Source organism: Palaemon carinicauda, chromosome 31 (genome assembly GCF_036898095.1).
Source record: "Palaemon carinicauda isolate YSFRI2023 chromosome 31, ASM3689809v2, whole genome shotgun sequence".
Taxonomy (NCBI): domain Eukaryota; kingdom Metazoa; phylum Arthropoda; class Malacostraca; order Decapoda; family Palaemonidae; genus Palaemon; species Palaemon carinicauda.
This window is the reverse complement of record NC_090755.1, coordinates 11570830-11642918: the sequence shown is the minus strand read 5'-3', so window position 1 is coordinate 11642918 and position 72089 is coordinate 11570830. Positions and strand designations below refer to the sequence as shown.

Sequence of the window (72089 nt, the reverse complement as noted above, 5' to 3'; positions counted from 1 at the left end):
AAGCCTCCTTCGACCCCGAGGACCCTGACCAGCAAGGCCTACTGAGAGACCTCATTACCTCCGGGGGTAAAACCCTTAAGTTTTTGACTTATCAGTCGCTCGCACTGACGGCTAACTGGGTGCTCTGTAAGCGAGACACTGTACTGGCGAAGGTGTCTCTGAAGGTACCAGACAGGGAGGCCCGGGCCATTCGCAGCTTACCCTTGTGGGGAGAGTCTTTGTTTCCCCTGAAGGAACTAGAGGCCATCATGGAGAAGGTCTCGAAGAAGAAGGAGGCTAACATCCCCAGACCTACGACTTCTAGGAGACCGCCCTACAAGAGGTCCGTCTCGGATAGTGCCGCGACGCCCCAAGACTCTACCAGCACTACGAGGAGAGAGGCCACCTCTTCCTCCTGGTCCACAACGCCTCAGCCCCCCCCGCAGGGGAGCTCCAGCGCCCTCAAGCTCCTTCAGGTCGGGTTACTCCTCCTCTAGGAGAGGCAGATCAGGCCGCCCCTCTAGAAGATAGAGTGGGAGGCCCCCTATCCCCGCCCAAGCCTCGGGTTGGGGGATGCCTCAGACGTCATTGGCAAGCATGGAAGGCTCAAGGAGCAGAGCCTTGGACAGTGTCCGTACTAAAGGAGGGCTACAGACTTCCGTTCTTAACGGAACCACCCCCTCTTATTCCGGCCAGCCGGGCGGAATGGCTAGCTCCCAAAGACCCGTTAAAGAGGACCGCCCTTCAAGAGGAGGTATCCTCCATGTTAGAGAAGGGCGCCATGGAAGAAGTTCTTCTCCCAGGGCCAGGTTTCTACAGTCGCCTGTTCCTGGTAGAGAAAGCGACCGGGGTGTGGAGACCGGTTATAGATCTGTCAGCTCTCAACAAGTTCGTCAAGAAGACGGACTTCAAAATGGACACTCCGAAGTCAGTCCTGCTGTCCTTGAGGGAGAAAGATTATATGATGACCATAGACCTCAAGGACGCATACTTCCAAATTCCGGTCCACCTCTCGAGTCGAAAGTTCCTCCGGGTGAAATGGGGTTCCCAGATCCTGCAATTCAGGACCCTTTGCTTCGGTCTGTCAACAGCGCCCCAGGTGTTCACGAGAGTCTTTACGACTGTCTCAGTGTGGGCTCACGAACGAGGCATTCGCCTTATCAGATACCTGGACGACTGGTTGCTTCCTTCCGCCTCAAAGGTCCTCTTGGAGGAACAAGGGAGAAGTCTCCTCTAGTTTTGCAAGGATCTGGGAATCGTAATCAACTCGAAGTCAAATCTATCCCCATCCACCAGAATGAACTACTTGGGAATGACATTAGACACTATTCGGGGAAAAGCTTTCCCTTCGGAGGACAGGATAAGAAACCTCAGGCACATCATTCAGCCGTTCCTGTCAGAGCACCCCAGGAGAGCGAAAGACTGGCAGAGGCTGATAGGTCACCTGGTCTCATTGGAGAAACTAGTTCCCCAAGGGAGGGTAAGGCTCAGATCCATACAATGGAATCTGAAGAACCTCTGGTGCCAGCTGGACTCACAACAGGTGCTAATCCCAGTCCTACCAAACACGAGACCCTCCCTGGAATGGTGGCATTGCCAGTCGAACTCACTCAAGGGGATGCCTTTCGGGACCGGCCCTCCCAAGTTACTACTGTTCACAGACGCCTCCAACCAGGGATGGGGAGCCCATCTCCTCGACGAAACGGCATGAGGGACCTGGTTAGACGGGGAGAGGGAACTCCACATCAATGTCCTGGAGTTGAAAGCAGTCCAGAACGCTTGCCTACACTTCGCAAGTCTACTAAAGGGAAACACCGTGGCGTTGATGTGCGACAACGCCACGGTAGTGGCATACATAAAGAAACAGGGAGGCTTGAAATCGAAGGAGTTGTGCGATCTCACCATAGAAATTCTAGATTGGGCGGAAGAAAATCAAGTGGTGATGTTAGCAAGGTTCATTCCCGGAAAGAAAAACGTTCTGGCCGACGGGCTCAGCAGAATGGGCCAGATAGTAGGGACAGAATGGTCCCTTCTCCCAGAAGTAGCCAAGCTCATCATCCAGCGCTGGGGTTCCCCGGTGATGGACCTCTTTGCAACAAAACTCAACGCCCAACTCCCAGTCTATTGCTCTCCTGTACCAGACCCAAAAGCAGCCTTAGAAGACGCCTTTCAGCACAAGTGGGACAATCTGGATGTGTACGCTTTTCCCCCTTTCACGTTGATAAGACAAGTGCTAAACAGAGTAAGGACAGCCCGAAACCTAAAGATGACTTTGGTAGCGCCCTGGTGGCCGGAGAGAGAGAGTGGTTCGCGGACCTAAAAGACCTGTCGAGTCAACCGCCGTGGCCTCTGCCCGTCAGGTCAGACCTTCTGCATCAGCCTCATTTTCTCAGGTTCCACGACAACCCACTCTCCCTACGTCTTCACGCCTGGAGACTATCGAGCGGCTCCTGAAGAAAGAAGGATATTCTTCCTCCACGGCTAAGAGAATGTCTCTATACCTGAGAAAGTCGTCAGCCGCGGTCTACCTGGCAAAATGGGCCTCCTTCACGAAGTGGTGCTCTGAGAGGCACATTAGACCTCTTAAGGCCTCTGTCCCAGACATAGCAGATTTTCTGGTATTTCTTAGGGACAAGGTGGGAATGTCAATTCCAGCCATAAAAGTTTCGAGCAGTCCTGCCCCCCACAGGCGAGTAGGGTGCCCCAGTGGGACTTAGCCAAGGTCCTGAAGATGCTGTGTCGTCCCCCCTTTGAACCCTTGAAGGATATCGTAGACAGAGATCTCACCCTCAAGGCCGTTTTCTTGCTGGCCTTGGCGTCCGCTAAGAGAGTGGGAGAGATCCATGGTCTATCATACGACGTTTCTCATTCGAAGGGGTGGAAAGAAGTATCCTTCAAGTTCGTGCCTTCTTTTGTGGCCAAGACTCAGAACCCAGCAGTCTGGGATCCGAAGTTTGAGGGTTTCTCAATTCCTGCCATCCCTAAGACAGGTAATGCAAAAGATTTAAAATTATGCCCTGTACGACCAGGCATCAAGAGCCTCTTCGTTTCCACAGGTATTAATAAGAAACAAGTTTCCAAAAACACCATTTCCTTCTGGTTGAGACAAGTTATTGCCAGAGCCTACAAGGAAGATGGCATAGCAGTGCCAGGCACCCCCCGGCCTCATGACATCAGGGGCCTGAGCACCTCCTTAGCCTTTGAGAAAAACATGGCAGTGGGGCAGATCCTGCGAGCAGGTACTTGGTCGAACCAGTCAACCTTTACTGCCCATTACCTCAAGGACTACTCGAGAAAATCCTTAGACGGGTTCCCCATTGGAACAGTCATCTCCGCCCTCCAAGCGGTGTAACGGTAAAAGCCCCAGGCGCGATCAAGACTAGCAACGGGTAGGCACAAGTGCGGTTTCCTACCTCCTACCCAGTTGCTTCCTTGCCTCTTCGGGAATACCGACTGTTACCATAGGATAACACATTCTTCACGACTACGCTACTGGAAGGAACGTCAAAAGAAGTTTTTCAAAGGGTGACTACTTAGACACTAACGTGAACTTTTGTGTAGTTACCCTCGCATCCGCTTTCTAGTAGGTCCCGTTATCCCTGGGCCTCTTGGCCTCCACGTCCCGGGTCAGGGGGTCAGAATAGCACTCCCGCCTCCTAAAGTGTAAGTCTCCTAAGAAAGTAGTTCGAGGTAAGTATTCGTGTTGGAACAAATAAAAAATTTTAAGTAATTTTTATTTTTCCTAACATACTTACCGAGAACTACTTTCGGGTAATGGCCCTCCCTTCCTTCCCCGAGTGCCTCTCTTCCCTTGCTAGCATTGTGCTAATCCAATAGAACTTACTGATGAGCTGACCCAGCCGGGCAGCGACCTACGATGAGCCTACCCTCGGGGCACATTCCTTAATGCCGGGGGTAGGCCTCCTTAGAAAGCGGGGTGGGGGGTGACCTACGCAAAACTCTGGTCGGTAGAGAGGAGATTACCAGTAACTCCTAAGAAAGTAGTTCTCAGTAAGTATGTTAGGAAAAATAAAAATTACTTAAAATTTTTGATATTACAGTAAAAGCTTTTAGAAAATATGTTATTACAAATATTATTTACCGTATCTATATAAAATCATACGTACGTAGCAAAGCAGGAAAACAATTTATGAGAGAGAGAGAGAGAGAGAGAGAGAGAGAGAGAGAGAGAGAGAGAGAGAGAGAGAGAGAGAGAGAGAGAGAGAGTTGTTTTACGTACGTAAATGTAAATTTTAAAGAAAAAAAATAGCCCCATTTCATATAAAATAGGTTATTACAAATATTTTACTTTATCATATTACAGTAGTCTGTATAATACTGTAAAGTTCAGTACAGTATGTTGTTGTTATAGTCGTGGCGATGAAATTCTCACGAAACAAAAACACGGCATTCGATTACAACAGCTGATTCTCTCTCTCTCTTCGTGTTATACAATACTTACATATAGATGAAGAAACTAAAATTAGTTTTCTTAGTGTCAATTAAATACGAAACGAAAAAATTATGCCGAGTTTACATCCATTTCAATCGTTGCTAAAAATACGGCATCCGATTTCATCAGCAAACCACTATTTTTTGGGAAACATCATTTTATTCTAGAAAATTGCTACTCTTTAAATAGTTAATTGCACATTAAGAAAGCGTGTACTTTTGTTTTTAAATTTCGGGGGTGTTTAAAAAATCGAGTATTGTTGACTTCTTTTTGTTTTACTTTTGGCTGTGATTAGATCAGCTGACGTCTAGCTGCCGCTCGAGAGTGTACGAATACACTAACAAAGTATCGTTTGTACCATTTCTTAACTTATTCAAACCGTCAATACAGTTGATATTACATAAGCACCAATGTGTTATAACCTATCAAATTTTTTTGTTTATTACATTTAAAACAACACACACACACACTCTCTCTCTCTCTCTCTCTGTGGGCTACTTTTCACTACCTCCCATTCCTTACTTCTCTCTATCTCTCTAACAAATGATATCTTTGTTGCTCCTCAAAGTTTCATTTATATTGAAAATCAATCATGATTCAATTTTCCTTACTTTCTCCAATCTCGCACCATCGGTCACATCGCGGTATTTTCGAAATTTCCGGAAAATCCGCGATATATGTATATACATGCGTTATGAAAAAAATCCGCGATGGTCGAACCGCGAAGTAGCGAGGGATCACTGTAGTATATAGAATGGAAACGTGGGCTATAACAAAATGTGGAAGCAGAGCTTGAGAGAACAGAGATGAGAATACTGTGAGGGATTATGGGAATATCGCTTCTTAAAACATTGGAAAATTATGATATAAGAATGGCAGGCGTAGTGAAGATTACAGAGGTGATAAGAGTATCATGACCAAAATGTTGTGGACATGTGTTGAGGGTAGATGGTGAGGAGGGCTTGGGAAGAACCTGTTAGGAGGAGAAGATCGAGAGGGAGGCAGAAAATTAGCTGGTGAGATAAGGTGAAGGATTATATGGTGAGACGAGGTTTGGTAGAAAGGATGCCTTTGATGGATGGCATTGGAGAGGACGCATGAGGCAACCGACCCCTTAATGTAGGTATAACAGTGGGGAAGAAGAAGAAAGTCCTTCTGAGTGATAATTTCAAGAGCTCGTGATTTGTTACGAAATTGGTCACGTAACGTTAGAACCTGTTGATCTTCCTTCGTAGAGGATTACAAAATTAACATAATTCTTCTGTTTTCTTTCAGTTCTGGCGATAATAATGGTCATGAGCATTGTTCTCTTCTGTCGGATTTGCATTGTGGACTTCACCAAGAAGAAACAAAGAGACCACACTATGGTAAGAGCATCAAAAGGGACTTGTAATTTACTTTTATAACAAAAAGAAAATAAAACTCGTAATCTTATTTACTTGCTGTTTTTAACATAAGTAGATTATATTATCTACTTTATATTAGTATGTGATGCTGCGAATGAAAGGGTGTTCGTAACGTTATAGAATCTTTATTGCACGTACCAGATTTAAGTATTTTTGTCTCAAATAGTTATAGTATAGTTAAAATGTTATTTTCATTAGTAAAATAAATTTTTGAATATACTTACCCGGTGATCATGTAGCTGCAGCTCTGCTGCCCGACAGAAAAAACCTACGGGCGGAATACGCCAGCGATCGCTATACAGGTGGGGGTGTACATCAACAGCGCCATCTGTCGAGTAGGTACTCAAGTACTTCTTGTCAACACAGAACCAATTTTCTCCTCGGTCCACTGGGTCTCTATTGGGGAGGAAGGGTGGGTCCTTTAATTCATGATCACCGGGTAAGTATATTCAAAAATTTATTTTACTAATGAAAATAACATTTTTCAATATTAATCTTACCCGTTGATCATGTAGCTGATTCACACCCAGGGGGGTGGGTGGAGACCAGCATACATGTTAACATTAGAAGCTAAGTATTCCGTATTTCATTTTAGCAATTATTCAAAATAACAAACATAAAATTAATAAGTACCTGGTAAGGAAGTCGACTTGAACAATTACTCTGCCTTTTTAAGTACGTCTTCCTTACTGAGCCTCGTGATCCTCTTAGGATGCTGAGCGACTCCTAGGTGCTGAAGTATGAAGGGCTGCAACCCACACTAAAGGACCTCATCACAACCTCTAATCTAGGCGCTTCTCAAGAAAAGAATTTGACCACCCGCCAAATCAACCAGGATGCGAAAGGCTTCTTAGCCTTCCGTACAACCCCAAAACAACAATAAAAACATTTCAAGAGAAAGATTAAAAAAAGGTTATGGGATTATGGGAATGTAGTGGTTGAGCCCTCACCTACTACTGCACTCGCTGCTACGAATGGTCCCAGGGTGTAGCAGTTCTCGTAAAGAGACTGGACATCTTTAAGGTAAAATGATGCGAACACTGACTTGCTTCTCCAATAGGTTGCATCCATTACACTCTGCAGAGATCTGTTTTGTTTGAAGGCCACTGAAGTTGCGACAGCTCTAACTTCATGTGTCCTTACCTTCAGCAAAGCATGGTCTTCCTCATTCAGAAGAGAATGAGCTTCTCTAATCAAAAGTCTGATGTAATAAGACACTGCGTTCTTCGACATCGGTAAAGAAGGTTTCTTAATAGAGCACCATAAAGCTTCTGATTGTCCTCGTAAATGCTTCGTACGTCTTAAATAGTACTTAAGAGCTCTTACTGGGCATAGGACTCTCTCTTGTTCGTTTCTAACCAAACTGGACAGACTTGGAATCTCGAACGATTTGGGCCAAGGACGAGAAGGGAGTTCGTTTTTGGCTAAAAAACCAAGCTGTAAGGAACATGTAGCCGTTTCAGATGTAAATCCTTTGTTCCTGCTGAAGGCGTGTATCTCACTGACTCTTTTAGCTGTTGCTAAGCAGACGAGGAAAAGAGTCTTCAAAGTGAGATCTTTAAAAGAGGCTGATTGAAGCGGTTCGAACCTTGCTGACATCAGGAACCTTAAAACCACGTCTAAGTTCCAACCTGGTGTGGCCAACCGACGCTCCTTCGAGGTCTCAAAAGACTTAAGGAGGTCCTGTAGATCTTTGTTGTTGGAAAGATCTAAGCCTCTGTGGCGGAAGACTGCTGCCAACATGCTTCTGTAACCTTTGATCGTAGGAGCTGAAAGGGATCTTACCTTCCTTAGGTGTAAAAGGAAGTCAGCTATCTGAGTTACAGAGGTACCGGTTGAGGATACTGAATTCGCCTTGCACCAGCTTCGGAAGACTTCCCATTTTGACTGGTAGACCTTGAGAGTGGATGTACTCCTTGCTCTGGCAATCGCTCTGGCTGCCTCCTTCGAAAAGCCTCTAGCTCTTGAGAGTCTTTCGATAGTCTGAAGGCAGTCAGACGAAGAGCGTGGAGGCTTGGGTGTACCTTCTTTACATGCGGCTGACGCAGAAGGTCCACTCTTAGAGGAAGAGTCCTGGGAACGTCTACTAGCCATTGCAGTACCTCGGTGAACCACTCTCTCGCGGGCCAGAGGGGAGCAACCAACGTCAACCTTGTCCCTTCGTGAGAGGCGAACTTCTGCAGTACCTTGTTGACAATCTTGAACGGGGGGAACGCATAAAGGTCTAGATGGGACCAATCCAGAAGAAAGGCATCTATGTGAACTGCTGCTGGGTCCGGAATCGGTGAGCAATAATTTGGGAGCCTCTTGGTCATCGAGGTAGCGAACAGATCTATGGTGGGCTGACCCCACAAGGCCCATAGTCTGTTGCAAACATTCTTGTGAAGGGTCCATTCTGTTGGGATGATCTGACCCTTCCGGCTGAGGCAGTCTGCCATGACATTCATGTCGCCTTGAATGAACCTCGTTACTAGAGATATGTTTCGATCTCTTGACCAGGTGAGGAGGTCCCTTGCGATCTCGAACAACGTCATCGAATGAGTCCCTCCTTGCTTGGAGATGTACGCCAAGGCTGTGGTGTTGTCGGAGTTCACCTCCACCACCTTGCCTAGAAGGAGGGACTTGAAGCTTCTCAAGGCCAGATGAACTGCCAGTAGCTCCTCGCAGTTGATGTGCAGTGCTCTTTGATCCGAATTCCACGTGCCCGAGCATTCCCGACCGTCCAGTGTCGCACCCCAGCCCGTGTCCGATGCGTCCGAGAAGAGAAGGTGGTCGGGGATCTGAACAGCCAGTGGCAGACCTTCCCTGAGAAGAATGTTGTTCTTCCACCAAGTCAGTGCAGACTTCATCTTCTCGGAGATAGGAACTGAGACCGCTTCTAGCGTCATGTCCTTTCTCCAGTGAGCAGCTAGGTGATACTGAAGGGGTCGGAGGTGGAGTCTCCCTAACGCGATGAACTGGTCCAGAGATGAAAGCGTCCCTATCAGACTCATCCACTGTCTGACTGAACATCGGTTCTTCTTCAGCATGCTCTGGATGCATTCTTGGGCTTGACTGATTCTGGGGGCCGACGGAAAAGCCCGAAAAGCTTGACTCTGAATCTCCATACCTAGATATACTATAGTTTGGGATGGGACGAGTTGGGACTTTTCCATATTGACCAGGAGACCCAATTCCTTGGTCAGATCCAGAGTCCATTTTAGATTCTCCAGACAGCGACGACTTGACGCAGCTCTTAAAAGCCAGTCGTCCAAATAGAGGGAGGCTCTGATGTCTGCTAAATGCAGGAATTTGGCAATATTCCTCATCAGTTTGGTAAACACTAGAGGTGCCGTTCTTAGGCCAAAGCACAGGGCTTGGAACTGGTATACCACCTTCCCAAAAACGAACCTTAGAAAAGGTTGGGAATCTGGGTGGATGGGGACGTGAAAGTACGCGTCCTTTAGGTCTAACGAGACCATCCAGTCTTCCTTCCTGACCGATGCTAGAACCGACTTCGTCGTCTCCATGGTGAACGTCTGCTTGGTGACAAAGACATTTAGAGCACTGACGTCTAGCACCGGTCTCCACCCTCCTGTCTTCTTCGCCACTAAGAAGAGACGGTTGTAGAAGCCCGGGGATTGATGGTCCCGGACTATGACTACCGCTCCCTTTTGTAGCAAGAGAGACACCTCTTGCTGTAAAGCTAGCCTCTTGTTCTCCTCTCTGTACCTGGGAGAGAGGTCGATGGGAGTTGTTGCTAGAGGGGGCTTGCGCAAGAATGGAATCCTGTACCCCTCTCTGAGTAACTTCACAGACTGTGCGTTTGCACCCCTGTTCTCCGAGGCCTGCCAGTAGTTCTTGAGCCTGGCTCCCACTGCTGTCTGAAGAAGGTGGCAGTCAGACTCTGCCTCTTGAGGACTTGGAACCCTTCTTCTTGTTGCCACGTTGACTATCGGCACGAGTACCTCCTCTGCTGGAGGTTCTGCCACGAAAGGGCGGAATGAACCTAGACGCTGGTGTGTCCATCCTAGGTCTAGGCACGGAAGGTAAAGCTGTGACTTTACGTGCGGATGACGCCACCAGGTCATGAGTGTCTTTCTGGATCAACGAGGCGGCAATCCCCTTGATCAACTCTTCAGGAAAGAGACACTTCGATAGCGGAGCAAACATCAGTTCTGACTTCTGACATGGGGTGACTCCCGCCGACAAGAAGGAGCAAAGGTGATCCCGCTTCTTGAGAACTCCAGACACGAAAGAAGCCGCAAGCTCGCCAGACCCATCCCGTATGGCTTTGTCCATACAGGACATGATGAGCATGGCAGAATCCTTATCCGAAGGGGAGGTCTTCCTGCTCAACGCTCCCAAACACCAGTCCAGGAAGTTAAAGATCTCGAATGCACGGAAAACTCCCTTCAAAAGATGGTCCATGTCCGAAGAAGTCCAGCAAATCTTGGAGCGTCTCATAGCCAGTCTGCGGGGAGAGTCTACCAGACTTGAGAAGTCGCCCTGGGCAGAGGCAGGAACTCCCAAGCCGAGAACCTCTCCCGTGGCATACCAGACGCTAGATCTGGAAGCAAGCTTGGCCGGGGGAAACATGAAGGATGTCTTCCCAAGTTGCTTCTTGGCCTGCAACCACTCTCCCAGTACCCTTAAAGCTCTCTTGGACGAGCGAGCGAGTACGAGCTTCGTAAAGGCAGGAGCTGCTGACTGCATGCCTAAAGCGAACTCAGAGGGAGGTGAGCGTGGAGCTGCAGACACAAACTGGTCCGGATACAACTCCTTAAACAGGGCAAGGACTTTCCTAAAGTCTAAGGAGGGAGGCGTAGTCTTGGGTTCATCTATGTCGGAGTGTTGGTCGTCCAAATGCGCAGCTTCGTCGTCATCAGAGATTCCTTCATCCGAATGCTGAGGAGGAAGCGGCAAAGGAGGAGATAAAAGCTGAACGGCTGAATCCGGCAGCACGGGTGCATGCGTAGCTGCACTGGATCCAACGTCATGCCGCTGTTGGTCAGTCTGAGAGCTGGCAACAACCAAAGCGGAGTGGTGGTGCGTGGTGGGGACCACCGTGGGTTGCGGAGACTGACGCACCGCGTCAAAACACGGCAGCTTGACTCCACCTTCCTGCTGATGCGGTAGCTCACGCACGTCAACGGAGGGTGCCGCACGTCGGCTAACGTCAACATGCGTCTGGCAGGGTCGACTGCGCATAGGTGGTGGAGCTCTCACAGCCGGAGTGTGGGAGCAGGCAGCCGCAGTGTCAGCTGGGCGCACAACCGTGGCAGGTTGTAGGCTAACGGGTGCAGCGTCAACCTTCTCAGCACGATACTCCTGCATGAAGGAAGCTAGCTGAGTCTGCATAGACTGCAGCAAAGACCACTTAGGGTCTACAGCGGCTGGTGCGGCAACAGACGGAGTGATTGCCTGCTGCGGAACCACTCTACCTCTCTTGGGAGGTGTGCAGTCTTCGGAGGACTGCGGCGAGTCCGAACTGACCCAGTGGCTACACCTGGGCCGTTGGACTCGCTCGGAAGGGACCTTGCGCTTGAGAGGTCGTGAGACCTTGGTCCAGCGTTTCTGTCGAGAAACCTCTTCCGCAGACGAGGAATGAATGGGCTCACTCGTCTGTTTGTGGGTGGGACGATCTCGGCAAGATACGTCCTCAACCACGGAGGGAAGGTCTGTCCGCTGATCAAGGCCTGACGAACCCTTTGGTCGTACGACATTGCTTCTCCCCTGGGCTTGGGAGCTTGCAAGAGGTCCCGGACTGGGAGGACGACAGGCACGAACAGACGCACCCTCATGCGTAACACTGACACTTTTCACTGCACTGACACTCACTTCACTTCCCACTGCACTTTTACCTTTCAACTCCCTGACGTCAGCCATGAGTTGATTGCGGTCATTCGCTAATGACTCAACTCTCTCACCAAGAGCCTGAATGGCACGCATCATATCCGCCATCGAAGGTTGATGAGAGCTAGTAGGAGGGTCGGGTGTAACCACTACAGGGAAAGGATTAGGTTGTGGGGCATGGGGAGAGGAAAAATCAATAGAGCGAGACGAACTCCTCCTGATCCTATCCTTCTCTAGCCTACGTGCATACTTAAGGAATTCTTGAAAATCGAATTCCGAAAGCCCAGCGCATTCCTCACATCGATCTTCCAATTGACAGGCTTTACCCCTACAATTGGAACAAACGGTGTGCGGATCGATAGAGGCCTTCGGAAGACGCCTAGAACAGTCCCTAGCGCTACACTTCCTGTACTTGGGGACTTGAGTAGGGTCAGACATCTTGAATTAGTCAAAGGGGGGAAATCCAAAATCTATCCAAGTCGTCAACAAATAATCCAAAATCTAATCAATGAAAGTGAGAAAGTATTGAGGATAACTTCTGCACAGCGAAAGCTAATAACTAGAGAGAATACTTCACCAAATAATCGTGAAAATCAACTCCAGAAAACAACAGCGTATCAAGTAGGTCTTGCCGGTGGCACGACAGAGAGAAAATTGGTTCTGTGTTGACAAGAAGTACTTGAGTACCTACTCGACAGATGGCGCTGTTGATGTACACCCCCACCTGTATAGCGATCGCTGGCGTATTCCGCCCGTAGGTTTTTTCTGTCGGGCAGCAGAGTTGCAGCTACATGATCAACGGGTAAGATTAATATTGAAAAATCTTAAATTAGGAGGTGGGTTGGAATTGGTTATTTATACAGTATATTTATAAGGTTAGAAATATTTTGTGGATTACTTTTCATTATCTTGCATGCATTTTCCAGCGTACAATTCCAGTGATAGTAATTGTATTTGTTCTAGGTTATACCAGAGGCTGGAAAAGCCAGTTGACTGGTCCCTATTTGTTACCGTAGCCTGAAAAAGTTCTAAAAATATACCAGAATATATTTTTATTAATTACTGTCACCTAAACTATTATTTAATATCATAGTTAAATTCCACAACTATGTATATACAGTAATGTAATTAATGTTACTGCTTCTTCCTGGCCAGAATTAATTTTAATTTAATTTTTACAGGTCGTAGAGAACAGCCACAAAAAGAAGAGTAAGGAAGGAGAAGAGGCTCCCAGTGGGATGTCAGGGAAAACTACATTACAAGCAGCCAAGCTTTATTCCAACGCTACAAATGTTCATTTAGATTAGTGAATCCCTCGTGTAAGTTCATTCACTTGACAGTGAATTACAGTTATAGTCATACGAGTTTTAAAGTAACACGTTACTCTTCGCACAGCGAGAGCTGCGTTTTGTTGTGGGAATCGTACTCCATTGGTTCCCTGTTGCTCATGTTTCAATGTACTGTAGTTTCAGCTCGTGGTTCCTGAGAAATATTCAGGGATTACCTTCTACATCCGGATACTTTTAGGTTCGTTGTACATTTCTTTTCTTATCTTAAATGATATGTCTTTCTGGCAATTTATCCAGATACAGTAATTTTTTTTGGGGGGGAAAGTCAGCCATTAGTTAAATGTATGTGTTCCAGTAGAAAACACAATGTTTATAACCATTCCAGAAGGCTAAAATCACTGGCTACAACACAACATATAATAACCACACATTCTGTACAACATTTACAACTCTTCCAGAAGGCTCATATCACTAACAGTTCTTTTCTCAGACAGCCTCTACAAAGATTATAACCCAGAAGGCTAAAATCGCTGTTTGTACCACAACTTGCTCCTAGTGCATAGCCTCTAAAACATTTAGAAGGATAACATAACTAGCTACACCACCATTTGCCCTTACTGGAAATTTATCCAGATACAATAAAGTCTTTTGCGGCACAAGAAGAGACCAATAAACATGCTAATGGCACTTACGGACGTAGACAAGATACGTCTGCCCCCGTGCATGGTACCTCTTTTAGACAAATATTAGTTATTTCACGTGTAGCTGTAGAATACATTACTGTGTCTTAGGACTTTTGGTGAATACTCAGGAGAATTTTAAATGTACTGTATACTCTATTGCCTTTGCCAGCCTACAAAAGCCCCCTTGCAGTGCCACTTGTTTCTGTATTTAACAAATTTATTGAAATTTAGGCAACTCAGATCGATAGAGTTTGATTGTCGCTTTTAATTTTTAAGAATCAGAATGAAATATTAGTAAGGCTGTATCTTCACAAAGAAAAATTCCCAGGTCATTTATTGCTTGCTACGCAAATACAAATACAGTCTTTGTAAGTGTAAATAAACATGAAATTATGTAGATTTGTGTATATATGCTGTGCAAATATTGAGAGGGGAAATTTATTGAGAAAAAAGAAAAGGAGACTGAATTAGATTAATGACTGTATGCATGTATTAGGAAAGTATGCAGACATCAACTAAATACGCACTGTATCGCAGTGTCATAGAGCAAGTCCAAGAACATATTGTTGAATGCGTTACTAGCACTGGGCACTCAACTCGAGGGTTATGGGTACAATTCCCTTCAGAAACTTGATGCTGCAGAATTTTGTGGCAGGTTACAACTTGGATTGTAATTCTAATTAAGTTATAGTGAGAATATATTGTAGTCATTTATGTATATTTGCTGTATTGTTGAATTACAATTCCTTCTAGGAGCTGAAAACCTCTTGGTATAAATTTGTCTTTATTTTCTAAATAATTTAATCAGCAGTAATGATTAAAGGGAATACTGTTATGAGAAATATTAGCGTAAATCAACTTTACGTATTTCCTCTGATCGCATAATCTCCGTGCACTGTCACTGTGCACCTGTACGTATACAGTATGATTATACAATTCAATGTAATATTTTGATTAGTTTTATATTTTATCTTTACCCAGAAATAATATAACAACATTCAAAGAGATTTTATCCAATCGCATATTCTTTATGCACATTAATTTCACTTTCATATCTGTAATTAAACTCAAGGGGACTCTTTAGAATAATTTGAAAACACTATTTGCTCTGATCTAAAGCATAAAACTATCCTGATCAAATAGTTTTCAGTTCTTTATATGGAAATAATCCAAGGTCACAATAGTTTAATGTATGAGCAAACGTGGTACTGTAGATGATAGTTTAAGACATTATTATATAAAAGTTCTGTTATTCAAGTCGGTGTCAACGACGTGAACATCAAAAGCAACTAAGTGAGCTAAAGATGTGTAGCTTAAGTAATCTTAATGTTTATAATACTATTTTGACAGCTGCATTGCCTGGTAATTGTTGTGGGGCAAGATTATCAGGACATGAAGGTATAAAAGTAATTAAACTTTTTCATCTTCTGATAGTTTAGGAAAATCTGTATAGTTTGTGGAAATGCTGTAAAGCGTGGTTCAAAGAATGTAAGAAAAATGTAGGTGCCCCTGATAGAATTCATATTTAAAGATTTGCTTATTGTAAGCGATGCTATATCGAAATATTTTTGCTACTTAGGTAAACAATTGTGATAAATGCACCACTGTGGCCTGAGTATTTATATTTTACTACAAAAAGATGAAGGTTGTGAATCTAGATTTGTACCTCACACGCCTCGGAAAATGACGAAAAAATAGAGTGAAAACTGTTTGCGCTTCAGCGTTGATGTACATTACAGTAGTTGCGAAAATCAGAAGCCTAAAAACTTGCTGGTGGTTCAGCTGTATTTTGCAAGGATTAGCATTAATTAAATGTTAGTTTTCAATATTAAACTTACCCGATAATCATGTAGCTGTCAACTCCGTTGCCCGACAGAATTCTATGGAGGGATACGCCAGCTATCACAATACTAGAAGGGGGTGTATTTACCAGCGCCACCTGTGGCCAGGTACTCAAGTACTTCTTGTTGACACCTCCTCAATTATTCCTCTGTCGTGCTTCCGGCAAGACGTTCTGGGATACGCTTATGTTCTTGGAGTATTTTCACGACTTTGGTGAAGTATTTCTCTTTGATTTCGGCTGTCGCTTTACTGGAAACTTCTATATTAGCTTAGTTAGCTTTTGGAATTAATTTGATTAATTATGGTGGCGTAGAGAGTATGAACTCTCGTTCACCTTTCAATGGCCGACCCTTCCCTTAGACGGAAGTGTTGGTGTCTAAGAGAGTATAGACTCTCTTTCTTAATTTTGCTTAACAAAAGTTATAGATTAACTTCCTTTTATTATAAACTTATTAAAATTAATTTTTATATTTGTTTATATTCGACCTTCCTAATAGTAGGCGGTCTTTTCTTGGTACCGAAGTTAATTAACATTGAGCCCGTCATTTCGGTTTTACCTGTTAACATATTATGCTATTTCCGCCACAGAGTTTGAAAGAATTTCTTTGATAGTCTCGTACTGTTTTCAAAGTTGAACTAACGTTTTGTTTTGTCTCTGCAGTTGTTGACGTTCAGAACGTTCAACTTGCACTCTATCGTTACGATAGAGAAGAATGTTCACGGTTTCACGTTGCAGTAAGAGTAACCGTGTCTAGCGTTTTGTTCATTCTTTCTTAACTTAATGGTTTTGATCCTAATAAAGGAACTTTTCAGTTTTTTCCTTTAACAATAATATGTTTTAACGATATATATGATTGGGCTCTTCTCTCAGGTTCTAAGTCAAGAGAGAAAGAGAGAGAGAGAGAGAGAGATAGAGACGGAGGGAGAAAGAGGATAAACGTTTCATTCAAGCCTGCCAGGCGTACGAGTAACGTCGTTATCGTTATTGCTCTTCTCCCTAGTCTCTTTAGGGGAAGAAACTAAACGTTTCTAGAGTGATCTAGTGTTTAGTCTCTTTCCTGCCACTGAATTATCTTTCATTAGATTTTTCTGTTACATTGTAATTCTGTTTTCGCAATTACTAACTTTTGAAAAAGGATAGAATTGCGTGTTTCAGGTACAAACCACTTAAAGTTTCGAGTTCAGTGAAATAAGTGCAAACAGAAATCAAAGTGATAAGTGATTAGCGCAAAGTATGTCAGTGTTGTGCGTGAGGGTACTTTTGTGCGCGCCAGTCGTCCTCCCAGTCCGGGACCTCTTGCAAGCTCCCAAGCCCAGGGGAGAAGCAATGTCGAAGGGCAGAAGGGTTCAGCAGGCCTTGATCGGCGCACAGAAGTATCCTCGGTGGTTGTGGGCGTGTCTTACCGAGACCGTCACTCCCACCCGCAGACGATTGAGCCCTTATTTTGCTCGTCTGCAGAAGAAATTTAGGGGAGAAAACGCTGGTCTCAGGTCTCAAGACCTTTTAAACGTAAAGTCCAGACCTATGCCAGACGTACGAAGTTAGAGTTCACAGTCATTGGGTTAGCTCTGACTCTCCTCAGTCATCAGTTGAATGCACTCCGCCTAAGAGGAGTAAGGTTCTGCCACAACAGAGCTCGACTGTTAAGGCTTTACCTCAGCCTACTGTAGTTTCTGCCGACCCCAAGTGGACTCTACTACAGTCCATGCAAGCACTGCTTTCGGACTTGATGCGTGAGTGTCGGGCTGAGAGTGTTGCGCATCCGCCTCCGCCTACACTCCCTCCGCCTATGCTCGCTCCGCCTGATCGCAGTACCACCTGCCAGGCGTACGATGTTGTGGACTCTACCACAGTCCATGCAAGCACAGCTTTCGGACTTGATGCGTGAGTGTCGGGCTGAGAGTGTTGCTCCTCCGCCTCCGCCTACACTCCCTCCGCCTACACTCGCTCCGCCTGATCGCAGTACCACCTGCCAGGCGTACGATGTGGTGGACTCTACTACAGTCCATGCAAGCACAGCTTTCGGACTTGATGCGTGAGTGTCGGGCTGAGAGTGTTGCTCCTCCGCCTCCGCCTACACTCCCTCCGCCTACACTCGCTCCGCCTGATCGCAGTACCACCTGCCAGGCGTACGATGTTGTGGACTCTACTACAGTCCATGCAAGCACAGCTTTCGGACTTGATGCGTGAGTGTCGGGCTGAGAGTGTTGCTCCTCCGCCTCCGCCTACACTCTCTCCGACTACGCTCGCTCCGCCTGATCGCAGTATCACCTGCCAGGCGTACGATGTTGAGCCACGTGCTGAGTTTGCTGTTCCCAGTGGTGTTCAGCCTCCGCCTTCCTTAAGGCAACCTTTACAATGGGATCAGGAGGATTATACCTCTCTTCCTCCGCCTCCACTTGCTGTTCCACCAGTGATGCAACACTCGGTTGAGGTACAACAACCTCTCCCGTCCATGAGTCAGTCTCCTCAGCTCTCGCTGCAGCGAGCTCAACCCTCCACAAGGCAAGCACCACAACACCTTAGCCTTGCGCCTCAGGAGCCTCAGCTTGCGAGACATTTACCTTGTTCTGCGCAGCCTCTTCCTCATCGCGCTCCGCTCACACCACAGGAACTGGAACTTGCTACTCCGCTTCCGCCAACCGCTCAGCAAGCGCAACCCTTGGGTTCAACCACTCATGCTAGGAGTCAGCCTCCTCCACCCATGCGCCTTCCTTCTGCTTGTCTTTTATTCAGCCTTTGCAGACTGAGCCTCAGGTGTTCCCTCAACAGAGTCTTGAAGAGGAAACCACAACTATTGTTGTTCCAGCTCGTTATGACTCTGCTGTTCAGCATACCTTACCTCCATTTTCAAACCATGGCAAAAATATGAATCATGAGTTATGAATGTAAGGTAAACATTATGTTGATTTTTAATCCCCATGCAAACATGCATAAAGCACTCTAGCACTGGTCATGGAATTTCTGAGAAATGTTAAACGCCATGCACACGCTCTGCTTTCCTTACAGCAGGCTCTGCTTACAGCAGGCTCTGCTTACTACATGCTCAGCATAACAACATGCTCTGCATACAGCATGCTCTGCATTCAGCATGCTCTGCATACAACATGCTCTACATACAGCATGCTCTGCATACAGCATACTCTGCATACATCATGCTCTGCATACCTTACCGCATGCTTCTCAGTCACACATCTTGGGTTGTTGCCAACTCACTAGACTGTCAAGCAGTTTCTAACGTTGCCTTCTAGTCTGCTGCTTTTGCACCAGTGAACCCTCACTCAGAGAACTTAGCTTTTCTAGGATAAGGTCCCTGTAGATGAGAAAGTTCTTTTCTCCCTCCTTCTGATATTCCCTTGAGGACTCTGTCATTTGGAGGGAACCTTTAGCTGCATAACCTCTTATGGACTTTTATTTAAGCATAACATGCTTACAGGGAAGGTTATGGTTCCACTTCAGTCGCTAATCCCGTCTGTTACCACACCTTCTCCCATAGACCTTGAGCTGTGTTGCATGACATGCAGTCCAAGCTTAGTCCTTGTTAGAGGATTTTTTGTTTACGAAGTCAATGTGTCACGGGGAAGACGTTCAACAACCAACAGAAGTGACTTGTTGTGACGCAGTGCGGCAACCTCAACAACCCGTTAAGGAGTTGTCTGTACGACCCAGACAGTCTAGACAGATTCGGGTTGTCACTGTACTTCCTCGCTTGCCCATGATTGACAGTTCACAGACTGTGCAGCAGTATCATGATCTTGTGTCCGGCTCCGTCAGACGACTGGCTTTTAAGAGCTCCCACAAGTCGTCGCTGTCTGGAGATTTTCAAAGGGACTATGGATCTGACCAAGGAACTAGGCCTCCTGGTCAATTTTGAGGAGTCTCAGCTCGTTCCATCCCAGACCATTGTCTCCTTGGGTATGGATCTTCAGAGTCGAGCTTTTCGGACTTTTCCGTCGGCCCCAAGGATCTTCCAAGCCCTAGAATGCATCCAGAGCATGCTGAGAAGGAACCGATGCTCAGTCAGGCAGTGGATGAGTCTAACAGGGACACTTTCATCACTGGCCCTGTTCATCGAGTTAAGGAGACTCCACCTCCGCCCCCTTCAGTATCATCTAGCTGCTCACTGGATAAAGGACATGACGCTAGAGACGGTCTCAGTTCCTGTTTCCGAAGAGATGAGGTCTACTCTAACGTGGTGGAAGAACAGCATTCTTCTCAAGGAAGGTCTACCATTGGCTGTTCAGACCCCCGACCACCGTCTCTTCTCGGACGCATCGGACACGGGCTGGGGTGCGACACTGGACGGACAGGAATGCTCGGGAACATGGAATCAGGAGCAAAGAACACTTCACATCAATTGCAAGGAGTTGTTGGCAGTTCATCTGGCCTTGATAAACTTCAAGTCCCTCCAGCTAAACAAGGTGGTGGAGGTGAACTCCGACAACACCACAGCCTTGGCTTACATCTCCAAGCAGGGAGGGACTCATTCGAGGAAGTTGTTCGAGATCGCAAGGGACCTCCTCATTTGGTCAAAAGATCGAAAGCTCACGCTGGTAACGAGGCTCATTCAGGGCGATATGAATGTCATGGCAGATCGCCTCAGCCGGAAGGGTCAGGTCATCCCCACAGAGTGGACCCTTCACAAGAATGTTTGCAGCAGACTTTGGGCCCTGTGGGGTCAGCCAACCATAGATCTATTCGCTACCTCGATGACCAAGAGGTTCCTCTTGTATTGTTCTCCGATTCCAGACCCAGCAGCAGTTCACGTGGATGCCTTTCTGCTGGATTGGTCCCATCTCGACCTGTATGCATTCCCGCCGTTCAAGATTGTCAACAGGGTACTTCAGAAGTTCGCCTCTCACAAAGGGACACGGCTGACGTTGGTTGCTCCCCTCTGGCCCGCGAGAGAATGGTTCACCGAGGTACTGCAATGGCTGGTCGACGTTCCCAGGACTCTTCCTCTGAGAGTGGACCTTCTGCGTCAACCTCACGTAAAGAAGGTACACCCAAACCTCCACGCTCTTCGTCTGACTGCCTTCAGACTATCGAAAGACTCTCAAGAGCTAGAGGCTTTTCGAAGGAGGCAGCCAGAGCGATTGCCAGAGCAAGGACGACATCCACTCTCAGAGTCTATCAGTCTAAATGGGAAGTCTTCCGAAGCTGGTGCAAGGCCAATGCAGTTTCCTCAACCAGTACCACTGTAACCCAGATTGCTGACTTCCTGTTACATCTAAGGAACGTAAGATCCCTATCAGCTCCTACGATCAAGGGTTACAGAAGTATGTTGGCAGCGGTTTTCCGCCACAGAGGCTTGGATCTTTCCTCCAACAAAGATCTACAGGACCTCCTTAGGTCTTTTGAGACCTCAAAGGAACGTCGGTTGTCCACTCCAGGCTGGAATCTAGACGTGGTCCTAAGGTTCCTAATGTCATCAAGATTTGAACCGCTCCAATCAGCCTCTTTTAAGGACCTCACATTAAAAACTCTTTTCCTCGTGTGCTTAGCAACAGCTAAAAGAGTAAGTGAGATCCACGCCTTCAGCAGGAACATAGGTTTCACATCTGAAACGGCTACATATTCCTTGCAGCTCGGTTTTTTGGCTAAAAACGAGCTTCCTTCCCGTCCTTGGCCTAAGTCGTTCGAGATCCCAAGCCTGTCCAACATGGTGGGGAACGAACTGGAGAGAGTACTTTGCCCAGTTAGAGCTCTTAAGTACTATCTAAGAAGGTCAAAACCATTACGAGGACAATCAGAAGCCTTATGGTGTGCTATCAAGAAGCCTTCTCTACCAATGTCTAAGAACACAGTTTCTTACTACATCAGGCTTCTGATTAGAGAAGCAAATTCTCATCTGAAGGAAGAAGACCTTGCTTTGCTGAAGGTAAGGACACATGAAGTGAGAGCTGTGGCTACTTCAGTGGCCTTCAAACAGAACCGTTCTCTGCAGAGTGTTATGGATGCAACCTATTGGAGAAGCAAGTCAGTGTTCGCATCATTCTATCTCAAAGATGTCCAGTCTCTTTACGAGTACTGCTACACCCTGGGACCATTCGTAGCAACGAATGCAGTAGTAGGCGAGGGCTCAGCCACTACATTCCCATAATCCCATAACTTTTTAACCTTTCTCTTGAATACTTTTTATGGGTTGTACGGTCGGCTAAGAAGCCTTCCACATCCTTGTTGATTTGGCGGGTGGTCAATTCTTTCTTGAGAAGCGCCGAGGTTAAAGGTTGTGATGAGGTCCTTTAGTATGGGTTACAGCCCTGTATACTTTAGCACCTTTGAGTTGATTCAGCCTCCCAAGAGGAACGCTGCGCTCAGTAAGGAAGACGATCTTATTAAAGGCAGAGTAACGGTTCAAGTCGACTTCCTTACCAGGTACTTATTATTTCATTGTTATTGTGGATAACTGATTATATGAAATACGGGATACTTAGCTATCCTTTAGTCTTGTACACTGGTTTTTTACCCACCCCCCTGGGTGTGAATCAGCTACATGATTATCGGGTAAGTTTAATATTGAAAAATGTTATTTTTATTAATAAAATAAATTTTTGAATATACTTACCCGATAATCATGATTTAATCGACCCTCCCTTCCTCCCCATAGAGAACCAGTGGACCGAGGAATAATTGAGGAGGTGTCAACAAGAAGTACTTGAGTACCTGGCCACAGGTGGCGCTGGTAAATACACCCCCTTCTAGTATTGTGATAGCTGGCGTATCCCTCCATAGAATTCTGTCGGGCAACGGAGTTGACAGCTACATGATTATCGGGTAAGTATATTCAAAAATTTATTTTATTAATAAAAATAACATATTTAGCATGGTGCTTGAAAACATAGGTTTAAATCTGTACACAATTTCCCTACTTACATAGAAAATGTTAGCCCATCTCGTCTAATTTTTTTAAATTGTTTCATGGATAAACTTGGTCTACTTTTGTGCTTATCTTAAGCAAATTATTGTATTTTGGCTTTTCTATTTTAAGGTAATAATTGAGACTACTGTTTAAATTCAAGTTTGCAAATATACTAAGTGATTGAAATGATAAAATTAACGCAAATTTCAAATATTTTTAATATTTCCAAGAATTTTGGAAGTTCATTTGTAAAACTAAAACATAATATTTTATGTCTATTCCTAACACTACTACTGTTTGAACAGTTTTTTTGTTAGTATTGTCAAATGCTGCCGTTACGTAACCATGACTTGTTGGCTCTTCAAGTCTCTGTGAGAAAAATTACTTTGGATTTGCTTATTTTTTAAGTTTAAATTTGTTTTTTTAAGCCACAAACTCTAGGCTACCTAGTTGAAAGCAAAGAATTGTAGCCCAAGTCAGGATAAAACACCTCTCAATTAAGTCTTGTACATTGCACAGACTTTTCAAGGTATTTTTGTGAACACTTAGAGAATGAATATCTCGTATTATTACAATCATCCTATTGTATCAAACACTTGCATTCCATGCTAATTACCTACGCTAGAAAGTAGACCTATGAACTATTCGCAATCGTGCTGCGACAGCCTTGCCCCTCGGAGATTATTCAACTAGTGCTTCGGCATGCATCAAAATCAAAGTTATCTCTTAACCTGGAGATACATTTATATCAAATTATTAGTATATTTCAAAAGTGGTGCTATTCATGGATAAAAAAATTAGAAGCACACAGGTACAGATAATATTGTGTTCAAATTTTTTTAAACTACTGGTCATCGATATTTCTTTTTGCAACTATGAAATACTTTTGGTGTATATATTGTTTGCAGATTTTTTTTTTTTCAGTATTCTGTGATCCATGCTCGTATAAATTTGATAAGGTAATACTGTTTGGATGTATAAATTTGATAAATACTGTACTATATGGGTGTATATTTTGTTTCGAAGATTTTTTTTTCAGTATTCTGTGATCCATGCTCGTATAAATTTTATAAATTACTGTATTACTGTATGGGTGTATATTATGTTTTCTGAATTTTTTTCATCATTCTGTAATCCATGCTCATATAAATTTGATAAATTAATACTGTGTATAACTTTGATAAATACTGTATGGGTTTTTTTATGTTGCAGATTTTTTTTCAGTATTCTGTGATCCATGCTTGTATAAATATGATAAATTAATACTGTATGGGTGTATATTTTATTTTAAGATTTAAAAATTTTTTTTTTTTTTTTAGTATACTGTGATCCATGCTCCAATAACTTTGATAAATTAATTTTAAGTTAGACTTGAATGATTTCAAGATATGTCCACCATTTGTTTTTGTCCTGTAAATATGTCTTGAGCCCACTTATTCAGTAGAGTACTTCTCGTCATTTATGTCGATGTTTGTTTACGTAGACGAGTAGAACTTCTTGAGGCCATTTGTGTCTTGTTAACCTGTGTCTAGTCATGAACACATCTTTGTGTTTCGTACAAAAATAAATACAGACCAATGACACGAGTAGATGTTTGCTAATCATGCAGCGATGTTTTAAGTTTTCAAGTTCCTTCTGAAAAGGCGTGGTGATTTTATCAGCTTTTGTTCCAGCCTGAATTTACCGATTGTACACTTAAGTGTTGGATTTCATAATTGAACCCAATTATTGTATAGTTCTTTACAAATATAATTCTTTTATGCTTTACATTTATAGGGCTAAAATTTGCACATTTTACTCTTGAATATTTTATGCACACAAATAGAAATACTTTATTACTCTAATCTATTTGTTAATAATTTATAATAGAGTTGTTTTGGCATAGATACAAACCCTCCGCTATTTATAGGGGTTTACTTTCGGCGTAGCTGAAAGTATACCCCTTATTTTTTAGCATAAATTTTTCTCAAGTAAAAGAAAGAATTTAACTAAAGGCTGAGATTATGGCTTCATTTATTTAACCGTTAACAAGTTACGTTTGTCGACTGATACGTCAAGCATGTTGGTAACAGAGCTATTCAGTATTTACAGAAAGATTGATTACTCTAGAAACTAGTCTATGAAATGTCTTTTAAATCAGAGCATTTTTCACTTGAGCCATTTCATAAAAATTAACTTCTTTTATGAAATTTTCACTGGTTGTGAGCTTAACCTAACTATTGACATCCATAGAAAACATAATGTAAAAACGACAATCGGAAACTCATTTTTGTTTGTATAATTGAACATATTTCAAGATAAGAAGTGCAAATTTAGAAGTCATTAACATTCTTGGTGCTATTACAAAGAACAAAAAATAACTTTATATATAAAAATATTCTGTAAAAAATATGAATAGCAAATATACCATTTATAAATTGTAAATGAAAGGTCTTTCATACGTGGAGAAAAATTATATTAATTTTCCTTTTATATTTTCATCAATGAAAAACTTCTGGCAATGTAGATCTAATCCTTTTGTAACTATTTTCTTACACTTTAGTTTACATATCTTTTAGACTATTTTTGTGAATTTCTGTAACTTCAATTGGAAAACGCTTTATCTAAATGTACAGATTGTAAAAATGAACCTTGGAACAATAAGACAAGTGTGTGATGAGTTGATTGTTAATTTTAATTTTTTAATTATTTTGAGATGTATTTGTACGTCTCTGATAATAAACGTAAAAACACTAATTTATTGTTTTTGGACCTTTGTGCATTTGAATTATTAACCCTCTACACTAATACAGTACTGTAAATTCATACAAAAATACACAGTACACAGGAAAGGTATGAGTGAAAATCAAACATATATGTCATGTGTTCCCGCAATATTACTCTTCACATTATAGTACTTGAAATGCTAAGTACATTATTTCATCCATAGTACACTGTACAGTCAACCATGACTATATGATTTTAGGTGAAAGGATCAGTCAGTTAGAGAAAAGCAAATAATAAATACTGACTAATGGATAGGTGTTTATTCCCCTATTAGAGATCCAGTCTAACAAGAATGATGCGCTGATGTGTAGCTTACAAGAATTAATGTGGTAAATCAAGCGTGTAATATTACAAATGCTCAAGAAAGAAGAAACATAACAGTCATTCTACCTTTCCATAGATACTTCCTGTCTTGTATGGAAGCTAGCTGACTACATAACTTCTAGAGGTGCTACTGCATGGACAGGAACAAGAAGTGTTGAAGACTAGCGGGTAAACTCGTTAATGAGATAACTGAGAGGGTTGTTTGGCTCTAACAAATTCTTTCATCACCTGTCTGACAGCAGATTCTTTTAAGAGTCTAAATGGAATCGATACCCCTGACTTTGTGACCTCTAGTTCAAGTTGGTACCTCGACACCCTCAAAGAGTATGCTCTTGATTGTCTCTGGAAGCCAGAGCTAAGAGACTGACATTCAGGTCTGCGAAATCGGGTCCTCTTCAAATAGAACTACCGAGTCCTCTTAGGACACAAAAGCATATATTATTGATTACCACCTGACACATCGCTGAGATTTGGGATATGTCTCAAAATTGGGGTAATGTCTCTACAGATTCTGGGTTTTGGTTATGAACTTGGGCACAAAAACTAAGAGACCTCCTTCCAACCCTCAACATGGTTTATTACATATAAAAAGATCTCTTTGCTTATGATACGACTGGCAAAAAGACAGACTTGAAAGCCTGAACTCTGTCTGATGACCTTCTCAAAGAGAACAAAGGTCACGTCCGACTCTGAGAGCCTGAAGTCGCAGGGCAGGCAAGACTGCTCGAAAGCTTCTCACGGACATGAACAATTCCCATGAGGAGGAAAAGTCTATGCCCTTCAGTCAAAAGACTATACTTAAGGCTGAGAGATAGCTTTTACAGCAGCGATTGAGTGGTCGTTTCTGCGGAGGAAGTTGGCAATCTGCACCAGAGATGATCTGACCAAAATACCCCTTCTACAACACCAGTAAAAGAAGATATATCACTTTCCCTAGTAGATAACTACAGAGAACCATTGCAAGCAACCCAGACATCTGTACAGACATTGTGAAAACCCTTTGGTTGGAAAAGATGCTAGATAGTATCTAACTGTGAATTGCAAGTGATTTCATGGATTGGTGGTACAACTGAAAGAGAAGGGGATTAGTTTTCCTAGGACCAGGACTAGAAGTATCAACATACAGTATTCAGATACCACTCTGTATATGGCCATCTAGGAGCAACTAGGGTCATTCTGAGTCCTGGCCAGGTCAACTTTGTTGATCAGTCAGTTAATCTGGTAAAGGAACACTCGTATTTAGGATTCTCTAGTTCTGTTGGTACCTATAGGGCAACATAATCCTGAGTACCCTTGTACCTTATAGGGCTAGAGGGTTTGTCAAGCTGTTCCAGATATCTACTCCTAACTTGCAGAAAACAATCAGACTAACCCAAGAACAGAATCTACAAACTAATCGGTGACTGAGAACAGACAAGGCAAGCAGTCATCAGGAAGAGGTAAGATCTCCAGCAATGATCACTTATTGATTGAGGTGGAGAGGTAGCATTGGCCCAATGCTGTGGCCCGTCAACCACCTAGCTACTGGGGAATGTGCCAAGGCCTCGGGAAGCTTTGGTTCTGGTCCCTGACCACCTAGGTGTTACAGTATTCACCCCTTTGAAGGAGAGGTGGTGTCATCAAGAGCCCTATTCTTGTAACTACAACTGGCTTTCCTTAACTAGTTATTATTACAGGAAGCATCAGAATCAAGGGTTAAAAAGAACTCTCTTCCTCTCACAAACCTTCCCCTTAGGCTATGCAAGCCGAGAACTCATGGTCTGAGCGATTATCAACAATGAATCTTCCCCAAGAGGAGAATTCATGTGGGTTGCTCCGACAAAAACCACAATAATGGGGAATATTGTCAGATAGGAAGTAGCAGGCACACTCACTGACACTCAACACAGACACAGAGGCTGGGGTCTCAAGTACTGAGATGGAAGGAACCACGGATCCCAGGATCACAGGCATAGTAGTGAGCGGCAAATGGCATGGGCGACAGCCACCGTGGCTACATACATACGGCCATTGGTGCAGATGCCTTTTATCCTTTGGCATTAGCAAAGCTATAATCACAAGTATGGGAGCCTCCTTACAGCCCTGTTGTGCTTCGAGCTCACTGCAGGGATCACCAATGCTAGCATCAAACATGCAATCACTGGGTGACATCACCACTTGGACCAGCAGAGTGAGATAGCCTTGGCTACCATCTCCCATGGAAAAGGTGCCAAGGGCCAACTTGCAAGACTTAAGGTCTTCAGGGAAGAGCTTCCAGTACTTATTTGAGTAGTACTGTATATACAGCAATCACCCTACACTCCACCAAACGCAAAAAGAATTCCCATGCAGATCAGAGGTCTTCCTGCTTCTGAAGTATATTCCCAGGGACCAAGCTTCAGCGAAATGCAAACTTGATGAGACCAAAGTAATAAACAGTCTCTACAGTTTTGTCATGGGCTTTGCCAGGAATGACGCTGGAGGAGGCTTGGCCTTCCCGCTCCTCAAAGAGTATGCTTGCCATATCAGGAGGCCATAATCTACATTCGCTAAATGGAGATAATTGCAAACAATCATGTTTCTAAGGTGTAGAGTGAGGGATCTCTCTGGCTCTCGAAGAGAGAAGACCTCCGATAAATAAAGAAAGTATCTCCAGGGCCAAAGAGGAGTTGGGTTTAACCTGTATTGAAGTGTGGAGGCTTTAGACTCCCTCCCGGCTTTCATTGCTCGAGTGTTTCAACTGCTTTCATCGTATCATCCTGTCCGTCTTCTGTATTCCTCATGCCAGTCCAGACAGTTTTCATCCCCCTTTCTACAAGTATGAACTCTTACATATACAGTACTGTATGAACAACTCTTTAATTAAATGGGCTGCCCATGGAAGAGCCCATGTCCCACTTGTGTGGGGCAATCTTATCGCTTCGCATCGCTGGTTTAGCCATAAGATTCAATGACTAATTACGCTAGCATTCCTACTTCGTTTCGTTATTAGCACAAAGCCAATAGCAACCATTCAAACTGAAAAGCAAGAGAAAAATGGAAAGTTTGAAATGGTATGGCCTTTAACAAAAGTGGGCATGCACTCCCCACCTGTAGCTAGTTACCTCATTAACGATTTCAAATTTCTTTCAGCTCTGCCGAAGACATTCCCATATTTTTACAAGGATAAAAGGTTTGTATATCCATAGGAACAACTAGATTGTAAACACACACGCCTTGCTTTTGGAACCAAACTAAGCAAAATTTAAATAAGTATAGAGGACTACCAGCACATTTTTAGAGCCATCATACAACAGCCTAGAAAATTTGCCTAGAACAAGATATGAAAAAAAAAAATTATCTGGTACCGTACTCTTAATGAAACAGCTGTAGTCTTCTGGATCAAACTTTAATGTTCGATGGACACTTTGGCCCTTTACATCCAGTTTTCCTTGTCAATCCACATGGACAGGGTGGCTTGTGATTTGGTGTCCACTCTCCTAAACTTTCATTTGCATAGAAGTCCATGGGATAATTCTTGACGTGCCATTCGGCGTGCTTAAGGGCTACGGTTGCTTCGTACGGAGTGAGCAGCGGTTTCGAGAAGGATGCACCCCAGTCAATGGAGAGTCTTGGACAAGCAACCTGAACCCAAACTTCCACGTCGTTCATTGCGTTCAACTTCGCAGGAAAGATCTCTGATAGCAGCACGATAACAAAATCTTTTCCGGCAGCTTCTAGCTGCTTCTGTAAACAAAAAATCCATTGAATACTTATCCAAAATCTAAAAATGTTATTTTCATTAGTAAAATAAATTTTTGAATATACTTACCCGATGATCATGTAGCTGTCAACTCTGTTGCCCGACAGAAATCTACGGTCGGGATACGCCAGCGATCGCTATACAGGTGGGGGTGTACACAACAGCGCCATCTGTGAGCAGGTACTCAAGTACTTCTTGTCAACAAGAACTCAATTTTCTCCTCGGTCCACTGGTTCTCTATGGGGAGGAAGGGCGGGTCCTTAAATTCATGATCATCGGGTAAGTATATTCAAAAATTTATTTTACTAATGAAAATAACATTTTTCAATATTAATCTTACCCGATGATCATGTAGCTGATTCACACCCAGGGTGGTGGGTGGAGACCAGCATACATGTTAACAAAGAAGCTAAGTATCCCGTATCTTATTTTAGCCGTTATTCAAAATAACAAACATAAAATAAATAAGTACCTGGTAAGGAAGTCGACTTGAACCATTACTCTGCCTTTTTAAGTACGTCTTCCTTACTGAGCCTAGCGATCCTCTTAGGATGCTGAGCGACTCCTAGGTGCTGAAGTATTAAGGGCTGCAACCCATACTAAAGGACCTCATCACAACCTCTAATCTAGGCGCTTCTCAAGAAAGAATTTGACCACCCGCCAAATCAACCAGGATGCGGAAGGCTTCTTAGCCTTCCGGACAACCCAGAAATATTTCAAGAGAAAGATTAAAAAGGTTCTGGAATTAGGGAATTGTAGTGGTGGAGCCCCCACCACTACTGCACTCGTTGCTACGAATGGTCCCAGAGTGTAGCAGTTCTCGTAAAGAGACTGGATATTCTTAAGACAAAAGACGCGAACACTGATTAGCTTTTCCAAAAGGTTGCGTCGAAAATATTTTGCAGAGATCTATTTTATTAAAAGGTCACGGAAGTTGTGATAGCTCTAACTTCGTGTGTCCTTACCTTCAGCCAAGCTTGGTCTTCCTCATTCAGAAGGGAATGAGCTTCTCGTATTAACAGTCTGAAAATAATAGGATAAAGAATTCTCTGACATAGGCAAAGATGAATTCTTAACTGAACACCATAAAGCTTCAGACGGGCCTCATAAAGGTTTTTAAAATAGAACTTAAGAGCTCTACAGGACATAATACTCTTTCTAGTTCCTTTCCAACCATATCGATAAGTTTGGAATAACGAACGATATTGGTCAAGGCCGAGAAGGCAGCTCGTGTTTGGCTAGAAAACCAAGATGTAGAACATGTAGCCGTTTCGGATGAAAATCCGATGTTCTTGCTGAAGGCATGAATCTCACTGACTCTTTTAGCTGGTAAAGCATATCAGGAAAAGAGTCTTAAAGGTGAGATCTTTCAGGGAGGCTGATTGAAGTGGTTCGAACCTGTCTAACATAAGGAATCTTAGAACCACGTCTAAATTCCAACCAGGTGTAACCAAACGACGCTCCTTCGTGGTCTCAAAAGACTTAAGGAGGTCCTGTAGATCTTTATTGTTAAAAAGATCTAAGCCTCTGTGACGGAAGACTGATGCCAACATGCTTCTGTAACCCTTGAAAGTGGGAACTGAAAGAGATCGCTCTTTTCTCAGATATAAGAGGAAGTCAGCTATTTGAGTTACAGAGGTACTGGTCGAGGATACGGATACTGACTTGCACCAGTTTAGGAAGATTCCCCACTTCGATTGGTAGACTCTAAGGGTGGATGTTCTCCTTGCTCTAACAATCGCTCTGGTTGCCTCCTTCGAAAATCCTCTAGTTCTCGAGAGTCTTTCGATACTCTGAAGGCAGTGAGACGAAGAGCGTGGAGGCCTTGGAGTACCTTCTTACGCGTGGCAGACGTAGCAGGTCCACCCTTAGGGGAAGAGTTCTGGGAACGTCTACTAGCCATCGAAGTACCTCGGTAAGTTATTCTCTCGCGGGCCAAGGGGAAGCAACTAGCGACAACTTTGTCCCTTCGTGAGAGGCGAACTTCTGCAGTACCTTGTTGACAATCTAGAACGGAGGGAATGCATATAGATCTAGATGAGACTAATCTAGTAGAAAGGCATCTAAAAGAACCACTGCTGGGTCTGTTGAGATCCTCTTGGACATCGAGGTTGCGAAGAGATCTATGGTTGGATGGCCCCAGGTGACCCAAAGTCTCTTGCATACATCTCTGTGGAGGGTCCAATATGTTGGAATTATTGTCCCTTCCTACTGAGACAAACTGCTAAGACATTCAAGTTGCCTTGGAAGAAATTTGTTACTAGTGAAAAGTCTAGACCTGTTGAACAGGAGAGGAGGTCACTAGCGAACTCGCACCATGTCAGAGAGTAGGTCCCTCCTTGCTAGGAGATGAACATCAAAGCAGGGAATTGTCCGTGTTGACCTCCATTACTTTGTCTTGAAGGAGAGACCTGAAGCTTTTCCAGGTCAGACTTACTGCCAGAAGCTTCTTGCAGTTAAAATGCATTGTCCTTTGACGCGAGTTCCATAATCCCGAGCATTCCCTACCGCCTAAGGTCGCACCCCAGCCTACGTCCGATGCGTCTGAGAAGAGAACGTGGTTGGGAGTCTGAACAGTCAGGGGAAGACCCTATAAAAGGTTGCTAAAGTCCTTTCCTCAGGTTAGACCAGACTTATCTTCCGGAAACCGGGATCGAGACCGCTTCTAGCGTCTTGTCCTTTTCCAGTGAAGAGCTAGATGAAACCGAAGAGGACGGAGGTGTAGTCTTCCAAGTGACACCAAATGCACCACGGATGACAGTGTCCTAACCAGACTCATCCACAGCCTGACAGGGCCGTATTCCTTCTTCAGCATCTTCTGGATGGATAGCAGGGCTGGGGATTGATCCTCTTGTTCAGCCATGTCCTCATCAGAGGGTTCCTCATCCGAAACTGATGAGGAAACGGCAACGGAGTGGGCAACGTCTGACTCGTTGAATCCGGTCGCACTGGTGGATGCGTGACGGAGCCGGACACAAGATCATGGTATTGCTGCACAGTCTGTGAACTGTCAACCATGGGGAAGCGAGGAAGTACAGCGACAACCCGAAACTGTCTAGACTGTCTGGGTAGTATAGACAACCCCTTATCGGGTTGCTGAGGTTGCCGCACTGCGTCACAACAAGTCACCTCTGCTGGTTGTTGAACGTCTTCCCAGTGACACACTGAACGTCCACAACCACCTCCGAGAGTAGCATAACATCAACGTGCGACTGGCAACCCACACTGGGTCGCACCGGTGGAGGAACCATCTCAACTGGCGGACGTGAGTAGGATACCTCAGCGTCAACAGGGCGTACAACCAACCGGTAGGAAGGTCGTTGGCAAGAAGGGTCTTCTCCGTAAAAAATCCTCTATCAAGGACTAAGCTTGGACTGCATGTCTTGCAACAAAGCCCAAGGTCTATGGGAGCAGGTGTGGCAACAGACGGGGTTAGCGACTGAAGCGGAACCATTTACCCTCCCTGGAAGCATGTTATGCTTAAATAAAAGTCCATAGGAGGCTAAGCAGCTTAAGGCTCCTCTCCAAATGACAGAGTTCTCAAGGGAATATCAGAAGGAGGGAGAACAGCACTTTCTCATCTACAGGAACCATATCCGAGAAAAGCTAGGTTCTCTCAGTGAGGGTTTCACTGGTGCCAAAGCAGCAGACCAGAAGGCAACGTTATGAAACTACTTGACAGTCTGTGAACTGTCAAAAACTGAACTGTCAACCACAACAGGAGCGTGAGGACATACAGCACTGGTGTATAAGTAGCAGACCAGAAGGCAACGTCATGTAACTGTATGACAGTTTGTGAGTTGGCAACAACCAAAGTTGTGTGGGGAAGCCTCAACTCCTGACTGACTAGTTTGCTGCTGGCGAGTGGCGGTAACCACAGTGTGTTGCGGAGGCTGACACACCGTGTCAAAACACGGCAGCTTGTGGTAGCTCACGCACGGCAACGGAGTGCTCTGTGTGTGGGAGTCATCATACATCTGGCAGGGTTGACTGTGCATGGGTGGAGGAGCTCTCACAACAAGAGTGTGAGAGCAGGAAGCCATGCCGGGCGCACAACCGTGGGAGGTGTAGGCCCACGGGTGCATCGTCAACCTTCTCCGCAGTCGGAGTGTGGGAGCTGGCAACAACAAAAGCAGAGTGCTGGTGCGTGGGAGGGGCTGCGGTGGGTTGAGGAGCATGCGGTATGGTATGCGGAGCATGCTGTAAGGTATGCGGCTCATGCTGCATGGTATGCGGAGCATGCTGTAAGGTATGCAGAGCATGCTGCATGGGCTGCGGAGAATGCCGCATAGTGCTGGAACCCGGCAGCTCTACAGAACCTTCCCACTGCTGATGCGGTAGCTCACGCATGTTAGCAGATGGTGCAGCAAGAACATGCGTCTGGCAGGGTGGACTGCGCATCGGTAGTGGAGCTCTCACAGGTGGAGGGTGGGAGCAGGCAGCCGCAGTATCTGCTGAGCGCACAACCTCGGCGGGTTGTAGGTTAACAGGTGCATTGTCAACCTTCCAGCATGATACTCCTGCATGAAGGAGCAAGCTGAGACTGTATAGTCTGCAGCATGGACCACTAGGGTCTATGAAAGACAACAACAAACGGAGCTACTGTCCGTTGTGACTGAGGGTCTAAAACAGCTGGTGCGGCAACAGACGGAGTTACTGCCTGTTGCGGTACCACCTTGCCTCTCTTGGGAGGTGTGCAGTTGTCGTACTGCAGCGAGTCCGAACTGACCCAGTGGCTACACCTAGGCCGTTGGACTTGCGCGGAAGGGACCGACTTGCACTTAAAAGCTGCAAGATTTGGTCCATGGTTTCTGCGAGAAACCTCTTCCGCAGACGAGGAATAAATGGGCTCTCTCGTCTTTGTGTGGGTGGGGTGATCACGTCGGCAACGTGTGTAGATACACCAGAAACCACGGATGGAAACGTCTGATCGTCGATCAAGGCCTGTGGAACCCATAAGTCCTTCGACATTACTTCTCCCCTGGGCTTGGGAGCTTGTAAGAGGTATCGGACTAGGTGAACAACTGGCACGAACAGACGAACCCTCGAACGCAACACTGTAACACTTTGCGCATATCACTTTATCACTTTTGATTTTCTGTTTGCACTTATTTCACTGAACTCGAAACTTTCAGTGGTTTGTACCTGAAACACGCAATCCTATCCTTCATTAAAAGGTAGTAATTGCGAAAACAGTATTACAATGTAACAGAAAAACATAATGAAAGATAAAGAATTCAGTGGCTGGAAAAGAGACTAAACACTAGATCAAATAAACTACGTTTAAAATCTCTCACCGCATAAAGCCTGGGAACAAGAATAAAACTCTAGAAACGTTTTACCTTCTTCCCCTATAGCGACTAGGGAGAAGAGCAAAAAAAAAAAAAAACGAGAACAACGTTACCCGCTTGAACGAAACGTTTATCCTCCTCTCTCTCCCTCCGTCTCTATCTCTCTCTCTCTCTCTCTTGACTTAGAACCTGTGAGATGAGCCCAATTATATATATCGTTAAAACATATTATTTGTTAAAGGAAAAAAACTGAAAGGTTTCCCAAATAAAAAGTTCCTTTATTAGAATTAAAACCATTTAAGCTAAGAAAGAATGAACGAAACGCTAGAATCGGTTTACTCTTACTGCAACGTGAAACCGTGAAATACTCTCTCTCTATCGTAACGATAGAGCGCAAGTTGAACGTTCTGAACGTCAACAACTGCGGAGACTAAACAAAATGTTAGTTCAACTTTGAAAACAGTACGAGACTATCAAAGAAATTCTTTCAAAAACATTAAAATTAAAATAGCATAAATTCTTAACAGGAAAAACGATATGACGGGCTCAATGTTAATTAACTTCGGTTCCAAGTAAGGACCGCCTACTATTAGGAAAGGTCGCATATAAACAAACATAAAAATTAATTTTTATAAGTTTATAATAAATGGAAAGTTAATCGAAGAGGCCTATAAATGGCGGAGAGATATAAAATAAATCTATAACTTTGTTAAGCAAAATTACCAAAAACCTAAACACACTTCCGTCTAAGGGAAGGGTGGGTCATAAAAAGTGAAAGAGAGTCTATACTCTCTTCGACACCAACACTTCCGTCTAAGGGAAGGGTCGGCCATTTAAAAGTGAAAGAGAGTCCATACTCTCTTCGTCACCATAATTAAATCAAATTAATTCCAAAAGCTTGCTAAGCTAATGATAAAGCTTCCTGAATAGCGAAGGCTAAACTCTAGAGCAAATACATCACCAAATCGTGAACAATAACTCCAGAATCAACAGCGTATCCAAGTAGGTCTAGCCGGTGGCACGACAGAGGAAAAATTGAGTTCTTGTTGACAAGAAGTACTTGAGTACCTGCTCACAGATGGCGCTGTTGTGTACACCCCCACCTGTATAGCGATCGCTGGCGTATCCCGACTGTAGATTTCTGTCGGGCAACAGAGTTGACAGCTACATGATCATCGGGTAAGATTAATATTGAAAATGATATTTTCATTATAAAATAAATTTTTTAATATACTTACCCGGTGAATATATAAATAGCTGACGTCTCCGACGGCCCAACAGATTCCAAAAAACTCGCGAGCGATGTGCCCACCAGCGCCGACTATCGGCCAGATACCGCATATACTTCTCAACCACTCCCGTTCTTCTCAGTCCGCAGGGTCTCTATCGGGGAGGAAGGGAGGACCTTTAATATTATATATTCACCGGGTAAGTATATTCAAAAATTTATTTTATAATGAAAATATCATTTTTAAATATTAAACTTAGCCGGTGAATATATAAATACCTGATTCACACCCATGGTGGTGGGTAGAGACCAGTATTATAACAATAAAGGCGTATATGCTCAAGAGTTTTTGACAAATATTTCATAAAAACAAACTTAAGTATAGGTACCTGGTAAGGAAGCTGACTCTGATGATTACTCTGCCTCATTAGTCCGCTTTCCTCACGAAGCCCAGCCATCCTCTCAGGATGCTGAAAGACTCCCAGGAGCTGTTATATCCAGGGCGAACACCCCTATAACAGGACCCCATCAATACCCTTAATCTGGGCGCTCTCAAGAAACAACATTTTGACCACCCGCCAAATCAAAAAGATTGCGAAAGACTTCTTAGTCTCCCGTACAACCCAAAATAAGATTAAAAATTTCAAGAGTAGATTAAAAGGATATTGGGATTAAGGGAATGTAGTGGTAGAGCCTTCACCCACTACTGCACTCACTGCTACGAATGGTCCCAGTGTGAAGCAGTCCTCATAAAGAGTCTGGACGTCTTTCAAGTAATATGAAGCGAATACCGACTTGCCTCTCCAAAAGGTCGCGTCCATAATACTTTTAATGGATCTATTTTGCTTAAACGCTACTGAAGTTGCTATCGCTCTAACTTCATGAGCCTTGACTTTAAGTAAATTACGATCCTTCTCACTTAGATGAGAGTGTGCCTCCCGAATCAAAAGTCTAATAAAATAAGACCACGCATTCTTAGACATGGGCAAAGAGGGCTTTTTAACAGAGCACCATAAAGCCTCTGAACAACCTCATAGCGGTTTAGCTCTGGATAAATAAAATTTAAGAGCTCTAACGGGGCACAGCACTCTTTCAACTTCATTCCCCACAATCTAAGAAAGACTGGGAATTTCAAATGATTTAGGCCAAGGACGAGATGGAAGTTCATTTTTGGCCAAAAAACCAAGTTGAAGAGCGCATACTGCTTTATTAGCGGAGAAGCCGATGTTCTTGCTAAAAGCATGTATCTCACTAACCCTTTTAGCCGAAGCCAAGCTCACCAAAAAAAAGTGTCTTGAGGGTAAGATCCTTCAGGGAGGCTGAATTTAATGGTTCAAACCTGTCTGACATAAGGAACTGTAGGACCACGTCCAAGTTCCAAGCAGGAGTCGAAATATGACGCTCCTTGGAAGTCTCGAAAGACTTAAGCAGGTCTTGGAGATCTTTGTTATTAGAAAGATCCAAACCCCTATGCCTGAAAACAGAAGCTAACATGCTTCTGTAGCCTTTAATGGTGGATGCAGAGAGGGAGCGACCGTTTCTCAGATAAAGCAGAAAATCCGCAATCTGCGCTACAGAGGCACTTGGAGGAAATAGAGGAGGACTTGCACCAGTCTCTAAATACCTCCCATTTCGACTGATAGATCCTGATGGTAGAGGATCTTCTAGCCCTCGCGATAGCTCTAGCTGCCTCCTTCGAAAACCCTCGAGCTCAAGAGAGTCTTTCGATAGTCTGAAGGCAGTTAGACGAAGCATGGGGAGGCTTTGATGAAATCTCTTTACGTGAGGCTGTCACAAGAGATCCATCCGCAACGGCAGACTTCTTGGAACGTCTACCAGCCATAGAAGTACCTCTGTAAACCACTCTCTCGCGGGCCAGAATGGAGCAACCAACGTCAACCTGGTCCCTTCGTGAGAGGTGAACTTCTGCAGCACCTTGTTTAGGATCTTGAAAGGTGGAAAGGCATAAACGTCCAGGTGAGACCAGTCCAGCAGGAAAGCGTCTATGTGGGCTGCCTCTGGATCTGGAACTGGAAAGCAGTAAGTCGAGAGCCTCTTTGTCAGTGAAGTCGCAAAAAGATCTATGGTGGGTTGACCCCATGTCATCCATAGCTTCTCGCACACAGTCTTGTGCAACGTCCACTCCATGGAGATGACTTGTCCTCTTCTGCTGAGGCAGTCCGCCAAGACATTCATTTTTCCTTGCACAAATCTCGCCAAAGGAGAGATGTTACTTGCCTTAAATGGAGTTCCTTCTGATCCGTGGACCAAAGACCCGAGCATTCCAGATTGTCCAGTGGAGCTCCCTAACCTAAATCCGATGCATCTGAATACAACACATGGTTTGGGTTCTTGATCGCAAGAGAAAGACCTTCTCGAAGTCTGATGTTGCTGTCCCACCAAGTCAGACATGTCTAGACTGAGTTGGAGATTGGGAAAGAGATACAGTACTCTCCAAGCCCTTCTCCTTGTTCCAATGGTTTAGGTGAAATTGGAGAGGGCAAAGGTTGAGTCTCCCCAGAGAGATAAACTACTCCAGCGATGAAAGAGTTCCCACGAGGCTCGTTCAAACTCTTACAGAGCAACTGTTTTTCTCTTGCAAGTGAAGGACTTTTAACAGAGCTTGTTCCATTCTTGTGGGAGACGAAAAGGCCCGAAAAATCCGACACTGTATCTCCATTCCCAAATAAAGAATAGTCTGGGATGGAGTACTGTAAGTTACGACTTCTCTACGTTCACTATGAGACCTAGCTCCTTGGTTAGGTCTTATGTCCATTAGAGGCTCTCCAGACAGCGATTTAATGACGACGCCCTGATTAGCCAGTCGTCAAAATAAAGGGAGGCTCTGAATCCTCAAAAAATGTAGAAAGCTTGCTACATTTTGCAAGGGCCTTGTAAAAACAAGAGGAGCAGGAATGAGGCAGAAGCACAGTGCTCGAAATTGGTACATTACTTTCCCGTCCATAAACCTCAGATGTTGTTGAAAGTTTGGATGAATCGGGATGTGGAAGTATGCATCCTGAAGGTCGAGAGAGACCATCCAGTAGCCTTCCCTTACTGCTGCCAAGACAGATTTGGTAGTCTTCATCGTGAACTTTGTCTTGACAATGAACACATTGAGCGCACTTACATCTTAAGTACTCCTGCAGTGAACGTGGCTGCCAGATCATTGGAGCCATCCCTGATAGCCTTGTTCCTGCAGTGAACGTGGCTGCCATATCATTGGAGCCATCCCTGATAGCCTTGTTCATGCATGAAATAATTGTACAGCAATACATTGACAGCTGGAGAGACCTTCTTACTTAAGGCTCCCAGGGACCAATCCAACATATAAAAACTTCAAACACTCGAAAAAACTCCTAACAGGAGATGGTCTAGCTCTGAAGCAGAACATAAAATCTTGGAGCGTCTCATGGGTAGACGACGAGGAGAGTCCACTAAGCTTAAGAAGTCTCCCTGGGCAGAGGCAGGTACTCCCAAGCCGAGAACTTCTCCTCGAGATTCTCCTGTGTCCCACCAGACGCCCGAGCGAGAAGCTAATTAAGAAGGAGGAAAAGCAAAAGCAGACTTTCCTAAACTTCTCCTGGATTTCAACCAGTCTCCCAGTAAGAGCATGGCCCTCTTGGAAGAACAAGAGAGAACTGACTTCGTAAATGTAGGAGTCGAAGAAAGTCATGCCAAGAGTAAACTCAGACGGCGGAGCAGCCGTTACAAAACGAGTAGGACAAAATTTCACTGAAGAAATTCATAATTAAAAAATGTTATTTTCATTAGTAAAATAAATTTTTGAATATACTTACCCGATGATCATGTAGCTGTCAACTCTGTTGCCCGACAGAAATCTACGGTCGGGATACGCCAGCGATCGCTATACAGGTGGGGGTGTACACAACAGCGCCATCTGTGGTCAGGTACTCCAGTACTTCTTGTCAACACCACCTCAATTTTTTCCTCGGTCCACTGGTTCTCTATGGGGAGGAAGGGTGGGTCAATTAAATCATGATCATAGGGTAAGTATATTCAAAAATTTATTTTACTAATGAAAATAACATTTTTCAATATTAATCTTACCCGATGATCATGTAGCTGATTCACACCCAGGGTGGTGGGTGGAGACCAGCATACATGTTAACAAAGAAGCTAAGTATCCCGTATTTCATTTTATTAGTTATTCAAAAATAACATAAAATAAATAAGTACCTGGTAAGGAAGACGACTTGAACCATAACTCTGCCTTTATTAAGTACGTCTTCCTTACTGAGCGTAGCGGTCCTCTTAGGATGCTGAACGACTCTTAGGTGCTGAAGTATAAAGGGCTGCAACCCATACTAAAGGACCTCATCACAACCTTTAACCTCGGCGCTTCTCAAGAAAGAATTGACCACCCGCCAAATCAACAAGGATGTGGAAGGCTTCTTAGCCGACCGTACAACCCATAAAAAGTATTCAAGAGAAAGGTTAAAAAGGTTATGGGATTATGGGAATGTAGTGGCTGAGCCCCCGCCTACTACTGCATTCGTTGCTACGAATGGTCCCAGGGTGTAGCAGTTCTCGTAAAGAGACTGGACATCTTTGAGATAGAATGATGCGAACACTGACTTGCTTCTCCAATAGGTTGCATCCATAACACTCTGCAGAGAACGGTTCTGTTTGAAGGCCACTGAAGTAGCCACAGCTCTCACTTCATGTGTCCTTACCTTCAGCAAAGCAAGGTCTTCTTCCTTCAGATGAGAATGTGCTTCCCTAATCAGAAGCCTGATTTAGTAAGAAACTGAGTTCTTAGACCTTGGAAGAGAAGGCTTCTTGATAGCACACCATAAGGCTTCTGATTGTCCTCGTAAAGGTTATGACCTTTTTAGATAGTACCTAAGAGCTCTAACTGGGCAAAGTACTCTCTCCAGTTTGTTCCCCACCAAGTTGGACAGGCTTGGGATCTCGAACGACTTAGGCCAAGGACGTGAAGGAAGCTCGTTTTAGCAAAAAACCGAGCTGCAAGGAACATGTAGCTGTTTCAGATGTGAAAACTATGTTCCTGCTGAAGGCGTGGATCTCACTTACTCTTTTAGCTGTTGCCAAGCACATGAGGAAAAGAGTTTTTAATGTGAGGTCCTTAAAAGAGGCTGATTGGAGAGGTTCAAATCTTGATGACATAAGGAACCTTAGGACCACGTCTAGATTCCAGCCTGGAGTGGACAACCGACGTTCCTTTGAGGTCTCAAAAGACCTAAGGAGGTCCTGTAGATCTTTGTTGGTGGAAAGATCCAAGCCTCTGTGGCGGAAAACCGCTGCCAACATACTTCTGTAACCCTTGATCGTAGGAGCTGAAAGGGATCTTACTTCCTTAGATGTAACAGGAAGTCAGCAATCTGGGTTACAGTGGTACTGGTTGAGGAAACTGCATTGGCCTTGTACCAGCTTCGGAAGACTTCCCCTTTAGACTGATAGACTCTGAGAGTGGATGTCCTCCTTGTTCTGGCAATCGCTCTGGCTGCCTCCTTCGAAAAGCCCCTAGCTCTTGAGAGTCTTTCGATAGTCTGAAGGCAGTCAGACGAAGAGCGTGGAGGTTTGGGTGTACCTTCTTTACGTGAGGTTGACGTAGAAGGTCCACTCCTAGAGGAAGAGTCCTGGGAATGTCGACCAGCCATTGCAGTACCTCTATGAACCATTCTCTCGCGGGCCAGAGGGGAGCAACCAACGTCAGCCGTGTCCCTTTGAGAGAGGCGAACTTCTGAAGTACCCTGTTGACAATCTTGAACGGCGGGAATGCATACAGGTCGAGATGGGACCAATCCAGCAGAAAAGCATCCACGTGAACTGCTGCTGGGTCTGGAATCGGAGAACAATACAACGGGAGCCTCTAGGTTATCGAGGTAGCGAACAGATCTATGGTTGGCTGACCCCACAGGGCCCAAAGTCTGCTGCAAACATTCTTGTGAAGGGTCCACTCTGTGGGGATGACCTGACCCTTCCGGCTGCCATGACATTCATATCGCCCTGAATGAACCTCGTTACCAGCGTGAGCTTTCGATCTTTGACCAGATGAGGAGGTCCCTTGCGATCTAGAACAACTTCCACGAATGAGTCCCTCCCTGCTTGGAGATGTAAGCCAAGGCTGTGGTGTTGTCAGAGTCCACCTCCACCACCTTGTTAAGCTGGAGGGACTTGAAGTTTATCAAGGCCAGATGAACCGCCAACAGCTCCTTGCAATTGATGTGAAGTGTCCTTTGCTCCTGATTCCATGTTCCCGAGCATTCCTGTCCGTCCAAAGTCGCACCCCAGCCCGTGTCTGATGCGTCCGAGAAGAGACGGCGGTCGGGTTTCTGAACAGCCAAAGGTAGACCTTCCTTGAGAAGAAAGCTGTTCTTTCACCACGTTAGAGTAGACCTCCTCTCTTCGGAAACAGGAACTGAGACCGTCTCTAGCTTCATGTCCTTTATCCAGTGAGCAGCTAGATGATACTGAAGGGGGCGGAGGTGGAGTCTCCCTAACTCGATGAACAGGGCCAGCGATGAAAGTGTCCCTGTTAGACTCATCCACTACCTGACTGAGCATCGGTTCCTTCTCAGCATGCTCTGGATGCATTCTAGGGCTTGGTAGATCCTTGGGGCCGACGGAAAAGCCCGAAAAGCTCGACTCTGAAGCTCCATACCCAGGTAGACAATGGTCTGGGATGGGACGAGCTGGGACTCCTCTAGATTGACCAGGAGGCCCAGTTCCTTGGTCAGATCCATAGTCCATCTGAGATTCTCCAGACAGCGACGACTTGTGGGAGCTCTTAAAAGCCAGTCGTCTGACGGAGTCGGACACAAGATCATGGTACTGCTGCACAGTCTGTGAACTGTCAACCATGGGGAAGCGAGGAAGTACAGCGACAACCCGAAACTGTCTAGACTGTCTGGGTAGTACAGACAACTCCTTATCGGGTTGCTGAGGTTGCCGCACTGCGTCACAACAAGTCACCTCTGCTGGTTGTTGAACGTCTTCCCAGTGACACACTGACTCCGTAAAAAAAAAAAAAAAATCCTCTAACAAGGACTAAGCTTGGACTGCATGTCTTGCAACAAAGCTCAAGGTCTATGGGAGCAGGTGTGGCAACAGACGGGGTTAGCGACTGAAGCGGAACCATTACCCTCCCTGGAAGCATGTTATGCTTAAATAAAAGTCCATAGGAGGCTAAGCAGCTTAAGGCTCCTCTCCAAATGACAGAGTCCTCAAGGGAATATCAGAAGGAGGGAGAATAGCACTTTCTCATCTACAGGAACCATATCCGAGAAAAGCTAAGTTCTCTCAGTGAGGGTTTCACTGGTGCAAAAGCAGCAGACCAGAAGGCAACGTTATGAAACTGCTTGACAGTCTTGTGAGTTGGCAACAACCAAAGATGTGTGACTGAGGAGCATGCGGTAAGGTATGCAGAGCATGCTGTAAGGTATACAGAGCATGCTGTAAGGAATGCAGAGCATGTTGTAAGGTATGCAGAGCATGCTGTATGCAGAGCATGCTGTAAGGTATGCAGAGCATGCTGTAAGGAATGCAGAGCATGCTGTATGCAGAGCATGCTGTAAGGTATGCAGAGCATGCTGTAAGGTATGCAGAGCATGCTGTAAGGTATGCAGAGCATGCTGTAAGGTATGCAGAGCATGCTGTATGTAGAGCATGCTGTAAGGTATGCAGAGCATGTTGCATGTCATGCGGCTTATGCTGCATGGGATGAGGCTCATGCTGCATGGGATGAGGCTCATGCTGCATGGTATGAGGCTCATGCTGCATGGGATGAGGCTCATGCTGCAAGGGATGAGGCTCATGCCGCATGGGTTGAGGAGGATGCCGCATAGTATGAGGCTCCTGCCTCATGGGTTGAGGAGGTTGCCGCATAGCATGAGGCTCCTGCCTCATGGGTTGAGGAGGATGCCGCATAGCATGAGGCTCCTCATAGCATGAGGCTCCTGCCTCATGGGTTGAGGAGGATGCCGCATAGCATGAGGCTCCTGCCTCATGGTTGAGGAGGATGCCGCATAGCATGAGGCTCCTGCCTCATGGGTAGAGGAGGTTGCCGCATAGCATGAGGCTCCTGCCTCATGGGTTGAGGAGGATGCCGCATAGCATGAGGCTCCTGCTTCATGGGTTGAGGAGGTTGCCTCATAGTGCTGGAACCCGGCAACTCCCGATGCGGCAACTCACGCATGAAAGCAGGAGGCGCAGCAAGAACATGCGTCTGGCAGGGTGGACTGCGCATCGGAGGTGGAGCTCTCACAGGTGGAGGGTGGGAGCAGGCAGCCGCAGTATCTGCTGAGCGCACAACCTCGGCGGGTTGTAGGTTAACAGGCTGCATTGTCAATCTTCCAGCATGATACTCCTGTATGAAGGAGCAAGCTGAGACTGTATAGTCTGCAGCATGGACCACTAGGGTCTATGAAAGACAACAACAAACGGAGCTACTGTCCGTTGAGACTGAGGGTCTAAAACAGCTGGTGCGGCAACAGACGGAGTTACTGCCTGTTGCGGTACCACCTTGCCTCTCTGGGAGGTGTGCAGTTGTCGTACTGCAGCAAGTCCGAACTGACCCAGTGGCAGTGGCTACACCTAGGCCGTTGGACTTGCGCGGAAGGGACTGACTTGCACTTAAAAGCTGCAAGATTTGGTCCATGGTTTCTGCGAGAAACCTCTTCCGCAGACGAGGAATAAATGGGCTCTCTCGTCTTAGTGTGGGTGGGGTGATCACGTCGGCTACGTGAGTGGATACACCCGAAACCACGGAGGGAAACGTCTGTTCGTCGATCAAGGCCTGATGAACCCATAAGTCCTTCGACATTACTTCTCCCCTGGGCTTGGGAGCTTGTAAGAGGTCCCAGACTAGGCGAACAACTGGCACGAACAGACGAACCCTCGAACGCAACACTGTAACACTTTGCGCTTATCACTTTATCACTTTTGATTTTCTGTTTGCACTTATTTCACTGAACTCGAAACTTTAAGTGGTTTGTACCTGAAACACGCAATTCTATCCTTCATTAAAAGTTAGTAATTGCGAAAACAGTATTACAATGTAACAGAAAAAACATAATGAAAGATAAAGAATTCAGTGGCTGGAAAAGAGACTAAACCCTAGATCAAATAAACTACGTTTAAAATCTCTCACCGCATAAAGCCTGGGAACAAGAATAAAACTCTAGAAACGTTTACCTTCTTCCCCTAAAGAGACTAGGGAGAAGAGCAGAAACGATAACAACGTTACCCGCTTGAACGAAACGTTTATCCTCCTCTCTCTCCCTCCGTCTCTATCTCTCTCTCTCTCTCTCTTGACTTAGAACCTGAGAGATGAGCCCAATTATATATATCGTTAAAACATATTATTGTTAAAGGAAAAAAAACTGAAAGATTTCCCAAATAAAAAGTTCCTTTATTAGAATTAAAACCATTTAAGCTAAGAAAGAATGAACAAAACGCTAGAATCGGTTTACTCTTACTGCAACGTGAAACCGTGAATCCTCTCTCTCTATCGTAACGATAGAGCGCAAGTTGAACGTTCTGAACGTCAACAACTGCGGAGACAAAACAAAACGTTAGTTCAACTTTGAAAACAGTACGAGACTATCAAAGAAATTCTTTCAAAAACATTAAAATTAAAATAGCATAAAATCTTAACAGGCAAAAACGATATGACGGGCTCAATGTTAATTAACTTCGGTTCCAAGAAAAGACCGCCTACTATTAGGAAAGGTCGCATATAAACAAACATAAAAATTAATTTTAATAAGTTTATAATAAAAGGAAGTTAATCGAAGAGGCCTATAAAAGGCGGAGAGATATAAAACGGATTTTGAGCGAAGCGAAAAATCTATTTTTGGGTGAGATAGCCATGGCGTCCTGATGGAAGGTTCCTGTTTGGTAGCTTCCTTGGGTATAAGACTACTAAGATATTCCCAGAGAATTTAACCACAGGTTATCACAGAATTCTAACTTCTGGAGCGAGTATCTCAAAGGTTTCCCTTTAAGACATCGTAATACAACAGGGGACACGCATGTCTGAACGTGCCACATAGCTATCTTCACCCCGAACAGAGTTAATGCTTCGGTGTGTAAGGGCTGAGAATAGCTGGGAGCCGTTCCACAGCTAATCTCACTCGTGGCTACTACTGATACTCGAGACGTAAACAAACGGACGCCATTGCTCTGATGACGTCACGCCCGTCTTCATCCTGAAGCCAGTTGCTGCCCATCACCATGATACAATTGTGTAGGGTGGGAACAAAACTGGACAAAGTAGTAGGGAGGGTCCATCAGGACGCCATGGCTATCTCACCCAAAAATAGATTTTTCGCTTCGCTCAAAATCCGTTTTTTGGGCTCAAGCCATGGCGTCCTGATGGAAGAGTACCAGAGAATCAATGTATCGTGGTAGATTTTCCCCCAGTGTTAAGTGCCTGGGCATTGACAAAACAGCAAAGTAATCTTAGGTAAAGAACCATAGGAACGAAGTATCCTGCCCCCCATTGGTAGGAAGTTCCCATGGGCTATGCCGACGTCAAAGTGGTATTGAAGGGCTATTCATCCTGACAGAAGAACTTGAAGAACTTAGAGATGAAGCAGAATGTTTGATATTTGTATAGGAACATTCTGAATTAGACCAGTGGTGGTTGGGCACTGTGTATAGAGTTCATCTCTTGGTTATCAGAAGTAAGTATTCGTGTAGGAACCTTACTGAGACAGGGTGAATATAATTTAGGATTAGACATCTTAAATTCTTCATGACCATAAGAAAGGAGGAATAAATAAAACTATGACAGTATGTATTTCATAGTAGGTAGGAGCTGAAAGAGACGCATAAGTAATAAAATAGAAATTTTATTTCACAATGCAGAAATTAAATAATTTACAGCAAAAGTAAAGTTCATTTACAGTAATAATAATGTACATAGAAATAAAGGCTTGCTCTTGAATCTGAAAAGGAATTTCAGGATTAGTAGGTACTCGTTCTCGAGGAACGCAAGTCTTTAAACAACACATCATGCTCAAGGCATGCGGCACTTGTGTGACACTATGACATTTCACCTGGGATAAGAACAGTTATAAAAGCACTAAGTGTTTTTAGACATCACTATGAATCGCTCGAGGGTCAACATAGGCACCCGAAGAGTTAGAGTCCCAAGTAACTCACTGTTCTACGCAGAGTTAGGTGCAGGTTTCATAACACTACCTGCGGCTACCACAAAATGTTTGACTTCGTGCACTTGTTTCGCATAATGTTTAAAGAAAACTCGCGAGGACTTCCAGCCCGTAAAGTTTTTAAGGCTTTCAAAGTCCATGCTCTGAAAGAAGTTCAGAGAAGATGCCACTTTTCTAGGATCATGACCAGCGGGTGTACTGTTCGGATCCGCTCTGCGAATGAAGTAGGTGATTTTCGCTCTTAATTGTTTCAGTGACAGGTCGCTGCCCGATGTTTCTCCTTTGAAGAGTTGGCCTCCACCAAAGTTCGAAGTTCTGCGAAGATAGACCTTGAGACTCTCTACTGGACATAGAGAGACATCCTCCTTCAGGGGGCATATTCTCCAAGGGCCCCATCTTTTGGTGGGTAATTCGTTTTTAGCGAGAAACGTCGGATCAGGGGAGAGGGTCACTTCTCCTGAATCGGCAAACAGGATGTGTCCCTCTTCTCTTGATAATGCCACTATTTCGCTGACTCGAGCTCCCGAAGCGAGAGCAAATAAAAATATAACTTTCTGAGTCAGATCCTTGAGGGGGCATGAATCGTTGTCCAAGTTGGAGGCGAAATGGAGTACCTTGTCTAGTGACCAGGAGATCGGTTTCGGAGGGGGTGCTGGGCGTAGGCGAGCACATGCTTTTGGTAATTTGTTAAAGATGTCGTTGGACAGATCAATTTGGAAAGCATATAGAATTGGTCTAGTCAAGGCCGATTTGCAGGTTGAAATCGTATTGGCTGCTAATCCTTGTCCATGAAGGTGAATGAAGAAGGACATACAGAAATCAATGGTGATTTCTTTAGGATTTTTTGCCTTGACAAAGGAGACCCATTTCCTCCAGGATGATTCATATTGCCGTCTCGTGGATTCGGTCTTGTATTCCTCTAGGAAGTCTAGACTTTTCTTCGAGATCCCAAACCTCTTCTTTGCGGCAAGGGAGAGAAAATCATGAGATGAAGGTCCTTGATTTTCGATGATGAAGCGAAGACAGTCGACTTCTGTACTTGTTGAGAGAGAACTGGGCCCGGGAGAGGGATCATCTTGGGCTGCAGCTCCAGGACCAGGGGGTACCAGTTGCTCCGGGGCCACTTGGGAGCCACTAGGGCCGCTGTCCCTTTGAAGGTTCTCAGTTTGGAGAGGACTTTCAACAGAAGGTTGGTGGGAGGGAACAGGTATATCTTTGACCATCTGTTCCAGTCCAGTGACATGGCGTCCACCGCTTCTGCTTTGGGGTCCTCGTACGGGGCTACGTACAGAGGAAGTTGATTGTTGTCGCTCGTTGCAAAGAGATCTATCTGAAGTTCTGGGACTTGATGAGAGATGAAGGAGAACGATCTTGCGTCTAGAGACCATTCCGACTCTATCGGGTTTGTCCGAGATAGAGCATCCGCTGTCACATTGCGGAATCCTTGTAGGTGAACTGCAGACAGGTGCCACTTCTTCTTCTCCGCCAGACGGAAGATTGGGAGAAGCACCTGATTTATCTGGGGCGATCTTGAGCCTTGGCGATTGAGACAACGAACTACCACCGAGTTGTCTAGGGTTAGACGGATGTGGATCGAGGGCGGCGGGGATAACTTCTTCAGAGTTAGAAGGACCGCCATGGCCTCTAAGATGTTTATGTGGAACGTCTTGAATAGTGGAGACCAGGTCCCTTGACCCTGTTTCAGGTGGGAGTGACCTCCCCAGCCTTCCAGTGAGGCATCCGTGTGGATGTTGAGTGATGGAGGAGGGTGTTGGAGAGGAATGGACCTTTTCAGGGCCTTTGCTTCCGACCACGGCTTTAGGAGGCGTCGAAGTCTGTTTGGAAGCCGTCTCTTGAGGTCTCTTCGAGCGATGGATGCCGAGCGTCTCCAGACTCCCGCGGCATCCTTTAGCTGTGCACGAAGCACTGGGTTTGTCACTGAGGCGAATTGTAGAGAGCCTAGAACTCGTTCCTGCTGTCGTCTTGAAATGCGTTTGGATTTCAGTAGTCGCTTGACAGACCCTGCTATTTCCTTCCTTTTCTTCTGGGGGATGGAAAGGCGGTGTGACTGAAGATTCCAGTGGATTCCCAACCACTGAAACTTCTGAGCTGGAGAGAGGCGAGATTTCTTCTCGTTGATCTTGAATCCCAGGTGTTCTAGGTACTGGGTAACTTCGTTGCAAGACTTTGCACACTCTTCGGGCGATGGAGCCCAGACTAGCCAGTCGTCGAGGTAGGCCATCACCTGGACGTTTCTTAGGCGGAGCTGTTGTACTATGGCATCCGCCAGTTTTGTGAAGATCCGAGGGGCCACATTGAGGCCGAATGGCATGGCCCGGAAGGCGTAGCTTTTCCTTTGGAGTCGAAATCCTAGGTAGGAGGAAGCGTGATGGTTCATTGGAATGTGCCAATAGGCATCCGCCAGGTCTATAGAGACCGTGTAGGAACCTTGAGGCAGAAGGGTCCTTATTTGTTGAAGCGTCAGCATCTTGAATTTGTTGTTCTCTATGAACTTGTTGAGGGGGGATAAGTCCAGAATGACTCTGAGTTTGTCTGAGTCCTTCTTGGGAACGCAAAACAGTCTCCCTTGGAACCTGGTGGACTTTACCTTCCTTATCACCTTCTTGTTCAAGAGGTCTAGAACATATTCTTCCAGAAGGGGGGTCGATTGCTGGAAGAACCGCTGGAAGATTGGGGGTGGTTGCGTCCAACTCCAGCCTAGACCGTTCTTGATGATGCTGTGTGCCCAGGGATCGAAGGTCCAACGATCCTGGAATTGGCGGAGTCTTCCTCCCACCGGAAGCACTTCATTGCTTCTGGTGTCCCGAGGACTTGTTGCCTCGGCCGCTAGCTCCCTTTCCTCCTCTACCTCTGGAGGGACGACGAGATGCGTCTCTGCTTGCACCCCTGAACGAGCCTCTACCTTTGGCATGAAAGGTAGTGGATGGTTGCTCAAAGGCAGGGGTGAAGACCGGTGACTGTGACAACACCGGTTGGGGGACCAATTGAAAGGTCTGTTGTGGTTGGGCAACCACTTGGGAGGTAGCGGGTCCCGGAAACTGACGTCGTTGCTGACGTTGCTGGGGTTTTGGTTTTTGAGGTTTCCTCTTAGGCTGAGGTCCATCGTCCTGAGAGGGTTTCCTTTTTCTGGACATGCCCCACTTGTGGAGAAGGTTCCTATTCTCCGTGGCGGCTCTGTCAGTTATTTCCTTGACAAGGTCAGAAGGAAACAGGTGCTTTCCCCAGATGTTGGAGGAAATCAGCCTCCGGGGTTCGTGTTTCACGGTGGCACCGGCAAACACGAATTCACGACAGGCTCTGCGAGCCTTTATGAAGTGGTACAAGTCCTTCATTACTGTCAGTAAGTGGGATTTGGCTAGTACCATGTAGTGATCTGGTACTCTTGTGTCACAGGCCATCACTTCCAGTTGGACTTGATGAGAAAGAGATGCCGCAAGCCTCTCCTTCGTGTCTTGTTCCCGGCGAAGGAGGTGATCGTTGAGCTTAGGGAGGTCTTCATTAAACTGACGTCCGGCGACGTCAGGATCGAGCCTTCCCACGACGAAAGTATGCTGAACATCTTTCCAGTGTCGAGCGTCAGGGGGGGTCACGATGGAGAAGGGTCTGCACTCCTCCAGTGCAGGGCAGGGTTTCCCTTCTTCCGCCGCTTTAAGGCATGCAGCTAAGGCCTTTTCCAAGAAAGGAAGAACCGCAGTGTCAGGTGCAACGTACGTAGGATGCTTCTTGCTCAAAGCCGGAAGCTTAGAGCAGGTAAAGCCCCTACTCTTAAATGCGGAGGCTAGCATAGCCTGGGCCTTTGCGAGATCGAACACTATCTCTTCTTTAGGTTCGGTCTCTTCCTTCGAGGCAGGTTCGGAACGAAGCCGGACGTAACAGTCCGGGTAGGCCTCGAAGCTTGGGAAGAACTCCACATCTTCCAACGGGACCGTGCCGATCTTGTCACTAACAAAGATCCTGCCGGTCGCAATAACCATATGCTCTGCATACCTCCACGGGTTGGCATGAGAGCAAGCTGGGAGATCCTTGACCGAAATCTTCTTCGGTTCTCTGGATCCAATCATCGACCTGATGGACTCCTGGTTCTCCTTCAGCCTGTCGTCCATGACGGCTCTAATCAGCCGGATCAGTTCTTGGGTAGAAGAAGAAGGATCCGGAGTCGAGGAGGTAGACGGAATGGACATTTCCGTCGGTGTAGGAGTAGGAGGAGGGATGGACGAGGGAGCAGCTCCAAGCTCCGACTCGGTGTACTCCACCTTGTCTTCGTCCTCTTCGGCTCCTTGAGCCATAAGCGTCTTCTCCGTGTCTTCCGAGACGTCTGAGATCTGTTCATCATCCTCGGAATCTAAACGACACTCGTGCATGGACTGAGCCATGACCACATCAGGTTCCACCGTAATTTGGACAGTGGGGATCGCATCTTTTGGTACCACTGAGTCAGGGGAGGCCTTAGGGAACAACAGGGACCTCAGTTCTTCGGTGGCCAGGTACGGTCCAGTAGCATTTTTCTGAAAGCCACGCACCCACTTGCGCAGCTTTTCACGAGAAATGTCTCTAACCTCCGCTGAGGGAGGGTTATGGAAGGCCTCAACTAGGTGGGCCTGGCAGACCGTACAATCCAGTGGATTCCAAAACTTCAAATCCCCTTTCTTGTCTGCACAAGGGGCGTGAGTCCTGCAAGCCGTATGCCCGTAAAACTGCGGGCGTTTCACAGCGCAGAAGGCGAAGTCACACTTCATCTGCTCCTCCTGTGGAAGAAAGAGAAAATGAGTATGGGGGAGTCATAAGAATGGCTCTTAAACTAAGTTAATATTAATCATTAATTTTAACTTAAAGAAGGTGTGATGCATAGAGAATGAAAACAGTAAAGGAGAACATGCTCCATGCATCTCGCCCGGCTGGTTACCACAAGCTTGGTCCTTGGATAATCCAAATGACCGAGATCATTGGATATAGTTTCCTAGAATTCCCAGTATTTTGGAACTCCATGGAAAACCAAGGACAAGATTGGGATCGAATTCATTCGGTTCCCAGTTAAGAGCCAGAAGGCCTCATTAAAGGGTAACTGCTTCTGGCAACCAGCCGTGCTAAGATGCACATAGCATGCTGGAAATAGAAGAATGCAAAGAGACAGCATGATCACTAATAGAGCAGTACTAGGTACTGATCTTAATAGCAGAAGCAGCTTATCTGTTTGCGATATAGGGCTATCCTAGTCTTATGATAGCTACAGTAAGGGGGTGCAAGTATTCTTGACGCCTCCGGGGCATCCGGCAAGCCGCCGGCATGCCGGAGCTCGCTCCAGCATAGATTCTGGCATTAGAACAGACAATTTTCAAAAGTCAGTTAAATACCAGGATGGCGGCCGCCGGCACAACGGCGGCACTCCGGCAGGAAGCGGCGGCTCCGGCAGTCGGAGGATGCCAGGTTGGTGACTGGGATAAGGATGGTAAAGGCAGTATCGGGTTGCCGGCAGTATATGCCGGCACTCCGGTGATCGACCGGCAAGTGGACGATTAGATAGGAGTAGGAGAGCCGCCGGTAGTAGCCGGCGGCAGCCGGCAGTCCCTCGGTACACGGGAGGCTGGCGGCAAGGGTAGGGAAGTCACCAAGTAGGAGGCAGGTATTGCCGACAGTAGAGGCGGCAAGAGACCGGCACCCGGATAGATAGAGAGACAGGGGGAGGGGGGAAGGGATGCAGGAAGTACCGTCAGGGTTCCAGACATCCCTCCCCCTCCCTGAGGGGGTGTACCCATGATAGAGGCAGGCTCTAACATCCATGAGCAGGGGTCACTAGGGACCGGGAGCTAGGTAGCCCAAGGGAGGGCTAGGGAACACCCAAGAGGGGGGGGGGGGAGACTCCCATATGCAGAACTATACTAGTAACTAACCTTATAGGACACTATGAAGGTATATGTACCAGAGTGGACTGCACAAGGAAGCTCGGGTAGCCCTACTCTTCCACCCTAAGGAGGAGTTGTAGGACAGGGGACAGATGAGTATAAACTAACCTAAGCATAGGCTAGGCTATACAAGAGATAGGTGGGGAGGGAGAAGAGAGAAGTCTTCCCAGGAAGGGTTTCTGTACCAGAGCGGCCACTAAGGGAAGGGAGGACACTCCCTAACCTAAGATCAGGCTGATCGGCTAAAACGGTGCAAGAGTACAGTTTCAGCATGGAACAGAGAAACCTTCCTAACCCGACCTAGAACAGGGCTAAAAGTCCTGAACTAGGCAAGGAAGAAGACATATCGCTATCGCAGGAAAGTCATAGACTATCCTAGCCATAGAGGTAGGCTAGCCTAACCTCACTCTCAGACGCAGCCCTAAAGGGGGTTCATTCCTTTAGGGAGGACAGAGAGGCGATATATACTCTATTAGACAATTAATCCCTTTACTCAGAAAGGGGATCAAGGCTAAATAGAGGGAATGCCAAGGCAGGGGATGAAGGAAGCATATAGGGGTCCTAATATTAGGTTAGGCTAGAAAGAATCACTGACTAGCCTATCCCCTATATGGTCCCTGAAGGCGAAAACATTTGCATCACTGTCAAAAGTATTGTAAAATAATAATGCCACTATCTTCATAACTTAGTCTAGGATCACTAATAAATCATGCATGAACACTTGTATGTAGGCTCCTGGCCTGGGGGCTATAGTAGCCGACTGGTATGAGGTCAATCGATGACCGATAAAAAGCGTCTAAACACGATATAAAAGTTCCTAGCTATGAAGACTAAATAAACTAATGTATTCGATTAGTATATAATGCCGGAAGCTTTGTTGTGGCTAACTAAATAAGACATGCATAACAACAACGACGCCATAAAATGGCGGGTCCGGTAGAGGCACAGCTCTGCCACAAAACATCAATTATTTCGAAAAGTAATATTTACTTTACGGCCAGAGCTTAATTAAACAATACTGGAACCTTGTACTCAACTTTCCAGAAGAAGGCGAGGCTGAAGGTAACGACATAGCGAAGATGCAAAGCGATAAAGATAACACAGGGAAAATCCGTCTAAGTAGGGCAGCTACTAAACAAAGGATGAAGACGGGCGTGACGTCATCAGAGCAATGGCGTCCGTTTGTTTACGTCTCGAGTATCAGTAGTAGCCACGAGTGAGATTAGCTGTGGAACGGCTCCCAGCTATTCTCAGCCCTTACACACCGAAGCATTAACTCTGTTCGGGGTGAAGATAGCTATGTGGCACGTTCAGACATGCGTGTCCCCTGTTGTATTACGATGTCTTAAAGGGAAACCTTTGACATACTCGCTCCAGAAGTTAGAATTCTGTGATAACCTGTGGTTAAATTCTCTGGGAATATCTTAGTAGTCTTATACCCAAGGAAGCTACCAAACAGGAACCTTCCATCAGGACGCCATGGCTTGAGCCCAAAAAATAAATCTATAACTTTGTTAAGCAAAATTAAGAAAGAGAGTCCATACTCTCTTCGACACCAACACTTCCGTCTAAGGGAAGGGTCGGCCATTTAAAAGTGAAAGAGAGTTCATACTCTCTTCGTCACCAAAATAAATCAAATTAATTCCAAAAACTTGCTAAGCTAATGTTAAAGCTTCCTGAATAGCGAAGGCTAAACTCTAGAGCAAATACATCACCAAATCGTGAACAATAACTCCAGAATCAACAGCGTATCCAAGTAGGTCTAGCCGGTGGCACGACAGAGGAAAAATTGAGGTGGTGTTGACAAGAAGTACTGGAGTACCTGACCACAGATGGCGCTGTTGTGTACACCCCCACCTGTATAGCGATCGCTGGCGTATCCCGACCGTAGATTTCTGTCGGGCAACAGAGTTGACAGCTACATGATCATCGGGTAAGATTAATATTGAAAAACAAGGGATTGTTGGACCACCCTAGGTTACTCCTCTTCTGAATGACTCCCCAAAGGTACATTAGTTGAAAGGGGGTCATCAACTTCTTCAGAAGGCACATCATCTGATAAATCTAAAGTCTTGCGAGAAGGAGATTTATATTCAGAATGACGTGAAGGAAAAGCCTGACAGGCTACATCAACTTGTATATGAACAGAAGTTAAAGTTGGAGGGTCGATGTCACGTTGTGACTGCAGAGAATGTTATTCTACTACACGTCGTGACAGAAGTAACTGACGTTCAAACGTCCCGTAGTAACAGCGGTGACTGCTGTTCGATGCTATATCGTGACGATGACTGACCCTCGACGTCACGTCATGTCTACGGTGTCTACCGCTCAACGTCACGTCGTGTCTGCGGTGTCTGCAGCTCAACGTCACGCTGTGACTGCGGTGGCTGACGTTCAAAGCGATCAAAGTTACATCGAGATTTATGCTCCGCATCTCGTTTAACAGCAAAGCTGTCACTAGGGATAATGTCAGCGTGGCGTAACAAAGCTCGTCTAGAAGGTTGAAGACCTGAATCACGTATCCCAGAACCGTGACGTCCAAAAGCAAAGGATTCTTTCGCACAGGAACAGGATCGAAAGCTTCTATTAAAGAAGAAAGCTTTAACAGCATATCTTGCAAAACACTTAACTTCGGATCAACCTGTGACTGCGGTGGCTAACGTTCAAACGTCACGTAGTAACAGCGGTGACTGCTGATCGATGCTATATCGTGACTACGGTGACTGACACTCGATGTCACGTTGTGTCTACGGTGTCTACCGCTCAACGTCATGTCGAGTCTGTGGCTGAAACGTCTGTACATGAACATCATCGCTATGAACGGGACTCTTATGATGACTACAGCTAGGACGTTGAACTTGTTCTGAAGGAACTAATAAACGTTTCAACCGTCTCGAAACATTACGCCCAGGCTTTTAAAGAGACGAATCATCGGAAGACGAGGAGAAACTTCGTCTCTCCTGTCTTATGGCAAGGACGTGCTTGACGAGCAACGTCTGATACCTTTGAGGGAACGTCTGTTCGTTGGTTTACACTCCTCACTCCCTTAGGTCCTACGACATTCCTTCTCCCTGGTGCAGGGGAGCCTGAAAGAGGTCTCGGACTAGGCAAGTGACAAGCACGAACAAACGAACCCTCCGCAACACAGAACATGTTTTTTGCACTACTTCACTGATATCGCATTTTTTAATAATTTCACATTAGACATGAATAAAACTGATTTCTACCTGAAGCACGCAATTCTCCCTTAAATCAAAAGGTTAGAATTGCGAAATGAGTCGTAAAATGTAAGCACATTAGTACAAAATGAAACACACATGCAAAAATCAATAAACATATACATATATATCGAATAAAACGGAAATATATAAAGTTAAAAAGATCAGTAACTGGGGATGAGACTAAACACTAGTTCACTAAGGACTACGTTTTCAATCTCTCACCGTACAGTGCCTTGGGACGAGAATAAAAACTAAAACGTTTTATCCTCTCTCCCCGTACAGAGACTTGGGACGAGAGTAAAAAACTGAATCGAGAACAACGTTACTCGCTCCCAAACTCCTTGTACAGAGACTTGGGACGAGAATAAAGATCGGATCGTTCTCTCTTTCTCTCTCTTGTCACTCACAAGAGAATGGCCCACTCACCCTTCGTCAATAACAGGTTATTTGACTAAAGGAAAAAACTGAAAGGACTCAGAAATTGAAAATTAACATGTTCCTTTAAATTAGTATCTAAAAAAAAACTTCAGTTTGAAAGAAGAATGAACAAAACGTCAAAATCGATTTACTCTTTCTGCAAAGTGAAACCGTGATTCTCTCTTTCTCTATCGTAACGATAGAGCGCAAACTGCGTAGCATAAATAAACCAAACGTTAGTTCATCTTTGGAAAACAGCACGAAGACTATTCAAAGAATAAATTTCTTAAAATATTTTCTAAAAATATTCATCTCATCACTCTTACAGAGCAACTGTTTTAATCTAAACAAAAATAAAAGTTGAATGGGCTCAACGTTGTTTAACTTCGTTTTCCAAGTTAGGACCGCCTACAAAGAATAGGTAAAGGCCGCATATAAACAAAAACATGAAATTTATCTCGATGTTTAGTATAAATGGAAATCTAATCGAAGAGGCCTAATAAAGGCGGGTGAGATATAAAATATATACAGTAGAGGTAAATCTATAAATATCAACAATAATTTATAAAGTGATAAATAATTACTAAAAGCCTTTAACACACTTCCGTACACTGAGGGAAGGGTCGGCCATCTTTTCAGGGCAAAAAATTTTTCCTCTCCTTTCAAAAGCATTTCTTTTGAAGATAGCATTGAATAATCCAACACGGCGAAAGCAATAAAACCAAAACCAAGTACTTCACCAATTCGGTAGAAAACTCGAGGTCTAGAGTGAGCGGAACCAATGTTGTCTGTGACACCGACAAAGAACTGAAGTGGTTGAGAAGTATATGCGGTATCTGGCTGATAGTCGGCGCTGGTGGGCACACCTGCTACCTTCATGGCGATCGCTCGCGAGATTTTTGGAATCTGTCGGGCCGTCGGAGACGTCAGCTATTTATATATTCACCGGCTAAGTTTAATATTTAAAAAAAAATAGTTTCACAATTACATTCTCATTAGTAAAAGACAAATAAATGAATACATAAAAGAAATTTTATCCTGCTTGTAAATATTCAGTTTTGGTTTTCATGCTAAAAACAAATTATGAGATAGCAAGTCACTGATCGAAACTAACTTGTAGATTCTCCATGACTTTAGTATTTCCTTGTCTGCCAAGGGTTCCTAGTATTAGGCCCCACTTACTGGCCTCGCTTGCCTTATCGATGGCCTTTTTCCTAATAGTCTTCATGAGAGGCTGATCGTAATATTCCCGAGAGAGAACTTTAGAGTATGGGTTATATCTGAAAGACAGTTTTAATAATAAAAAAATTAGGAAAATAGAGCATAAAAGTTTGCCTTGCAAAAGGTCATGATGTACAGAGTGAAAATACATAACATTGGACACTTGAGAACTGAATTACATAAGGGTACAGTACTTACAAATATGTTGGAATATCAGGATTCGAAATCATGATCGACTCCAAATGGAAGCGACCATCACCGAGAGCAATGATTGTATGCCCTTCTGGTACGGGAGGCGATGTACAACCGAGTACTTCTCCTGGCGAGAGAGGTCGACACTGGGGCACACAAACCGTATAACCACAACTTTTCAAGTCCTGGGCCACTTTTTGTAAAGAACTAACAAACTGGATGATGGACACTAATGCTAAAGAAACGTCAGTGGCAAAAACAGCTTTGATGCTATCGAGAAGGTGGACGTTATCAAACTGAATGTCGACAAATACGTAAAGACAAGGAATGGAGCTTGTTTGGTCTATTGGAACCAGACAGGAATGCCCATAGTGAACCATAAAGTCGGCCCCCACAGCGCGAGCAGTAAAGTCATCTACACAGCACGCACCGTACGTAACATCTCCCATTATGGTTGTCTCTGCACCTGTCCAGGATTCAATGATATCTGCAATTGTTGTTGCAAACAGTAATAACCCTTCTGGGAACTGAAGGGCCACGTGTTTAGAATTGGCTTGTCGAGCCCGCCAGATTGTCTTGGGAATTTCGAAATTATAATTTTTCGGTAGCACATCCATGGCCATCTTAAGTTTGGGATCATTTTCAATCTCTGCAGGAATCCCTCTGACAACATGACTTGCTGGACGGAACACTTTTTTCTCCTTTTTCGTTGCAACTACCACCTCTTTACCAGAGGTTTCTTCAGCAGGCTCTTCCATTGCCAGACACTTTTTAACCTAAAAAAGAAATATATACCATAGCATTTCATAACAATAGGTAAATTTCATCATTATGTAACATTTTATAAGAGCTGTATTTTGCTTGACTACTACATAACAGTTTTACATACGCGCTGATGTGTGTTAAAGTAAAATAAAGTTTCCTTTATGAAAAATGTTATTTTCATTAGTAAAATAAGTTTTTGAATATACTTACCCGATAATCATGTAGCTGTCAACTCTGTTGCCCGACAGAAATCTACGGTCGGGATACGCCAGCGATCGCTATTCAGGTGGGGGTGTACACAACAGCGCCATCTGTGGTCAGGTACTCTAGTACTTCTTGTCAACACCACCTCAATTTTTTCCTCGGTCCACTGGTTCTCTATGGGGAGGAAGGGTGGGTCAATTAAATCATGATTATCGGGTAAGTATATTCAAAAATTTATTTTACTAATGAAAATAACATTTTTCAATATTAATCTTACCCGATAATCATGTAGCTGATTCACACCCAGGGTGGTGGGTGGAGACCAGCATACATGTTAACAAAGAAGCTAAGTATCCCGTATTTTATTTTATTAGTTATTCAAAAATAACATAAAATAAATAAGTACCTGGTAAGGAAGACGACTTGAACCATTACTCTGCCTTTATTAAGTATGTCTTTCTTACTGAGCGTAGCGGTCCTCTTAGGATGCTGAACGACTCTTAGGTGCTGAAGTATAAAGGGCTGCAACCCATACTAAAGGACCTCATCACAACCTTTAACCTCGGCGCTTCTCAAGAAAGAATTGACCACCCGCCAAATCAACAAGGATGTGGAAGGCTTCTTAGCCGACCGTACAACCCATAAAAAGTATTCAAGAGAAAGGTTAAAAAGGTTATGGGATTATGGGAATGTAGTGGCTGAGCCCCCGCCTACTACTGCATTCGTTGCTACGAATGGTCCCAGGGTGTAGCAGTTCTCGTAAAGAGACTAGACATCTTTGAGATAGAATGATGCGAACACTGACTTGCTTCTCCAATAGGTTGCATCCATAACACTCTGCAGAGAACGGTTCTGTTTGAAGGCCACTGAAGTAGCCACAGCTCTCACTTCATGTGTCCTTACCTTCAGCAAAGCAAGGTCTTCTTCCTTCAGATGAGAATGTGCTTCCCTAATCAGGAGCCTGAATAGGTAAGAAACTGAGTTCTTAGACCTTGGAAGAGAAGGCTTCTTGATAGCACACCATAAGGCTTCTGATTGTCCTCGTAAAGGTTATGACCTTTTTAGATAGTACCTAAGAGCTCTAACTGGGCAAAGTACTCTCTCCAGTTCGTCCCCCACCAAGTTGGACAGGCTTGGGATCTCGAACGACTTAGGCCAAGGACGTGAAGGAAGCTCGTTTTAGCAAAAAACCGAGCTGCAAGGAACATGTAGCCGTTTCAGATGTGAAAAACTATGTTCCTGCTGAAGGCGTGGATCTCACTTACTCTTTTAGCTGTTGTCAAGCACACGAGGAAAAGAGTTTTTAATCTGAGGTCCTTAAAAGAGGCTGATTGGAGAGGTTCAAATCTTGATGACATAAGGAACCTTAGGACCACGTCTAGATTCCAGCCTGGAGTGGACAACCGACGTTCCTTTGAGGTCTTAAAAGACCTAAGGAGGTCCTGTAGATCTTTGTTGGTGGAAAGATCCAAGCCTCTGTGGCGGAAAACCGCTGCCAACATACTTCTGTAACCCTTAATCGTAGGAGCTGAAAGGGATCTTACGTTCCTTAGATGTAACAGGAAGTCAGCAATCTGGGTTACAGTGGTACTGGATGAGGAAACTGCATTGGCCTTGTACCAGCTTCGGAAGACTTCCCCTTTAGACTGATAGACTCTGAGAGTGGATGTCCTCCTTGCTCTGGCAATCGCTCTGGCTGCCTCCTTCGAAAAGCCCCTAGCTCTTGAGAGTCTTTCGAAAGTCTGAAGGCAGTCAGACGAAGAGCGTGGAGGTTTGGATGTACCTTCTTTACGTGAGGTAGACGTAGAAGGTCCACTCCTAGAGGAAGAGTCCTGGGAATGTCGACCAGCCATTGCAGTACCTCTATGAACCATTCTCTCGCGGGCCAGAGCGGAGCCAACCAACGTCAGCCGTGTCCCTTTGCGAGAGGCGAACTTCTGAAGTACCCTGTTGACAATCTTGAACGGCGGGAATGCATACAGGTCGAGATGGGACCAATCCAGCAGAAAAGCATCCACGTGAACTGCTGCTGGGTCTGGAATCGGAGAACAATACAACGGGAGCCTCTAGGTTATCGAGGTAGCGAACAGATCTATGGTTGGCTGACCCCACAGGGCCCAAAGTCTGCTGCAAACATTCTTGTGAAGGGTCCACTCTGTGGGGATGACCTGACCCTTTCGGCTAAGGCGATCTGCCATGACATTCATATCGCCCTGAATGAACCTCGTTACCAGCGTGAGCTTTCGATCTTTTAACCAGATGAGGAGGTCCCTTGCGATCTAGAACAACTTCCACGAATGAGTCCCTCCCTGCTTAGAGATGTAAGCCAAGGCTGTGGTGTTGTCAGAGTCCACCTCCACCACCTTGTTAAGCTGGAGGGACTTGAAGTTTATCAAGGCCAGATGAACCGCCAACAGCTCCTTGCAATAGATGTGAAGTGTCCTTAGCTCCTGATTCCATGTTCCCGAGCATTCCTGTCCGTCCAAAGTCGCACCCCAGCCCGTGTCTGATGCGTCAGAGAAGAGACGGCGGTCGGGTTTCTGAACAGCCAAAGGTAGACTTCCTTGAGAAGAAAGCTGTTCTTTCACCACGTGAGAGTAGACCTCCTCTCTTCGGAAACAGGAACTGAGATCGTCTCTAGCGTCATGTCCTTTATCCAGTGAGCCGCTAGATGATACTGAAGGGGGGGAGGTGGGGTCTCCCTAACTCGATGAACAGGGCAGCGATGAAAGTGTCCCTGTTAGACTCATCCACTACCTGACTGAGCATCGGTTTCTTCTCAGCATGCTCTGGATGCAATCTAGGGCTTAGTATATCTTTGGGGCCGACGGAAAAGCCCGAAAAGCTCGACTCTGAAGATCCATACCCAGGTAGACAATGGTCTGGGATGGGACGAGCTGGGACTCCTCAAAATTGACCAGGAGGCCCAGTTCCTTGGTCAGATCCATAGTCCATCTGAGAATCTCCAGACAGCGACGACTTGTGGGAGCTCTTAAAAGCTAGTCGTCTGACGGAGCCGGACACAAGATCATGGTACTGCTGCACAGTCTGTGAACTGTCAACCATGGGGAAGCGAGGAAGTAAAGTGACAACCCGAAGCTGTCTAGACTGTCTGGGTCGTACAGACAACTCCTTATCGGGTTGCTGAGGTTGCCGCACTGCGTCACAACAAGTCACTTCTGCTGGTTGTTGAACGTCTTCCCAGTGACACACTGACTCCGTAAACAAAAAAAAATCCTCTAACAAGGACTAAGCTTGGACTGCATGTCTTGCAACACAGCTCAAGGTCTATGGGAGCAGGTGTGGTAACAGACGGGGTTAGCGACTGAAGTGGAACCATTACCCTCCCTGGAAGCATGCTATGCTTAAATAAAAGTCCATAGGAGGCTAAGCAGCTAAAGGCTCCTCTCCAAATGACAGAGTCCTCAAGGGAAAATCAGAAGGAGGGAGAATAGCACTTTCTCATCTACAGGAACCATATCCGAGAAAAGCTAAGTTCTCTCAGTGAGGGTTTCACTGGTGCAAAAGCAGCAGACTAGAAGGCAACGTTATGAAACTGCTTGACAGTCTAGTGAGTTGGTAACAACCAAAGATGTGTGACTGAGAAGCATGCGGTAAGGTATGCAGAGCATGCTGTATGCAGAGCATGCTGTATGTAGAGCATGCTGTAAGGTAAGCAGAGCATGTTGCATGGCGTGCGGCTTATGCTGCATGGGATGAGGCTCATGCTGCATGGGATGAGGCTCATGCTGCATGGTATGAGACTCATGCTGCATGGGATGAGGCTCAAGCTGCAAGGGATGAGGCTTATGCCGCATGCGTTGAGGAGGATGCCGCATAGTATGAGGCTCCTGCCTCATGGGTTGAGGCGGTTATTTATTCTTAAAAGGAAATCTGAACCTGACCCTAATCTAGCTGTCCGAGGATTTACCTGTTGAGACATCAGTCTCTTTACCAGCGAGTTTTACCAGATTTCCCCGGGCCACCACGTGACACAATTGGTAGTAATTCATTCAAATTACCCCTAATGAGTCAATATGGATAAATATCAACACAACATCGTGTTCAAATAGAAATAAATTTCTACCTCATACTTGGGATCGAACGCTAGCCCCTTCTAATGAAAGGCCAGGTCGAAACCAACCATGCCACGAGAGCCCATTGCCGCATAGCATGAGGCTCCTGCCTCATGGTTTGAGGAGGACGCTGCGCAGAGAGAGGCTCATGCTGTGAAGAATGCGGTTGCTGCATGCGTTGAGGCGGCTGCCTCATAGCATGAGGTTCCTCAAGAGTTGAGGCTCTTGCCTTAAGAGTTGAGGTTGCCTCAAGAGTGGAGGTGGCTGCCGCAAGAGTTGAGGTTGCTGCCTCAAGGATGGTGGAGGTTGCCGCAACGCAAGAGGTTGCTGCATAGCGCTGGTATCTGGCAACTCCCAATGCGGCAGCTCACGCGTGGAGGTAGGTTGAGGAACCTCAACATCATACGTCTGGCAGGGTGGACTGCGCAGAGGTGGAGTTGAGGTTGCTGCCTCGAGGATGGTGGAGGTTGTCGCACCGCAAGAGGTTGCTGCCTCGAGGATGGAGGAGGTAGTCGCAACGCAAGAGGCTCCTACCTCAAGGGTAGAGGAGGTTGCTGCAAAGCATAAGGCTCCTGCCTCAAGTGTTGAGGAGGTTGCCGCGTGGCAAGAGGCTCCTGCCTCAAGGAAAGTGGAGGTTGCTGCACAGAGCTGGTATCTGGCAACTCCCAATGCGGCAGCTCACGCATGGAGGTAGCTTGAGGAACCTCAACATCATACGTCTGGCAGGCTGGACTGCGTAGAGGTGGAGGAGCGCTCGCAGGAGGAGGTGTGTTAACCTTCTCTGCCTGAAACTCCTGCATCAACACCGCAAGCTGAGACTGCATTGTCAGCAGCATAGACCACTAGAGTTTAAGAAAGACAACAACAAACGGAGCTACTGTCCGTTGAAACTGAGGGTCTAAAACAGCTGGTGCGGCAACAGACGGAGTTACTGTCTGTTGCGATACCACCTTGCCTCTCTGGGAGGTGTGCAGTTGTCGTACTGCAGCAAGTCCGAACTGACCCAGTGCTAATGGCACCACCTAGGAGTTGGACTTGCGCGGAAGGGACCGACTTGCACTTAAAAGCTGCAAGATTTGGTCCATGGTTTCTGCGAGAAACCTCTTCCGCAGACGAGGAATAAATGGGCTCTCTCGTCTTTGTGTGGGTGGGGTGATCACGTCGGCTACGTGAGTTGGTTACACCCGAAACCACGGAGGGAAACGTCTGTTCGTCGATCAAGGCCTGCTGAACCCATAAGTCCTTCGACATTACTTCTCCCCTGGGCTTGGGAGCTTGTAAGAGGTCCCAGACTAGGCGAACAACTGGCACGAACAGACGAACCCTCGAACGCAACACTGTAACACTTTGCGCTTATCACTTTTGATTTTCTGTTTGCACTTATTTCACTGAACTCGAAACTTTAAGTGGTTTGTACCTGAAACACGCAATTCTATCCTTCATTAAAAGTTAGTAATTGCGAAAACGGTATTACAATGTAACAGAAAAACATAATGAAAGATAAATAATTCAGTGGCTGGAAAAGAGACCAAACACTAGATCAAATAAACTACGTTTAAAATCTCTCACCGCAAAAAGCCTGAGAACAAGAATAAAACTCTAGAAACGTTTACCTTCTTCCCCTAAAGAGACTAGGGAGAAGAGCAAAAACGATAACAACGTTACCCGCTTGAACGAAACGTTTATCCTCCTCTCTCTCCCTCCGTCTCTATCTCTCTCTCTCTCTCTCTCTTGACTTAGCACCTGAGAGAAGAGCCCAATTATATATATCGTTAAAACATATTATTGTTAAAGGAAAAAAACTGAAAGGTTTCCCAAATAAAAAGTTCCTTTATTAGAATTAAAACCATTTAAGCTAAGAAAGAATGAACAAAACGCTAGAATCGGTTTACTCTTACTGCAACGTGACACCGTGATAGACTCTCTCTCTATCGTAACGATAGAGCGCAAGTTGAACGTTCTGAACGTCAACAACTGCAGAGACAAAACAAAACGTTAGTTCAACTTTGAAAACAGTACAAGACTATCAAAGAAATTCTTTCAAAAACATTAAAATAGCATAATATGTTAACAGGTAAAAACGAAATGACGGGCTCAATGTTAATTAACTTCGGTTCAAGAAAAGACCGCCTACTATTAGGAAAGGTCGAATATAAACAAATATAAAAATTAATTTTAATAAGTTTATAATAAAAGGAAGTTAATCAAAGAGGCCTATAAAAGGCGGAGAGATATAAAATAAATCTATAACTTTGTTAAGCAAAATTAAGAGAGTCTATACTCTCTTCGACACCAACACTTCCGTCTAAGGGAAGGGTCGGCCATTTAAAAGTGAAAGAGAGTTCATACTCTCTTCGTACCAAAATTAAATCAAAAATTAAATCAAATTAATTCCAAAAACTTGCTAAGCTAATGATATAGCTTCCTGAATAGCGAAGGCTAAACTCTAGAGCAAATACATCACCAAATCGTGAGCAATAACTCCAGAATCAACAGCGTATCCATGTAGGTCTAGCCGGAGGCACGACAGAGGAAAAATTGAGGTGGTGTTGACAAGAAGTACTAGAGTACCTGACCACAGATGGCGCTGTTGTGTACACCCCCACCTGAATAGCGATCGCTGGCGTATCCCGACCGTAGATTTCTGTCGGGCAACAGAGTTGACAGCTACATGATTATCGGGTAAGATTAATATTGAAAATTAGAGGCTGTAATGTGAACGGCGATTTACGAAGAAACTATTTAGCCATGGTAAGCACCTCATCTAGGAGAAAGACACTCCAAAATCAAACCATTGTTCTCTGGTCTTGGGTAGTGCCATAGCCTCTGTACTATGGTCTTCCACTGTCTTGGGTTAGAGTTCTCTTGCTTGAGGGTACACTCGGGCACACTATTCTATCTAATTTCTCTTCCTCTTGTTTTGTTAAAGTTTTTATATAGAAAATATTCATTTTAATGTTACTTTTCTTAAAATAGTTTATTTTTCCTTGTTTCCTTTCCTCAATGGGCTATTAGCCACCAACCCTAAATGCCCATGTGGGGTAACACAACAAGCAATAGAACACATTCTAGGAGAGTTCCCACTGGGCCCTCATTGCTCAGATCAAGATCTCAGAGAGGCAAACAACATCGCCCTCCTCTGGGCTGGAAATTGGCACGGTAAGAAATACTGTAATGATTCTGCCATCCAACTTCAGGGCCCAACACTGGGTTACATAGCATAAATTCAAATCCAGAGTATAAACGACGCATCACTTACGATAGCATTCATACTTTAGCATTAAAGCTTCCAAAATATTAACCAATATGCAACATGCAGGGATGCTCCCTAACCTAACCTTCCCTATGGTCGACTGATAAGTGGAAGGTTAGGCCCCCATAATCTCACATAGTATGCCATAACTCATAAGACTGAAACATAGGATGCATCCTAACCTAATGTTCTTATACACACTTATCTTTCAGCCTCCCACGCAAGAGAAAATTCTAAAGATGCATGTATGTTGGAATATGAACACGACACTCGATAATTTTTATGATAAAAGCTTACCTTAATGCGTGGTGATTTTTTGCATACTGCTAGCCAAGTATATGACAAAAAGCCACATTTACAGAGATATTTCCTAACCAAACATATCCCATCTAACCGACTTAGGGGGCCACGTCATTACCTAGTTAGGAGGATTTTACCAATCTGAACCCCCTTTCCCTAACCTGACCTTGTAAAAGCCCCCTAGAATGCTTTATAAAATTATATAACAGGGCAATAAATGGTTGCAGAAAAGAAAACTGTTTTTAAATATATTTTTGTGATGTACCAGTCTAATTGTATAATATTTACATGAAAATTTTTAAACATTATTGTTTCCGGCAGTCATCAACATAAAAAACATGCCATAAAAAAAAAAAGTTACCGTAATCAAAACTGAATAATAGTAAAGAAACATGGTCAAAACACTGGAGATTTTGTATGCCAGGACTTCCAGATGCATAAAAAACTTGTTCGCAATGAAACATTATCTCATTGCTTCTATATTCTGGCAAGTGGAACATGTTTTGCTATGTGCGTTAGCCCTGTGGGCTGGTATTTGGGAATTGATTATCAATTAAAGAAACTTAGCAAAGGAGTGAATACACACTTAACAAAGGGGGGAGTTGTAGCTTCGCGCTCCAGCCTCTGTACGAACATGGACTTGGCTTTCATTTCCCATTATCAAACTAAATGTATCAAACACATGTTTCTACCCTTAATTTCCATTGTTAACATGATAAATAAAATAGCTATAATGACATTGTATATTCCAATATTGAACACAAATATCAAAGAGGTTTAGTGTATAAACTTACGACAGAAGCACCACTTATCAGTATTGAAGCCTTTATATATCAGCAGCCAGTTCTTCACACAAGAACACCATCTAACCTAAACTTCCCCACCTAACCTAACCTACATGCCGTATGCTTTCCTAATTATTTAACAGGGGGCTAATGCCCACCTGCGATGGCCCTTACACTGCTGTATTCTTAGTCGGCCGTAACATACATAAAAGATGGCCACTATCATACATAGCGGGTGGAAGGAAGCTCCTGTGGCATGTGCTAAGATGAAAAAAGCAACAAAATGGAAATTTTTCATCAAAATCTGTAGCTTTGTTAATAGAGATATTTGCCAGTCGTGTAAGGGATTCAGAATAGCGTATTTGCACAGATCTATTCAATTATGGGAGCTCCAATGTCCTAACTAATATAGTATTGATTTGTTCTATAATGAAATCAAATGTTTACACACCTCATACCTTAACCTAGAAAACGCTGTTCCGCATCTCTCGTAGTGTAAAATACCTACTCATCAATTAGGGCAGTTTAATTTGTGAGAGCGGGTAACTGGTACCAACAGCCTAAGTGAACATGCAGAAATGCTTTCAGCCTAGAGAAAATTTATTTTTTAGTAATTTAATTTGTAAACAATACTTCAAATAAGGCATTTCAAAATCTTTCGTTAATAATTTTGAGACACTAGAAAGTTAGGTTATGATTGCCAGGTGACCAATTATAGGTCCAAGATTGGTTGGAATCAGCTTCAAATACAAATAAAGGTATTTCATAGTGTAGTATGCATAATTGGTAACCACAGCTTGATTTGGGATTTCATTATATGAAAAAAGTCTGTTAGGATACATTGCCATGTAATAAACTACAATGAAACCTGTTCTTCAAGTAAAAATTTCCTGGATATACATTTTTTACCAAAATCACAAATAATCGATTTGTTAAATTTCGGGAAATTTCGTATCTTCAAGAGTCGTTTAACACGTATTAAATGCGCACTGCTGTAGGCATTTTCCCCCAAAAAAATATGAAGCGCAAGTAATAAAACATTGCAGGTCAGCCTATTCCATCCTGCACTAAGAAAAATGCAATCCGCAACAAAATTAACACGCAAAAAAATAAAGGAATTACCAATTGAAATGATGAAGACAGGTCGTCAGTCAGAACACATGTTAAAATATTAAGAAGAAGAAGAAAACATTTGTAAACAAAATAGACATAAAAAGTTTACTAGATCGCAAACAACTTGTTGGGGTGCATTATTATTATTATTATTATTATTATTATTATTATTATTATTATTATTATTATTATTATTATTATTATTATTATTATTATTGTTATTATTATTATTGTTATTATTATCATCATTATTATTATTATTATTATTATTATTATTATTATTATTAGCTAAGCTACAATAACATAGCTATAAAAGCAGGATGGTATAAACACAAGGGCGCCAAGAAGGAAAATAGCCCAGTGAGAAAAGGAAAGAGAACTCTAACCCAAGACAGTGGAAGACCATGGTACAGAGGCTATCGCACTACCCAAGACTAGAGAACAATGGTTGGATTTTTTAGTGTCCTCTTAGAAGAGTCTTCTACTCTACAAAGTGGAAAGTGGTCATTGAACAATTACACTGCAGTAGTTGACCCCTTGAGTGGAGAAGAATGTTTCTGTTAGTGTTGTCAAGTGTATGAGGACAGAGGAGAATTTGTAAAAAGAAAAGATAATAGAATAGGTCAGACTATTCGGTGAACTTGTAAACAAAGGAAAAATGACCCATAAGGAGTGAGGGATCCAAGGTAGTTTTATCTGGCCAGTCAAAGGACCCAATAGCAATAACTCTCAACGGGTGGCTGGTGCCCTGGCCAACCTAGTACTTACAAGAATATCTCGGAAGAACATTAAAACGAAAATCAGGAGAAAATACTAATTATTGGTCATCACATCTTGCAAAACACAGATAGTCCCTGTTATTGAATAACAAGAAGAGATTGAATAAGAGACAGTTATTGTTGTGGCTGGCTCCTCTTCAGTCAAAGAACCTATGAACTCTGGGGCTGTGAGCATTAGTCTCTACCTGCGTTTTCTTCAGATTATTTTCAAATGGTAAGCATTAATACTATTTTTTTAATAGTGTATTTGAGGTTTGTCTATACACACACACACACACACACACACACACACACACACACACACACACACGGAATAAGACCCTCAGAAGAATTTTGGGAGTTAAATGGCAGGACAGGATTCAAATTGAAACTATAAGAGAGATTACTCAAGTGCCATATGTGGATGAGACGGTTTGGGCATGCTTTTTGCACTCCCCAACAGATATCAGTTCACCAAACATTCAATTGGGCTCAAGAAGGCAATAGAAGAGTTGGAAGACCCAGACCTACACGGCTGAGGACTATGAAACGTTAAGTAGGAGATGGTGAATGGGGGAAGTATTGATTTAAAAGCTCAAGATAGAGACGACTGGCAAAATCTAACTGAGGCCCTTTGCGTTAATAGTCGTAGGAGATGATAATGTATACCCATTATATATATATATATATATATATATATATATATATATATATATATATATATATATATATATATATATATATATATATAATCTATTGCTAGTCTACCACAGAACAAAAGCCTCAGACAAGTTCTTACACTAGTGTCTGTTTATGGTCTTTCTATTCCAATCTATTCCCACAAATTTTCTTCTCTCGTCAATCCATCGTCTTCTCATCCTTTCCATGCCCCTTTTCCAATCTTTAGGGGACCTATTCTGTTATTTATAATGTGTGTCTATCATCTGTTATTCTCATTATATGTCCTGCTCATGTCCATTTCTTTTTTCGTACATGTTTATGTAAAATGTAATGAGATGAGAGATCGTTATTGATAAAATGAAATAAAAAAGATCAAAGGATGTGAGCTAGGTAAAATATTTACTGAAAATACCTGTAATTTGCGCCAAAGTTATATGGGTTATCGGGAAATTATCATTGTTTAAAAGTATGGCCATTAGAGTGAAGAAAAAACCATTACATATTAACTATACTAATGAAATAGAAGTCTTTAATATATCATTTTCGGCGTTGTCACTGTTCTTAAAATGTTTTATATTGATTGTTAATTATTTCTCTTGTAGTTTATTTATTTCCTTTCACTATTGGGTTATTTTCCCTGTTGGGGCCCTTGGGCTTATACCATCCCACTTTTCCAACTAGGTTTGTAGCTTAGAAAGTAATAATAATAATAATAATAATAATAATAATAATAATAATAATAATAATAATAATAATAATAATAATAATAGTAAGTAGATGTCCACTTCATAGATATCTATTGGCCACGCAAGGTTTTCGTTATTACCAACATTTTTACGAAAATTGACATAGGAAATATTAAAAATTTTGCCTAAAAACAATAATATTTGATAGCTATATTTAATTTTTACTGTAAAATCTAACTTTCAGTAAACGAATTCTGTAAAACAAAAAATTTTGAAGAAACATTTTATATTATTTCAACATAGTTTTTATTTTACTAAGGTAATTATATCTTATTTATCAGCTGTTGGAGACATAGACATTGAAATCGCATCATGGGCCATAACTCTTTACTGAAGTAATATTTCTTTATATAAAGAATATGAACACCAAATTAATTATATAAATATGTATGTTTAAGAAAATCTTTGTTATAATGTAATTCATGATATTTAGAAATATTTACTACGAGGTTAAATTTTACAAATTTGAAGAAATTGGACATGCAATGCTTATTTTCCTTCGTGAGAAATATTTATTTCCAAAATACTTGAACGTATTATCATGTATATTTGTAAAGATATTCATATAATTATATTATCTAATATCACAATACGTGGGACTTTATAATCTTGTCAGATGGGTGCCAGTAAAACAAAATTTATTTGAAAACAATACATTGTTTTAAAATAACACCCATATTTACTCTAACGTCTTCAAACATAATTTTCACTGCCTCAGTATCATTGCCATCAACTTCAAGTTTTCAACAAAAGCTTAATAGTTGTTCCGAATATTCTGGTATTGTTTTGTAAATTATTTATAGTAGTAGACAAAAAAAATTCTAATTAAATATATAAAGAAAAATGAATAAATATATGTAAAAACTAGGCTATAAGTGGAGACATTAACCAAAACATTTGTTTACATTTCGAGGTATAAATTGTTGCCAACTTTTATTAAAATAATATTTATGGTTTTTATTTTATTGTTAATATATCCTCAGTTTATATAGTAAATTTCTATGTATTATGAAAATTAGTAAGATTAGATGTATTTTTAAAAAAATATAGAATATTTTATGAATGTTGATTATAAAACTAATATAGTTAACCATTTCATCTTCTTAAACTTAGTTTTTAGATAAGTACACCATTTAATTTGTTAAAAATGTCGTTTTCTTTAAAGAAACGTTCACTTTTCGTATTTCAGAAAACGACTTTACCTTTACCATAATGTTAAAAATGTCCCAATATCTTTGTTTTAGTAAGAATTATTCTGTAAATAGATTATAGGTTCAAATGAAATTCTAGAAAATTTTTATTTGATATACAAAACTGATATTATAACTGTTTAAATCGAGAAATGGTAGGTGTACGAATAACTTGGACAAAGGCCCCAGACATGTCATTAGTCATTAGATTTGGCCAATTCCATCAGCAGGCTGGCCTTTGAGGAATGGCAATGGTGAGGGACTTTAACCTGATCTCTTACAACAAACCAACATATCATTAGTGGCCATGACCACCTGTAGTTTGCTGATCATGGCGATACACAATTTCTCAAACCCTTTCACAAAGTTAAGGTATTTCCACTCATACATACATACATACATAA

The 72089-nt window shown here is 44.1% G+C and overlaps 2 protein-coding genes across 3 annotated transcripts in view; one reads left to right on the top strand and one right to left on the bottom strand.

Annotated features, from left to right (window-relative positions):
• LOC137624284 (TLC domain-containing protein 2-like) overlaps positions 1-15504 on the top strand; it is a 60163-nt gene extending 44659 nt beyond the window's left edge. The window contains exons 5-6 of the mRNA XM_068354831.1: positions 5708-5799; positions 12855-15504. Coding sequence (XP_068210932.1) covers positions 5708-5799; positions 12855-12980 — 218 coding nt within the window. The 3' untranslated portion in view covers positions 12981-15504. The remainder of the gene's footprint in view (positions 1-5707; positions 5800-12854) is intronic.
• Positions 15505-28790: 13286 nt separating this feature from the next.
• Positions 28791-69215, bottom strand: LOC137624283 (2-(3-amino-3-carboxypropyl)histidine synthase subunit 1-like). 2 transcript variants are annotated; one of them, XM_068354828.1, is made up of 4 exons: positions 69079-69215; positions 57821-58590; positions 57516-57681; positions 28791-29145 (listed from the first exon to the last, which is right to left on the bottom strand). In XM_068354828.1, exons 1-4 carry the CDS (start codon positions 69097-69099, stop codon positions 28801-28803), a joined length of 1302 nt encoding a protein of 433 aa, XP_068210929.1. In that variant the 5' UTR covers positions 69100-69215; the 3' UTR covers positions 28791-28800. The 2 variants fall into 2 exon arrangements, with proteins under 2 accessions (XP_068210929.1, XP_068210930.1); XM_068354829.1 differs by lacking the exon at positions 69079-69215 and adding an exon at positions 68320-68394.
• Positions 69216-72089: the final 2874 nt, after the last annotated feature.

Excerpts from the sequence above, each read along its gene's own strand:
- LOC137624283 (XM_068354828.1), bottom strand. The coding sequence starts at position 69,099 with ATGTTCTTCCGAGATATTCTT. Across the intron at positions 57,682-57,820 it reads CCTGATATTCCAACATATTT|ATATAACCCATACTCTAAAG; the intron begins GTAAGTACTGTA and ends ACTGTCTTTCAG. Across the intron at positions 29,146-57,515 it reads AAGTCATGGAGAATCTACAA|AAGCAGCTAGAAGCTGCCGG; the intron begins GTTAGTTTCGAT and ends TTTTGTTTACAG.